Consider the following 60948-nt stretch of genomic DNA (forward strand, 5'->3'; position numbering starts at 1 on the left):
ATCGTCTTTTACAAACAGCGGTTATAGTACGGTTAGCATAGGTCAAAGCACAATTTAAGGTCACAATACAATTATTAGTGGTTATGGTGTTAAACATGCAATAGACGACAATGATTAGTACTTATATACAGTGTCAGTAAATATACAGGGTTATGGTACCGTGCACTATGATACAGCAACACACTATTAACACTCTCGCTAGACGGCTGAGCTCACGCTATCTAACAAGATATACACTTTACTAACAATCTTTAACACATATACAATCCCAACTAAACTATTGGCCAGTACCTTGAATGGACTACCTAAAACTATCTACACCCGTTTTGGTTAGCCACACTGCCCAAGCACCACATATAGCGAACTAGAGGGCGGAATTTACAACAAAACCCTCTTAGTCTATTTACTCTATCAAAAATCTAGTGGGTTCCAAATTTACACGCCTTCCCACTTAGCCAAGATAGGTTGAGATCTAGCGAACCGAATTTACACAGGCGCCGCTTAGTCTCCCGGTCCCTCCGACCTAGCGAACGTAATATACACCCTAGAACGCTAGTCTAGACAAGACACCGGTGTCCGGCTAGGGCTATTTACACAGGACCCCGCCTGACTCCAAACCAAATCAAACGGTCTTACTAAAGAGCGTTCGATTGAGCGGTGCGCCTTCGCTCCTTCCCTCCGACAGAGGGGGCAGATTCCATACACAGATTTAAACCCCTTTTGGGCCTACCGCACAATCAGTATACCCCTAGTGGGTCCGCCGTCTAAAACAGCGGTCGTCTTACCTCCTCGTTCCTGAACCTGAGTTCACACTCATCGACGGGGACACCCCAGCACTTCTTACGTAGAGGCCGATGATCTCCTGGACAACAGACCAGTGGCGCCGAGACGAAGGGAGGTCCACGCAGAAGTTCAGGGGTGCAGCCGTAGAGAACGTGGGCAAAGATAGGCCGTCTCACGCCTCTGCCTCTTAACTACCGTTGAACGATGAGCTTCCCGGCCAATGCACCAAATGATACCGGAGAAACTGACGGAAGCCAAGCACAGAGAGATGGACACAGGTTTCTTCAGGAAGGAAGAGATTCTTTATTGGATCACCGATCGGGACTCAGAGGGCCTAATGTCACCAAAATACAGCAAGTTCTGAGCCCCGGACAATAGTGCAGGCTCCTTATATAGGCACATAACTCCTCCCATATTAAGCTCCACCCGCACATTCTCTTGACCAATCAATACAAATAAGAATTAACTTCCTGCTTGACCGCATGGCCTGTCCAGCACAATGGAGGAGGGGAATACTATATCCTGTTTTCTTGCACATGCTCCGTACACTACTGATCGTATCTTGCCTCGTGCAACCAACTGATCGATACGTCAGCATATGCACGTACACATGCCACGTGGTAATCTCGGCCTACTAAATTTATTTTTCCCGAGATTCCACCACAGTTTGACAGACGGGGCTCTAACTTTTTTTTCCATCCTTGCGATAGGGGGTCCTAAAAATATTATTGCACCAGGGCCCTCTCTAATTTAGTTCCACCACTGCTAAAGTGTGAATGTCTCTTTGCATTTACAATCGGAGTTATTATCGTAAAGGGCTGGTCCAGCCTCCACGACCACTTCTGCTTTTTAGAAGTGGTCATAATGGTACAAATGTGTATGTGTATCGTTTGCCACTCTGAACTTGAAGGCTTTCAACTGTTGAAAGTCTTCATGAAGAAGTGGCTCTCTGATTGACAGCTACTAGATGCATCCTTAGTGGAAGATGTAAATACATTACATTCCGTTTCCAATTCTGTAATGATTTGAGGTACTGCAGTGGAGCCCACACTGTAGGTACATCTCCTATAATGCTATTACAGCCACAATGCAAGGGGAGATGTAATCCACAACATTCGAAGGTTGCCTATGCCTGTAACTGTCTCCCCCTTCCCTCTCATGTTCTTAATGCACTTTTGGCATAATTTTGAGTTAGCTCTTTAAAAAATATGATCAGGCTCATTACCTGGGTAAAGATACAAATTGTAAACATTCCCTATGTATAGCAGGTTTACATGTGTATGTATATTATATGTCAGGTGTGCCCATGCACGCTCTAATGTGACAGAGGAACAGTGCGTGGTCAGTTGTTCCCACAGTCCCAATTTTATCTCAATCTGCATTTAGGTGCCTATATGAAATGGCTAATTTCCTTGTTGAAGATCAAGTTTATCTCTGTAAATGATTATTATGAGACTAAAAAAGTTTTTTTGGTTTATTTTTGAAATTTGTGTTAGAAATGTTCAATGAATATATATATATATAATATGTAAAACTCTAAAAAGCCTGGGGATCAGAGGAGGGTGTTTCTCGAAACACATTTTATTCTTTATTCCACTACTGGAGTTCCCAGCAGTTAACTTTTCCAGGAAAAAAAACACATTGTCTGTAATAATGTCGAAGCGTAGCGATCAGTCTAAGAGGTTGGGTTCATCTCGTTTAGATGAATATTGATAAAATGTTGAGATCTGTCAAAGGACAGTGTAGGGAAGGCCCTCTCAGTTCCCAGCAGAGTAGTTTTGTAAGTGTTTTTGTAAAGATTGAGGTAAGCATTTTTAAGATGCCTTTTCAGTCTTCACTAGGCAAAACCTGGCATCCACCTACATGAGATTTGCTAAGTCAGGGGCTATGAGACTGGACAGCATCCTTCAAATAAGGTTTGGGATTTCCTCTGCAAAAAATATCTTCAGGTACTTTTATTTGTATATTACGAGCTCTGCTTTTGCCTTCTACATCTGCCATGCTGGCAAACAGTAACTGATGTCTCTGTACCGGGAACTCGTGGAGGAGCTTGGATGCCACCCTCCTTCTCACTAATTAAGGACCCTGGCACAGAACACCCTAAAAGTGCTCAAAAGGATTACTCTCACATGCCTGAGGTCTTGCGTCTACTCTAGCAGATGCAGCCAACCCAAGCACCCAGGATGCGTCCACTCGGTTGCGGTATCCCCCTGCCAGGGACCAGTGAAAAACGTAGAACTTTAGGCCTGCCTCATGGGATGATACATGGGTTCGGAACTCGGTTGCAGACGATCAAACCTTTAACCGGTTGGCTATTGGATACCGTATGTGGAATCAGGGTGCTCTTGGACAGTGGGTAGCTGAAAGGGTGAGCTTATCCATGGATGTGTTGGTTTTCCAGGGTTCTTTGTTGGTGAAGTATGTTTTGGGTTTCTGATTTCCTGACACTCCCTGTCTGATAATGACCCAACAGAATGAAGATTTCATTAGCTCCAGATCAGATTATCTGAACTCTTATCAGCCCAGACAAATTGGAGCTTGGGAGGGAACTTGCCTTTGTTCCATTAATCATCCCCTGCGCATTCAAGCTGTATAAATATTCAATCAAGTGTATGTTCAATCAAGTGTACTCTGTATCACCCTTCATCATGCCTCAGCTGATGAAGATACTCAGACCGAGTACTTGAGCTCTGTTACACGGACATCTCAACACAATTAATCTGCAGCTTCCTCACAGTTGTATAAACTGGCAACTGGGTGCTTCTGATGCCCCCATTTCCCCTCCTCGACTATCAGGTCCATTAACACAGCAATCTTATCGTCAATCATCCTCATATCAACTTAAAACGCTGTGTTATATACTGCAAAAACACTTTGATGTTCCCTTGGAGGACAACACACTCTTATCAGCATTAAATTGGCTATGATGACCACTAGAAAGCTGTAATTTGTATGTAGATTCAAGGCTAGGGTCCTCATAGGATCCAAACGCGTAGTCCACTACAAGCCCTACTGTTGCGGTCACCGGCCCGCCGAGCCTCACGGCCGTGCCCGACTGGCACGGCCGCGCCGACAACACGAGCTTACCTGCTTGTCGGCGAGCCGGGAACCGCTCCTTCCGTTCTTCCGGGCATCACGCCCGAATGAAACATGGCGCCGACCACGTGGTCGCGCCTAAGAATAGCTCCGCCCTCAAGAATTATACCAACGTGTGCGTGACGTCACGACGTCAACGCACACGCACGTTTTGGGGTCAGAGGTCGCCCTCTGACCAATCATAGCCTAGAGAGGGGTATTTAAACCTCTAGCTTTTCCCAGTACTTTGCCCTGTCGTGGTTTCAGTTTCCTGGTTCCCTGAGAGTGCTATTTTCGTGTTTCTGATTTCCTGGTATCCTGATCCTTGGCGTTTCCCTGGTTATTCTGATCTCTGGTTTCCCTGACTTGGCTTGTTTAAACGGTATTGAGTATTTTCTGGCTTCCTTGACCTCGGCTTTCCCTTTGACCATTCTCTGTCTCTAGCGTATTAGTCCGGCCATTCTAAGGTCCGGTTTACGCTATTTCCTGTTATTTTCCTTTTCTTACTTATGTATATGTTTACATAGTTTCTGCGTGCTGGACCACATCACTAGCCGTGACACCTACCTTATTGCGTGTTGGCCTCTACATCTGGTGCATAAGATCACCCAGGAACTTGGAAACCATGAGCAGGATCTTCTATATTCTTCTAACTTCTATATTTTCCATAGAGTGATGTCCCATGCTTCTCCCTCATTTGTTAGAAGTAGAGACAAGCAGATCTGGAAAACCATGGATGAAATGTATAGAGATCCACGCAGACCTTTCTCTCATGGTTTCCATCTTGTTCAACTGCTAGCACCTCTCCATAAAGAACAGGACATCTCCAGCTGGAGTGTCCCTTTCATTCCTGGTCAGCTTCTGATATCACAGATCTAGAATGTGGACCTGGATCGTCAAGTGAACAAGATTGTATGTTTAGGGTCATGGGCTCACTCCGAATCTAAAAGATTTATTCAAGTTTGAACTGAAATGTTCTAGAATAGCCTCATTCACATTCTGAGATTTATTCCCTAAACATCGAATTGTTGCGAATTAAAATCCAAATTTTGAAACCTTGGCTAAAATTGCCAAGCTGTTCCTATAGTGGAGTTCACTGTGTATAGTGAATAAAATAGTATATGAAAGCCCTTTGCCCTCTTTGACTGCATTGAAAATGGACATAATGGCCTGTGATTAAAGCGGCACTGTCACACCGTACTTACTTTTTCCCAATGCCTTCTTTTTATCTTCCTCTTTACTACCTTGTCTTTCTTTTTTTCATTTTTCATCTAATCCTAACTAAATACTTGTGAATTTTTCCTTCATTTTACTTTCTTAGATCTTACCTAAGCTCCTCTTCCTGTGCCATATAGTGCCAACATATTTTGCAGAGCGTGCATCAGTGTGTCTATATATGTTTGTGTATGGAAAGTTTCCAAAGAATCCCAGAATACTCTAGGAAGTTTTCCCCAGAATACTCACCCTTCCTCTGCATTCTTGCATTGCCCCCTTTTGGCAAGGTCCTGTGAAGTTGGCATGCGCGGGAATTTGACTGTGCGAACTAGCCGATGCGGTTAAAAAAAACCCAGATGCGGTCATGTCATTGCTGCTTTAAGGTTAAAGTGTGGAGCAAGTAAATCAAGGATCAAACAATTTAGATATGGTGAAACACCCCAATATTAAGATATAAAATATAACTTTCATTGTAACAATTACAATTATCCAAAACAAGGAAATATATATAAAGAACCCTCCCAATAAGCTGTGGAGTTAAAAATATACCCTATATTTCCAGTAAATTAGCATAAGTTCAAAAAAACTACCAGTTTAAAGTTTTCCTGCACTCAATCCCTTTAATTGTTTGACTTTACTGCCCCATCTGGAACCTATACTTATCTTTTAGTTTCTCCGTTATCATTGGATTTATATGGGCTACTGACATGGAGGGAACATGTGCCAGCTGTAAAATACATAGGGACTAGAATGAAGGCCAGGGAACAGGGGAGTGGGCCTTGATTTAGCTAGGAGGCAGGTATAAGGATAAGGGGGTGTGGATTATAGGATTTGAAAAGGGGTGGCCTATAGCCACATAAACAGCAGCCATTTTAGGGAAAGCCCTCTTTTAACTTAAAGGCGCACTATAGGGTCAGGAACACAAACCTGTATTTCTGACCCTATAGGGTTAAAACCACCATCTAGCCACCCTGGTCCTGTCATGCTCTCTAAATATAGTAAAATCTTACTTGTATTCAAGTCTGGAGCTGATTACTTTGTCCCTGTTTCCTTTAGACCTGCCCACTGCCTGCTGACATCATCAGAAGTGGTAGCCTGATCCAATCACAATGCTTCCCCATAGGATTGGTTGAGACTGACAAAGAGGCAGATCAGGGGCAGAGTCAGCACAATTCAAACACAGCTCTGGACAATCAGCATCTCCTCATAGAGATTAATTGAATCACTGAATCTCTAAGAGGAAAGTTCAGTGTCTGCATGCAGAGGGTGGAGACCCTGAATGTTTGGATGCATTTTAGGCAGCCATGACCCAGGAAGGATCTCTAACAGCCATCTAAGGAGTGGCCAGTGAAGTTATCAATGCATTTCTATGAGGGAAGTTCAGTGTCTCCATGTAGAGGGTGAAGACACTGAATGGCAGTCACACTGTGCAGCACTGCCCCAGGAAGCATCTCTAGCAGCCATGTGAGGAGTGGCCAGTGGAGGTATCCCTAGGCTGAAATGTAAACACTGCATTTTCTCTGAAAAGACAGTGTTTACAGCAAAAGGCCTGAAGGGAATGATTCTACTCAACAGAACAAATTCAATAAGCTGTAGTCGAGGAAATGATTTGGAATGGTGAGTTTGTAAAAACTTTTTCCCTCCTCCCCCTAGAGGAATATTTAGACTTGAAAGAAGAGGACAAGAAGGAGGAGGAAGAAACAGACGTAAGCATAGAAACATTCCTAAAACTTTAGGAAATTGGCTTAGGGCTTTCATTATCCTGCCTAGTGTGTTAGGTGAGAAATCACCAGATAAGTGCTCCCAATTGTTCTGTTATCAGGATGGTGTCTGGGATGCTTATCGCATGTGGAGATACAACCAGCAGTTCCGTTAAGTCTGTCGGTCAATCCAGGTATGCGTTGGGATCAAATGTCCTGACACATTCAGGATGAAATTGATGATGGCGCAAAATGCAGCGCCCTTTTAATCTGGAGCTGGCGCCGGTTACTCTTCCACCTCGTCGGCTATGCATAGGAGGGGATATTGCTGGCTCTTCATTGAGGGGCAGTGTAAGTGGGGTGCAGCATGCCGATTTAAGCATGAATGTTCAGGGTGTGGCGGTGGACACGGTTTCAGTCAATGCTTCAAGCGAAGATAATATGCGCCTGCCGGGTCACTGGAGGTGCCACGACATCATCCTCTGCCACTGGGGTTATCGCTGGTGAGAGTCGCCGCAATGCTCCCATGGTTAAACAAGTACGGTAACCGTGATGATGCGATAGTTCTTTGGGACGGTTTCACTTGAGGCATCATGATTCCGTTTCAGAATAGGGTGGAGGTTCGTCGTTTACATAATCTACGTTCGGTTAGTGTCTTTACTGAAGTCGTGCGTGACAAATTGTTTAAAGAAATACAGTTGGGACGGATGGCGGGACCTTTTGTGGAACCGCCGATTCAGGATTTACGAGTTTCACTCTTGGGTGTTGTGCCTAAGACGGAAGCAGGTAGGTTCTGTTTGATTCACTACCTTTCTTACCCTAAAGGGTCATCAGTGAATGATGATATCACTGGGGCACTCTGTTCCATTTCCAGGTGCACTGTTGGCAAAAGCGGACGTGGATTCGACATTCCGCCTGCTGCCCATTCATCCCGCATGTCACCATTTATTAGGTTGCTTCTTCGAAGGTAAATACTACATTGATCTCTGTCTGCCCTGTCTGCTAGAATGGATTATTAAGATAGAGGCAGGCACTAAGTTTGTGGTTCATTACTTGGACGACTTCTTATGCATCGTTCCCTCTAATTCCGATGCTTGCAGGATCGGTTTAAGAACACTGGAATGGGTGCCTAAGGTTTGCGGGGTGCCAGTGGCAGTGGACAAAACCATATTTTTGGGCGTCGGCGCACACAATGCTGCAGTCGACGTCAGGAAGTGTGGGTATGTGAGGGGGCGTCGGCACACAAGAAGCTGCGGACGACGGAAGGATAGGTGGGCGGGTTGATAGAATGAATGGGCGCCCCCTCACACGCCCACACTTCCTGACGTCGGCTGCAGCTTTGTGCGCGCCGACGTCAAATAATAATATCCTACAGGACACGTGTATGCGTCGCACATACTACATTTCCCAAAAGTCATTTGTTTTAAATGATATGTTTGTTTTATGAATTCTGATTGGCTGCCCTTAGTTTTGGCGCCAATTTTAATTACTTGTACTCTTATTTAAACCTACCTTGCCGGGGCGGGGCCGGACCGCCGACGGGATCAGACGTGTTCAGTCTGAGCTCCCGCTTTTGAGCCTGAAAATCGGCGCAAACTGGAGGCTAAAACTCCCCAACCACCCGTAACACAGACCATAATGCTCCCCAGATTCTGGGCTACGAAGCGATACCCTTCCAGACTCTGCCCGACACCTACAGTGACCCGAAGAAGGCCCGAAGCGTGATGCTAGCCTAGCAAAGGGTATTTTCTTGTTATCAAACCTTGCAACTAGTGGTTACCCCTTTTGCCTGTACTTAATTGGTCAGCCGTGTTTAACACTCTATAATGCATCTATGTTGCCCACACAGCACACAAAATCCTGACACTATCTCAATGCCATGCTTATGTCTAACCGTGAAACTGCTTATCCAAGCTGACGTGGCACTGACAGATGTCTTTAGCAATGTTTAATCGACTCTAATCCCTTCTATATATGTTAGAATCATAGCACGTTTATTGTCTTCAGCTGGATGACCCCACCGTGGCCTAACACAATAGACGAGCAAAACTAGCTTGTACTTAATACGTTTAAAATGTAAAAATGTTCCTAGCCTGTTGTATTAAAAAAAAAAGTGCTGTATATTCTTGCCATAACAATACACCATTGAAACGCCTGTAACCGCTGTTGTGGCGCCACAGGCTACTCTGTTAAGTAATCAAATGCACAAAGAAAAATAAAGAATTAAAAAAAAAAAAAAAACCTACCTTGCCAGGTAATATGTTGTATTCCATTTTGAAGAAGCCCTGTAAGGCAAAACGCGTTGTGGATATTTTATATTGTGTATTTTAATCCATTAAATATTTTTTGGTCACTTTTATCTGTGCCAATCATCTTTTAATACACTTTATACTGTTTTTACTTTTTACCTGTAATTTTATTATCCTGGACTCCAAGTAATCCTAGGTGAGGATCTGTCAGGATTACAGAATGATCCAGCACGTAGAATTGTGTAACACAGAGGACTGATAGATAACGTATACCGGACCTTAGAATGGCCGGACTAATGTACCAAAGAATAGTCAGAAATAGCCGAGGTCAAGGGAAACAGAAAGAGACACAACTATAAGGAAAAGCCAGGAGTCAGGGATGCCAGAAAACAGGGAAGTCAAAAACAATGCCAAAGTCAAATAACCAGAATCAATAACGCGCTCTCGGACAACCACAAGGGAAACCACGACAGGGCACTGAGCAGGATGAGAACTGGGCCTAAATACCCCTCCTCTAGATCTGATAGGCTGTAACCGGCCTTTGACCCCAGTTACCAGGTTTCCATTTGCATAATTGCTGCTCAGCATTAACCCTTCTGTGGATTAGGTTGCTGCTCGGCACAAATTTTCATGTGTGGACAGTAAATGCCATTAACCACATTTTTATAAGCGGATGAATACGTGACAGGATCATACCACTAACGCCATCATCAAGGATCAGTTTGTTTGCTCCTCTCTTGTGAATACCATTTTATACATATTTTATCTACTACTGTTTTATCCAGAGAGCACTATTGGTTGTCTCTTTACTCTTCTTTTTGAGTTTTGAACATACCCCTGACGGAGGAAGTCTACCCTATATCCCATAAGCGGGGATTGTACTGCTGTACGCTCTTCACACTAGGGCTAGCTATAGCTCTAACATATGTGAGTTTATTACCATCTTTTTATCACTTGTTATATTAGACTGGACATATTACACTATTTGGTTTTCTATTTATTTTATCTTTTCATATGAGTGGATCTGCCTGGGCAAGGACAGTGAGGACATTGTTCCTGACCAAGCACTTTATAGACTATATGATCTAAGGAAGATCAGTTCAGTTAAGACTCTTTTTATTCGGATTACCCTCATATTTTGATTATTATATGTTAAAAGGTATTTTTGGCGCAGCCCTTATCTTTGTTTTTTATTCTTGTTGTACTCTAAGGGTTCCTGAGGAGATTCCCTTATAGGGTTGCTGCTCTATTAGTTATTAAGTGCTTACTCTCTCTTCTTATTTTACAGTGTTGGTTTTGGCGCCTTCATCGCCGGCCAATGGTGCGCTGAGCAATGGCCTGCATCTTGGGCTACCAGCATGCTCATTTGGAAATTGACGTTTTTAGAACTGTTTTCATTATTGGTGGCCTTGTCGCTATGCGGACCAATATTTTGCAGGACAGGAAAGTAGTCTTCTTCACTGATAAGATGTCGGTGGTGGACGCAGTAAACAATTTGTCTGTCTCTTCAGTGGTGCGGCTGCTACGTCAATTTGTCCTACATTGCATGCAATTTAATATTGTTTTTCGTGCACATCATGTGCCGGGTTTCTTGAATGTAATCGCTGATGCGCTTTCTTGTTTACACTGGGCGAGATTCCGAGCAAAGGCTTCAGAAACACAGGCAGAATGTTTGTCTTGCCCGGCCGAACTGTGGCAGATCGGGGCTTCATGCTTGGAAGACTAATCAGAGAGTCATTGGCACCAAGCACGTGGGCAGCATACAGTAAGGTATGGGACTCATGGGATGCAGCGTGGGGCTCTATTGAAGAGATTCACTCGGCGGAGGTACATCTAGATGTTTTGTTATGGTTTATGTGTCTGTTGTTCGCGTTGGGCGCCTCACCGTCGGTTGTTGACCGTAATCTACCTGCGTTGGCCTTTCTCTTCAAATTAAATGGTTAGGAAGACTTGATGAAGCACTTTCTGGTCCATCGGGCTCTCAAAGGTTTCCGTAAAATGAAGAAAGCTCCTGATACCAGGAGATCGGTCTCCTTTGACCTGCTCCTCCGGCAGGTTGGGGCATTGCAAGATCTGCAAGGATGTTTTTTGCAATATGAAGTGCTGTTGTTTATGGTGGCATTTGTTTGGGCATTCTTTGGAGCTTTTCATATTAGTGAATTGGTGAGTAGGAACTCGGTGCAGGCGGGGGGCATTCTAGTTTCGGATGTGGAAGTTTGAGAAGATAAGGTTGGTATTTATCTATGCCATTCTAAAACTGATGTGTTCGATAAGGGCTGCTTGTTTAAATTAACTTGGTTACCCAACTCATGGGCATGTCCAGTGGGTTGTGCTTCCTGGTATCTGGCCGTTCGTTTGTGCGTGAGGGGTTATTTTTTCATCCACAAAGATGGAACATCTCTGTCCAAATATCAGTTTACCCATGTTTTTCACTTATGCTTGGGGCAACTGGGTCTGGATGCGTCACATTTTGGTATGCATTCATTTCGGATAGGGGCAGCAACGGAAGCGGCACGGTTGGGTTTCACTGATGAGCTGGTTAAAAAGATTGGCCGAAGGGAATCAGTGAGGTTTAGGTCTTATGTCAGACTTGATTGGTTGGTTTAAGTCTGGGGGTGGAGCAGTGAGTGAAAGTGCTTACCATGAGTGGTTCTACATGTTTCTCTTCTATTTTAGGTCGGGTCACCTGGATAGTAGGCCATTCCTTTGTCTACTGGGCGGAACGAAGAGCCGCGGTTCGACCTAGGGGCACACAGCTGGGCTTTCCTCATGATTAACTTACATTACATTGGTTTGGTTTTCGCGGTTTCTGTTAGAGTAACATATGCTCTGAATTATTTAGAAAAAGAGGGCAGGGCATAGTCCCGGATTGTATTTTAATCCCTGCCGGGGGTAATGATTTGGGCCTTGTACCACAAAGGAAATTGATTTGGTCCATGAAGAGAGACGTGGATAGGGTGAGAAGTTTGGTTCCGGTGTTATTATTATTTGGTCTGAGATGGTGCCGCAAATGCATTGGTGTTTTGCTAGAATCCCTGCGGCGATTGCTACAAGTCACATTAAGGTCAATCAGTCGATAGCGTTTTACATGAAGAGATTAGAGGGTGTTATAATTAGGCACATAGAATTGGAAGCTATGCTACCCGGCTATTTCCAATATGATAGAGTACATCTTTCTGATTTGGGTATGGACTTCTTGAACTTTGGTTTTCAGGATGGATTCTTGATAGGTGTGTGGGGGGCGCTCAGGTAGCTTGAGGTGGTCAAACTCTGTTCTGTGGTGGGGATAATTGGGGGTAGATTGGATTGGTTAGTGGTGGGAAGTTCTAGTTCAGGAACAATGGTTTATGTTTGCATTGGTTTAGTAGGTTCGAGCTCATCGGTAGCTCTGAACCTTGGTGTGTACTGGTATCTCTGTATACCTCTACAAGTGGTTAAGGATGCCCTTGGTGGCTGTGAAAAAGATGCCCTTGGTGGCTGTGGTAACTGTTTGTGTCTTATGATAAATGCTGTTTTAGGTTTGCCGTTTTTATGTAGGGGTCATGGTCTGTAAATGTTTTACAGTGGAAAATTGTTGGGCTTCAATGTCTTTAAGTGTGTTTGACTCTGACCCCTTATTTACAATTTTATGTTTAAACAAATATTACTAAAAAGCTGTGATATTTTCCCAAGTAATATCAGTGTCCGTGTTTCATTGAGGAGTGGTCTTATGGTGGATTTATTAGGAACATGCCTAAGTGACGACTATGTGCATGTCAATCTATTCTTTAGATACAATTATCCCTGGCACATTGGATTAGCTTATTAACCCTATATATGTGCGGACTTTTATAATATAATTGAATGGAACCCACCCTTTTCCTTCCCCTCCCCCCTGCTTTTCATTATAGAATCGTACATCGTATTACTATGCCAGAGTGAACCTTTAACCCCTTAAGGACCAAACTTCTGGAATAAAAGGGAATCATGACATGTCACACATGTCATGTGTCCTTAAGGGGTTAAACTGGTCGTTTTTTTAACTTATACTAATGTACTGGAAATATAGAGTATGTTTTTAACCCCGCAGCTTATTGGGAGGGTTCTTTATATATATTCTTGTTTTGGATCATTTTAATTGTTACAATAAAAGTTATATTTTATATGTTAATATCGGGGTGTTTCACCATATCTAAATTGTTTGATCACAACTTTATAGGGCTAAACCCCCTAGACCTTATGGTGAGACACGTTTGTTGACCACCAGATAACAGAGGTGAAAAAGAAATATCTTTAATCTATTTTTGTTAATTAAATCAAGTAGAAATAGCCAAAATCTATGTATAATCCACTTATTTTTTTTAATTTTTTTTTTATTTGACAATTTTTATTGAGTGGCCGTTGGGTACAGAAAAAAAAAAGGGTGTTTACAATAAAATTAATAGGTATGCATCAGTAAAATACAAGGATATTCACCAATAAACAAAGTGATACACATAGAAGTTTGGTACATGTAGCCAAACATGGACTTAATGTAAGGTTTTGCATCGAATAGCTCAGTAAGGTGTGACAGTTTCAGGGGGAAGACATAAGTATCCGGTACTTCAACATGTCATGTATAGTGCAATGTCATACAATTTGGGCTTGTCGTTGTTGTTGAGACGATGACAGTGAACTTGCAAGCCTAATTTGTCCCAGGTAGAGTTTTGTATTTCAATGGTGATCCCCCCCCCCCATTATGATACAAAATATAGAGGTATCAGATTTATCGGTCACCTATGCTCCCTTTTTGCTCCCTCGCCCCACCCCCTCTTTAATGTTATGATTCTATGATGGCAATAGTGTTGGTCTCAATACAGTTGTCTTCTCTGTATCCCCCACGACTCTAATTTCTAGAAATAAAATAAAGGAAAAGGTAAGTAAGGAAAGCCATATGGTGCATCCTTTGTTTGTCAATGCCATTTCAAGTATTGCCGTATTATAGGTTTGTTGTATCGAGAAAATCAGGCGTTATCCGTCATACCAAAACCTCTATCCCCCTCCTCGTCATGCCCCCTCACCCTCCACGTCTATATTGTAAAGCAACATAGTCTACAAACTTTTAATTTTTTCCCCCGTTCCATCCATTCTCTCCGCTTCCTCCATCAGCGCAAGTATTTATGGAGCGTGTCTAATATCAGTATCCGAGTGGTCAGCGAGATGTGGTATCATCCACTTAAAAAAAAAAAAACCACACACACCAGGCACCAAAAAACTTTTTCTAAATTAAGTTGTTATGGTGCCAGGAGGCCCTCGCTCACTCTTATCTCAATTTCAAATGGTTTAACCCCGAAGCTGCCTCAAGTGCCAGTCTCAGCTCCCCCCTGGAGGCATCCGGCTTCTTAAATTTCACTTACAAGAAGCGTGGATGGGCGCCGCTGCTTGGTTGAGAGCAGTCCGATGACGCTCTCAGAGAAGCAGGTACTCTCCATTCACCAAACTGACTTTTTCAAGACCGTTTTGTGAATGTGGAGTCACTGCTTGGCTAAGAGTGTCAGTTGATCGGTCTCAGCCAGTCAGCGGCGCCTCTGCCCGGCGGCTCTCCGCACTTCCCGTAAGTGAAATTGCAGAAGAAGTATGCCACCAGGCGGGAGGTGACAACAATTCTGGAGGTAACTTTGGGGTTAAACTGTTCGAAAACTGTTTAACCCTTGAAAGTATGAATGTGCCGGGGACCTTTAACTTAAAACGTTACATTGACGGTATCTTTCCGATTCATGTAGTGCCTAATGCAGATTCCTTTTCTGGAAATTAAATGTTGACCTTATAAAAACAAAACTATATAAATACAACAGAACAAGTGAACTTAGGCAAATATTTACAAAGCAGTGGCATGTGATTTGCAGCAACGGATATATCTCATCAGCTGCGTGTTGCTTTCCAAAAAAACAACAATTAACTGGGCTGCTTATGATCAAATTAGATTTCGACACTATAGTCACCTGAACAACTTAATGGGGTTGTTCAGGTGAGTATAATCGCTCCCTGCAGGCTTTTTCCATGCAAACACTGTATTTTCAGAGAAAATCCAGTGTTTACATTAGAACCTAGGAACACCTCCAGTGGCAGTCACTCAGATGGCCACCAGAGAGACTTCCGAGTCAAGTCCTGCCTGATGTGCAGGACTCTCGTTTGCCGTCTTCAGGCTTAGCTGAAGACATCAAACGTTCTATCAGGACACAGGAGGCACTGTGAACGCGCCTCCTGTGTCCTGTAGTAATCCGGAGCCTGTCAGCAGTCAGAGCTGACGGTGTGGGAGATAAAGATCTCCAGTACACACAGCGTCAGCTCGGGCACACAGACAGAAGACTGGAGACCAGAGACACAGCTGGAGCAGGACCATAACCATAAGTGCACTTATTGTGAAAGTGAGCTAGTGAGAGAGAGTGTGAAAGTGAGTGAGAGAGTGAAAGTGAGCTAGTGAGAGAGAGTGTGAAAGTGAATGAGAGAGCGAGTTATTGAGTGAGAGTGAGTGAGCGAGAGAGTTAGTGAGTGAATGAGAGAGCGAGTGTGTAAGTGAGAGTGTGATAGTGAGAGAGAGAGAGAGTGTGTAAGTGAGAGTGTGATAGTGAGAGAGAGTGAGTGTGTAAGTGAGAGTGAGCATGAAAGAGTGAGTAAAAGTGAGAGGGAGTGTGTAAGTGAGAGTGAGCATGAAAGAGTGAGTAAAAGTGAGAGGGAGTGAGAGAGTGAGTACAAGTGAGAGAGAGTGAGTGGGTAAAAGTGAAAAGGCGTGAGAGATAGAGTGAGTAAAAGTGAGTGAGTGACAATGAGTTTGAGTGTGAGAGTGTTTGAGTCAGATGGAAATAGATAGAAGTAGATTGAGTGTGTGTGTTTACAATATTTATTTACAATTTGTGTGTTTTTTTACAAACAGTATATATAGAGATACCTCTGTATATAGTGTTTGTATACAAACTTTGGGCTGGAGGGTTGCGGTAGGAGGGAGCGGGCATAGACAGCGAGCTGAGCTGTCAGCGAGCTTAGTTCGCGAACGCGCATACCACGCACATGCGTGGTAGAGCGCTCAGTTAATTAATAGAGTAGTATTCATTGGCGCTCTAGGAATAACAATGCTATTGGTGCAGCGCGAAGCCACGCATGCGCACCAGACAGCTATGACACTTCTCTAAAAGAAGCGTCTGATTGAGCCCTGCTATTTCGTCGTTTTTACGAAACATTAGGCGTGGCTTGCCAAGGATCACGGCGCTGGAACGGAGGTAAGTTTTAATGATAAAAAGGACTCAGATTTTTTTTTTTTTTTAATGGCAAACTAATATAAAAACAAGATATAATGCTAGGGGACCTGTCTTTCTTGATTTTCTAGTTTGACTATAATGATCCTTTAAATTTTTATTTTAATGGCCTGGAGTTAGTGGAACTCTTTGTTACACCTAAACTACACTTCCACAGAAGTATTCAGCTCAGGCTGAAACAGGAAGCAGGTTCTAGTAGGCCCACGGAATCAGCAATCAGACACATAATTTACTAAATATGACTGAGGTTGTGTGTGTACCTCCCTAGACTGTCATTACCAGTATAGACCACAGGGGTCACTGGAAAGGCAACTTCTAACAAGCAAGAGAAGTTGTTTTCCTGGTTTATTTATTTATTACTGGTATTTATAAAGCGCCAACATATTCTGCAGCGCTGTACAATTAAGGAAGAAGGTACAATATACACAGACAAATACAAAAGGTAGAGAGGGCCCTGCCCATAAGCGGAGATCTAGCTATTGTAACCTTTAGATTGTAAACTCACGAGCTATCTAGCTGTAGAAAGAGCTCCATCATTACCATTACTTAAGCTATATTGTTAAATTTTACAAAAATCATAAAAGAGGTGCAAAGGTTATAGAAACTGCAAACTTTTAGGGCTGTAAGGTCCCTTTCGTTTTGTTTGGAAGGGGAAAGGGAAGAAGCCTAGAGTGAACAGAAGCGCCCTATCATCAAAAGTGAAAAAAGGAGGAGTTAATATGCCTAAAATCGGTGATTTATACAAAGCAATTATTCTTACACGTATTTACAGATCCCAGTCGATAACCTCAAGTAAAGCGATATGGTGGCAAATAGAATGTGACCTAGCACATGTGGAGTATTGGGATATTGTGATTTGGAATATAGGATGGGTGAATGTTCTGGAAAAAAAAGCTTCTAAATCACGTTTAAGTAGAAGTAATCTTTTTGAGGTATAGGTTGGCCTTTAAAAAAAAATAAAAAAATGAAGATGGTTAAACATATTATTAATCACCTCAATTTAGACTCCTTGGAACACAGCACAGAAGATCTTTTTGTAAATCAATGGAAGATATGTGGATACTTACCGTAATTTTCTTTTCCTGGCTATTACTCATGGCAGCATTTAACATATGGGTTTAGCTCCTCTCTCTAACCCTCGGGACAGGAAACACAATCAATTAAACAATTAAGCCTACCTTCCCCTAGTATAATAGGTACCCCAGTAGCATCCACACCTCAGTCCAGTAACAAGACAAATAAACCAAGAGAGGGTGGGAGACCAAATGCTGCCATGAGTAATAGCCAGGAAAAGAAAATTACGGTAAGTATCAATAAATTTTCTCTATTCCTGGCTAATCATGGCAGCATTTAACATATGGGATTCCCAAAGCAATAACCACTCAGGGAGGTTAAGTCATGCTACAAAAAATTGTTTAATATCAACGTAAGGCTTATAAGAGTTCAAGACCAATAGGCCGAACTCTGAATCAGAACGAGAAGAGACATCCACTCTGTATTGATGCACAAAGGTTTTCAAAGATGACCAATTGGCACCTTTACAGATGCTCTCTGCAGGGACTCCTGACTCTGCAGCCCATGAAGTAGCAATGGACCTTGTGAAATGTGCCTTGATGTCCTAGGGAACCGGCACCGGTTTTGTTCTGTATGCTCTAGAAATAGCCTGAACAGTCCAGGAACGAAGGGTTGCGACCGAAGCAGCTTCACCTTTACAAGAACCCCAAGGTATCACAAACAATTGGGGAGACTTTCTCCAAGCAGTTGAGCGTGCAATATATGTGGAAAGACACCTCCTGAGGTCTAGTGTATGACATCTTTCTTCCTCAGGAGTAGAAGGTTCTTGAAAATATGCAGGACAATCTCTTGATTCAGATGGAAGGATGTAACAACCTTCGGAAGGAACTCAGGTCTAGGCCGTAGAACAACTCTATCATCGAAGAAGGTAGTTAACGGTTCCTCAGACAACAGTGCTCTAATGTCTGACATTCTCCTAGCAAAGACTAAGGCCAGCAACAACAGGGTCCTTAGAGAAAGAACCTGCATCGGGACCTCATCAATAGGTTCAAAGGGATGTTCCGTTAAGGCCTGCAGAACCAGAGGCAAATTAATAATCCTAATGAACGCTTTGAAGAAGCGAATCACAATGGGATTTAACGCCCAACAAATACCAGAAAGAGCTGAGCAGTGTACTTTAACCCCTTAAGGACCAAACTTCGGAAATAAAAGGGAATCATGACATATCACACAGGTCATGTGTCCTTAAGAGTGTTAAGTTGAAGGCCCCTCTCCAGGCCTGCTTGCAGGAAACCCAAAACCTGAGACATGGAAGAGGAACCTAAATCTTGAACCGTGGAATTACTCCATCGTGCAAAGGCTTCCCATATCTTATGGTAGGTAGAAGTAGACGGATTCCTAGAACGTAACAGGGTTGAGATTACCTGGTCTGAAAGGCCATGGTCAACTAGAGATTGCCTCTCAATAGCCATGCATGGACCCTGAACTTGTGAGGCTCCGGATGAAACACTGGACCTTGAATCATCAGATCTTCCGAGACCGGAAGCTCCCAAGGCAAGTCCCTTGATAACCTCTGTAACAGGGGAAACCAAGGGTGACGAGGCCAGAAGGGAAGAACAGCTATCACCTCGCAATGTTCCTTGGAGATTTTGCTCAGAACAGCGTGGATGAGGGGAATTGGAGGAAAGACATAGGCTAGATCGAATTCCCATTTGATGGATAGAGCATCCTGAGCAACCGCCTTTGGATGGTATCTCCTTGACACAAAGCACGGAACCTGTGTGTTCTGAATAGTCGCCATGAGGTCCACTTGGGGAAGACCCCACTTCTGGACCAACCGAGCAAAGATCCTCCTGGAAAGTTGCCATTCTGATGCTTCTATCAGGTGTCTGCTGAGGAAATCCGCTAACACATTCTCCTTTCCTGGGAGATAGGTGGCACACAGGCCCTCCACATGAGTCTGAGCCCAGGTCATAATGGGAACGATTTCCCTCATCAGGGCTACACTCCTTGTCCCACCTTGATGATTTATGTAGGCAGCATCCGCTTTGTTGTCCACTCGCAACTTGATCCAGGAATGCTGGATGATGCGTTGAAAATGAAGAAGTGCCAGAAAGGTAGCTCTCAGTTCCCTGATGTTGGAAGGCAAGCATTGGGTTCTTGGAGGCCATTTTCCTTGAAAAAAATAGATTCCCTAAATGTGCCCCCCATCCGGTCTGACTGGAGTCCGTCGTAATGACCACCCAATCTATCTCCATCAAGGGAAACCCTCGGGAGATGTTTTCCCATGACATCCACCAAAGGAGCTTCTGTTTCAGAACAAAAGGAATGCGGATCAATCTTTCCCAATCCCTCAAGCTGGTCCTGAAATTCTTCAGAAAAAATTGTTGAAGAGGGCGAAGGTTCCACCGTGCCCATCTGACAAGCTCTATTGTGGAGGAAAGAGTCCCCAGAAGTCTCAAACTCTCTCGCCGAGGCTGAAACTTCAGTCTGAAGCTCCTTATACGATCTTGAAGTATGAGCTTTCTGTCGTGTGCGAGGGATACAATCGCTGTATCGGTATTGAAATTTTCTCCCAGGTATACCAGTTCTCTTGAAGGATGCAAATGACTCTTTTTGTGATTGATGAGCCAACCGAAATGAGAGAGAGTGTCGAGGACTAGTTGTCTGTGTTGGAACATGGATTTTAAGTCCGGGGCCACTACCAGGATGTCGTCCAGGTAGTGAAACACTGCTACACCTTCTTTTCTGAGCAGAGCAATGATGGTGACCAAAATCTTCGAGAAGGTCTTCGGGGGATGTACTTATCCCAAAGGGAAGAGCCTGAAATTAAAAGTGTTCCTTCTGGACACAAAACCTGAAAAACTTCTGGTGCTTGACCGTGATAGGGACATAAAAATATGCATCCCTGAGGTCTACCGAGATCAACCAATCCTTGTGATGAACAACAGGAACGATGGAACAAATGGATTCCATGCGAAATCTCCTGACTCTCAGGTAAAGGTTGAGCTGGTGGAGGTCCAATATAGGTCTCCATTTTCCTTTGGGTTTCTTGACCAAAAACAGGGGAGAATAATATCCCTGGAATCTTTCTCTCATGGGTACAGGTACAATGGCTTCTTCTATAAGAAGATTGTTGACATAAAGAGTTAAAATCTCTAGTTTTTGGCTGTTGGTAGGAAGCCTTGTTCGAATAAACCTTGGTGGAGGAGGAAATTCTTCGAATTCCAGATAACCTCCGGTGATAATGGACCTTACCCAAGCATCTGGAATGATTTCCCAGGCCCTCTGAAAGAATGACAGACGTGCTCCCACTCGAGGAACCTGGAGAAAGCCACCTTCAGAATTGCTTGTTAGGGCAAAATGAAGAGTTTTGCATCTTGCCCCTAGAAGATTTGACGTTCTGACCGCTCTTCCAATTGGAATGCCTAGCGAATTCTCTGCCTGTAGGTCTGTAGGTCTTACTTTCCCTAAAGTAGCCTTGATCCCTGAAAGGTCTACGGTCCAGATGAGGTCTCTTGGTATGTCTTTCTTGTGGCAGCATGACCTGTTTAACCTCAGCCGCTTTTTTAATAGCTTCATCCAGCGGCTTCCCAAAGAGTACTTCTCCCATAAAAGGAAGGGTGCACAAATTCCCAGATTTTACTAATAACATGACGTAAAGTCATGATTTTATTAATGACACGGAGGCGAGTATTATGCTATCTCTTTCTTACTTTATTCCTCAGCAGCAAAGAGAAAATATAACTGAAAGAGAAAAAAATTTAAAATATGAACAATATATAACAGATACAACCATATCTGCCTAGTAACAGGGCAGCCAATCAGTCTCTAGGAACAGTCCATAAAGTCTCTAGCCATGTACTTCCACTTCCTCTTCTTTGCCTTCTGAACCGAAGACCCAACCGAAACATCCACTACAGTAATTAACAAACGTCAAACTGGTAAACTTCATCAGAACGAAATCAAGCTGTAAAACAAAGAAATAGGTGGTAAACTCCAAACTTAGGATCTGAGTGCAACATATCAGAATCATGCGACCTGCATACAAAGTGCATCATAGTCAAAATATTATGTACATATATCGCACCATATAAATACCGCATACTTAATACAAGTAAATCATGGGTACTTACCGTGAGATAAGAAGAAGATCCCCCCCGATTGAACCATAACCGTAAACCTGGCCCAGACCCACGGGTGGGTGGGCGGGAATAATACTCGCCTCCGTGTCATTAATAAAATCATGACTTTACGTCATGTTATTAGTAAAATCTGGGAATTTTATTAATGATACGGAGGCTCCTATTATGCTAGTTTAAAGCTGAGCCACAACCAACGAAGAAAACATGTTCAATCGGGCAGAAATAAAATTGCGGAAAGTAGACTCCTTAGACCAATCCGCCGCTTTCAAGATGTCTTCCAGGCGACATCCTATCGTAGAAGCCTTCGATGCCATGGCACCCCTAACCGAATGAGCCGAAAAGATCGAAGTATCAATTCCTGCAGCGGAAAGGAGACCCTTAACCCAGTGAGCTAACGTAGTCGAGGAGACTGGTAGAAACGGTGCCTTAAAGGAAATAAACAGTGGAGGCAAGTCCGTTGACCTCAACTGTCGAGTGCGATCCAAATGAACCTGGAGACAAGTCACAGGACACAAAGCAGGTCTGATGGAACATCTAGGGTAGTCCACCGACTATGAAGCCGACTTAGTCCTCCTCGAGATATTAAACGACACACCCTCGGGGTGAATGAGATCGCGTTCCAGTCCAGAGTCCTGACGTCCGATACCTTCTTGCATGAAAGGAGACATAGAAGCATAACCAGCTTCCATGACAACTGCTTGAGCGTCAATGCTTCATACAGAGCCATGATTCCAAGAAACCAAGAACTACGTTAACATCCCAAAACGATGAGTATCTGGATCTCGGAGGACAAGCGAAACGGATACCCTTCAACAAGCGGCACACAACTGGATGTTGTCCAATCGAGAGATCCATTGATCCCCCGATGTCCGGCCGAAATGGCCGAACTATACACATTAATGGTTCGATAGGCCAAGCCAGATTCAAAACGTTCTGTCAGGAAACAGCATCTCCTGCAGAGGGGCAGAAAGTGGATCCAGCAATCTTCCCAAGCACCAGCCAGACCACATGCGCCACGCGGACTTGTAAGCTGTTCCGGTACTTGGTGCCCAGGCACTCTCCAAGAGTCGAGCAGTAGTGTGCGAAACGTCCGTAACACACCAGGGTCCCCTGAGATCAGCCAAGCCGTGAGTTGGAGCAAGTTCTGATCCACCAAGTCGTGCGAGTTCCCATCCGGATCCAGAAGCACATCCGGCCCCATTTCGATCATCCGTGGGAAATCCATGTCCATCTCCAGGAGACGGGGAAACCACGGTTGAGATTGCCAGAGGGGAACTACCACCACCAACGTACAATCCTGTCCGGTCAAGTACGCTAACGTCCGAGATACCAGGTTGAATGGTGGAAATGCAAAGTGGCGCCCCTACGGCCACATCTGCAGGAACGCATCCACCACCGTGGCCGCTGGGTCCGGCCTCCAACTGACGTACTGGGGTAGTTGGGAATTCAGTCTGGACGCGAACAAATCCAGGTGCAGCGGGCCCCATAGTCGATCTATCCGTCGAGGATAGCAAATGCCAATCTCCTGAATCTTTCAGGTAACGCGAATTCCAATCCGCCCATTCGTTGTCCAGTCCCGGAATGTGTTCAGCCGTAACCGACACAGCGTTGTGGAGGCAAAACTGCCAGAAGTCCTTTGCTAAGTTCGCTAGCTGTTTCGATTTGTTCCACCCAGGTGGTTTATGTATCTGGCTGCGGACACGTTGTCCATGCGTAGGAGCACGCAGCAATTCCCCTGAGTCGGAGATAGACTCCGAATGGCGAACGATCCAACCAGCAGTTCCAGGCAATTTATGTGCAACGTTGCCTCAACTTCGGACCATCTGCCACCTGTGGAGGCACTGCCACAGCGAGCGCCCCAACCATGTAGGCTTGCGTCCGATTCTATTATCATGTCCGGAGCGGAACCGAAGATGGCCTGGTCGTTCCAGGCCTCCATATGGTCCAACCACCACCGCAGTACGTCTTTGGAATCCCTGCCTAGGGTCAATACACTCTCGTACGAACCGCCCGATCGGAGATGGGATCCCTTCAGACGTTGTAGGGCCCGATAGTGCAATGGACCTGGAAAAAATCGCCTGAATCGATGAGGTCAATAGGCCGATCACCCTTGCAGTTGTCGGACGGAATGAGAGGTGGCTCTTAGCGCACGTCGCAGTCTCCTTCTTCATCGACTTTAGTTTGGCCTCCGGGAAGGAAACAGAAACTGGGCGACCGAATCGACCTCGAAGCCCAGGAATTCTATCCTCTGCACCGGGGTCACAATGGACTTCTCCCAATATACGAGGAAGCCCAGGCCTTCCAGGAGACTCACCGTCCATTCCAGGTGTCTGGTAAGTTGCTCGGGGGACGAAGACATAATCAGTATGTCGTCCAGGTAGATAATCATGCGGACCCCTCGAGCTCTGAGGGACGTCACCACGGGCTTCATCACCTTCGTGAAACACCATGGAGCCGAAGATAGACCGAACGGCAGACATGTAAACCGCCATCGACGTCCTTGCCACGTAAAGTGCAATAAGTCCCAGTGCTCTTCCGCCATGGGTATGGTCGAGTAGGCATCATTGAGACAGTGAGCACCCTCCATCTTGAAGTGATGGTAACGGAGGAAATTGTTGAGGTGTTTGAGGTTTATCACCGGTCGGACACCTCCGCCTTTCTTGGCGACAAGAGACCAATTGCTTAGGAAACCGGGTGACCGTACGGAATTTCCTGGATAGCTCGTTTGGCAGAAAGTTCCGCGATCTCTGCGGTAATTAGCCCGGACTACTCTTCCGGCAGCTTCAGTTCCTGTGGGACATAAGTCTGGACAGGGGGAGACAACAAATCTAGGCGGAAACCCCTGACCATATTCAGAACCCATACATCTGTGGTGATCATGCCCCACATATCGAGAAATAGCGCTAGCCTGCCCCCCACGTTTGTCCGGAAAACCATACCATCTGGGGTACTCACCGTAAGGACGTCTGTATGAGGGTTGTCCACGACCACCTCGATTCTGCCACGGTCTCCCGCGTGAGGGAAAGAAGGGCGCGGGCTCGTATTCTTGGTAGGCCCGGGGGGTTTGACTGAGCCTTATCTAGGGCGGTGAAGGTGCGTACAAAGGAGCCCAAATCTTTAACAAAAGACTCTCCAAAGAGCATTCCCTTGGCCGAAGCACCCGGTTCCTTCACCGCAAGGTTCACAAACTTGGGCTCAATATTGAGCAAAATTGCCTTGCGGCATTCAGCTGACATGGCATTGCTCACGTTGCCGAGAAGGCAAATCAACCTCTGGACCCACCCGATTGCTTCATCGAAGTCAAGGGGTTTTGTTCCAGCCTTAGCCGCCTCTAAAAGCTCATAAACTTTGCAGCGGGCCCCAGGGTGTCCAGGATCTTGTCCTGGTAATTATGGAGCGAAAACTCCAGACCCTTCTTGGGTTTCCAACCCGTTTTCGCCAGGAACTGGGAAATCTGAGGGTCAACCTCTGGCGTCTTGCACGCCGCATCAGGCACCGAAGGCCTCGGGCACTCGGCCCCCAACTTACTGTGCCCCTCTTTGGAAAGAGGGGTTCGCATGCGTAATGACAAATAACTGGCAATGTGCGCGGGCGGGTCCCATTCCGCCGAACGAGGATGGCGAAGGTCATCAGGACCGAACAGGGGGTAACCCTGAGGATCACAAATGTCCTGCCCCTCACTCGGAGGAAGCACCGAAGCGTCATACTCCGCCTCATCGCCGGAGCCCCTTTCCTCATATGAGGCGTAATCAGGGGCATCCGAGTCTGTCTCTCCAGTCTGATCGCTATCCGATCCATCACCATCACGGGCACGCGCCCGTTTCCATTTCCTGGCCGATTTTGCCCGGCCAGCGGCTCTTTTGCGCGGTAGCGCGCCATCTTGGACGGCCATAGGCACGTCAGTCAGGGCAGGTAACACCTGTGTCACATCTGGAGAAACATGCTTAGTCTTTGCGTGCGCCTTGCGACTCGCCTGAGGCTGCAGCGCAGGCATGGGGACGGGTAACCAGGCAGGGCCAGGGGCTGTGTCAACGCCTGTTGAATTGTATGAGACAGGGACGAAGACATGGACCCCATGGCCGAGGCCAGAGTCCTCTGCATGGTGGAATCAATGAGGGCCTGGAACTCCTGAGAGGGAGTAAGGCCCATCTCCCCAGTGACAGGGGTCTGAGAGGGATCCATAATAGGATAGTTGGGGCTACCAGACCCTTCACCTCTAGCCTGCATAATGTGCAGGGAGGATAAAAAACTATCACCAAAATTCAGCTCTGTACCTTTAAATATGAATACCTACAGGGCAGGTACAGATTCCACAATAGAATGATAACAAGGGAAAAGGGGGGAAGCCATTACACTACAGAAAAGAGGGGTTGAGTAACCCACAAGCAAATACCTGACACAGGGAATAAAAATTCGAAAGGGAGAGGTAGGAGGGAGCCGACCCGCCGAGCAGTCCCAGCCACGTGCGAGCAGGAAACAGAAAATGGCCGCCGCGGCTAGGACGCGTCGCGGGTACCCCAGAGCCCTTGCCCCGCCAATGGCCGGGGAGCGCGTGGAGCACACGCGGTCGGGAAACTCCCTCGCACCAGCGGGTGCGAGGAGACACTGATCGGGCCGGCAGATAACGCGGCCGCACACGCGGCCGCGAGGGGAAGGGAGGGGAACCAGGGAGCAATAGAGCTCTACAGAGAATCTTTCCCTGCGAGCCGCGGACCCTGTCTGTGATAAGTAAAAGTGTAGCACAGACAGGGAAACCGGTGGCAAAACGCAGGGAAGACAAACCAACAAAAAGAATCAAAAATGTATAGAAATAAACACAAAATATACATAGAACCAAAACGGAATGAAAACAAGTAATAATCATCAGCTAAAAACAGGGTAAATAACCCTGGCAAACAATAATGAGCACAAATACACAGAGAGAAAATGTATACTTAGCTGGTCTGAGGACAGCAGCAAAGAAAGAGGGAGTGGAAGTACATGGCTAGAGACTTTATGGACTGTTCCTAGAGACTGATTGGCTGCCCTGTTACTAGGCAGATATGGTTGTATCTGTTATATATTGTTCATATTTTAAATTTTTTCTCTTTCAGTTATATTTTCTCTTTGCTGCTGAGGAATAAAGTAAGAAAGAGATAGCATAATAGGAGCCTCCGTGTCATTAATAAAATTATTCTTAGAGGAAAGGTCTGCTCCCCAGGATCTCAGCCAAAGTGCCCTTCTGGCGGTGACTGAATGAGCCATAACCTTAGAAAGAATTCTAATAATGAGGATTCCAAAAGCCAGTCACTGGCGAGTTTTTTATATCCCTCAAGGATTCCGTCATCTGACGTCTGCTTACACCTTTATCTAGGTCTTCCTCCAAATCAATTAACCAGGAACACAAGGCTCTTGACAAAGCAGAAATGGATACAGCTGGATGAAATCCTAATCCCGCTGTCATGAATACCTTAGATATATCAGCATCAATCCTTTTATCCATTGGTTCCTTTAGGGAAGCATTGCTATCAATTGGAAGCGTGGATCTTTTTGCAACCTTAATGATAGGAGCATCGACTTTTGGGACCGTTGTCCACATTCTGGAATCCTCCTCCTTAATCGGGTATAATTTAGAAAGCCTTCCTTGACTAGTAATCCTTTTACTTGGATTTTGCCACTCGCTCCGCATCAGGTCTTTAATAGAGCTGTGAACTGGAAAGGAAGGTCTTCTCTTGTGCAAATCACCAAAATGTCTGTCAGAAGCTGAACATTCCTTAGCCTCTTCAGGCAAATCCACTGTTCTCCTGACTGCCATAATCAAATGCTCCATAGCTTTGGAGTCCAAGGAGCAAGTTTGTTCCATATACTCCTCTTCACTGGATGAGATTGGCTCTAAATCCAGGTAAGCTGAAGCCTGCCTGTAGTCGTCGTCGTCAGACTGATCTGAGTCCATGCCGAAGGTCTCACCTCTTGATAGTTTACCTTTATTGGATTCTGCAATTCCCTCCACCACTGCCTGCTTAATCCAGTAAGCAACATCCTTGGCTGAAGAGGTAGAGGCTTGCGGTGACTTCTGGCGATCAGACTCTCCTGCAACCATGGCTAAGCATCTTCTGCAGAGCCTGCAGTTATCCATTGGCCTTGCTCCACATCCAGGGCAGGCTGCCGGTTTTTCCCTTCTCCTCAATGGGGATCTGGGACAGGACCGGTCTCGAGGGCTGTAAGACACAGAAGTCATAAGACTGTACCCTTCATTCACTCTTTTTAGTAACGTAAAAATTCAAAGAAAAAATGTTGCTCACCTATGACCTATTGCAGATCTCATTGATTTTGCAGAAGGGGATGGTGGATCAATACTGACTGTAGGGCTAAGAACATTAAAAAAAAGGTAATGCATTCCCAGCCCAAACATTTGGATTATTATAAAAGATAAAGTAAATTTCTTACCTGCAGAGCTTAAGAAACAGTCTAATAGAGCACTGTATCTTTAAAGGGAAAATAAACTAGCGTTTTTTTTATACTGTAATACCGCCATTTTAAATTTCCCGCTCTGTACCTTTAAAGGAACACACATGTGCACATTGGTCACGAGATTGCGAAACCGCCATTTTGGAAAAGGGCAAAATCACTCTGATTCTGGTCGTGCGCATTGCGCATGCACGGGCGTCTTACCGTCATGCTGATTGTCTGATTGAGGTCTGCAGTTCACTTTCTGGATACCAGTGGGTTCCAACAGCCTGTGGAACTAACCACCAAGGCTCCCAGGGGTTCCCAACTCCTCAGAGATTGGGCTACATGTGCCTGGACTTCCTGAGGAGGGAGGCTGACCTCCACAGGGACAAGACCATATCAGACATGGTCAGGTGAGCAAAAAAAAAAAATTCTAGGTTTATTGAATTAATAACCTCTCTTTCCTCTTCATCTCATTCTGTAATATAGAAACGGGAAAAAGAATTAGGATGTCAAATTGATAAGGAGATATGGTACAATGCTTTCTATCTTGTTACTAAAAATATACGTTCTTTGAATTATGTTGAAACTCATTTTAAATTTATAAAGAAATAGTATTTTGTTATATATTAAAAACATTTTGTGAAGTTATCTGTAGGGTCTGTATCTATCTGTTCCGTTTGGGAATTCGTAATCTCCCGAAACTACCCGAATTTGCCTTAGTATATATAGACTGACCTAAATGAAAAAAAATAATCAGATCAATACTTAAGGGGACACTATAGTCACCAGAACAAATACAGTTTAATGTAGTTTTCTGGTCAGTATAGCATGTTCCTGCAGGCTTTTTAATGTAAACACTGCCTTTTCAGAGAAAGGGTAGTATTTACATTACAGCCTAGGAACACCTCTATGTCAGGGCTTACCTGGGTTGGGAGTCCGGCAGGCAGAGATGTATGCTCACCCTTACAAGAAAACAAAGGCCGAGGTGGTCAGGCAAGAATTCACCTGGCCTGTGAGTCGGTGCACGGGGGCTGTGCAGGATAATTTCGAGTCGCGGTACTTGAACGGATAAACCAGGAGAATAGTCGTGGGAAGCCAAGGATCAGAGGAAACCAGAAGTCAGAATAAATGAAAACACAAGCCGGAGTCAAGAGCAAACTGGAGAACAGGAAACAGCAAACCGATCACCAGAGTCAAGGAACTGACACTGCCTTCTGGGAGAGGCAGTGTTTTATACCTGGCTAATGAGGCCATCAGCTACAGGTGTGCTGAGAATGTTGGAACAGCCGCAGAATAACGTCCAGCCCCCAGTGCTGGATACAAGGCAAGATGCAAACTTAAGGCTCTATGGTGGCTCAGTGGAGAAACAGCAGGCCCAGGACTAAAAAGTAACCAGGTTCAGATCCCTTATTGGGCACTTCTGGGGCAACCTCATCTGGCAGTCTGGATGTCGCGGTGAGAACCGTGATACTCTAGTGGTCACTTCTCAGACAGCCACTGAAGGTGCTTCTGGGATCAGTGATGCACAGTGTATGGAGACGCTGAACTTTCCCCATAGATAGGCATTGAATCAATGCATCTCTATGAGGAGATGCGAATTGGCTAGGGCGGCGTTGTGATTGGCTGACATCAATTTTAATAATGCCAGCCAAGGAGGCGGATTGGGGGCAGGGACAGCACTGACAGACCCATGCAGCACTGGAAAAAAAAAAGGTGTTTTTTTTTTACATTTATTTAAGGGGGCAAAGACGCTACATGCGTCTTTAACACTACAGGGTCAGGAATACATGTTTGTATTCCTGACCCTATGGTGTTCCTTTTTCATTGTTTCGCCAGTCAAAATACTACTTGTGCATCGGTGGAACAATGAAAACCAACTGAGGCTCCAATTTGGGTTCAGATTGATAATTGACATGTTTCAGTTGTCTATGGAGGAAAAAATACTAAGATTGAATGTTAACTCTTCTAAAATGCCAAATTGGATTACAATAGAAAAATGGTAATCTGGACCTTGCTCATCAGTCGTAGAGTAAAATAATTTGTTTTCATAATTCCTTATAAGTATGTGAAATTTATTTTGTGAGTTCCGTCTGCTATAAATTGTCTATTGAGTTATTATGATGTTGGCCATTTTTATATGAAAGTGGCTCTATAGTGTCAGGAACACAAACGTGTATTCCTGATACTGTAGTTCCAAAACCACTATTTAAGTGGTCGGTCCCCCTTACTTCTGATTAGAAAGGTGATTTACTCACTTTTTTCCAGCTCAGTGCAGGGCTTCCTTATAAGGAAGCATTGAATCAATGTCTCTCTATGGGGAAAGTTCAGCGTTTCCACACACAGCGTGGAGCCGGTAAACACCAGGAAGCACCTCTAGTGGCCGTCTGAGGAGTAGCCACTAGAAGTCCTCCTAGGCTGCAACATTTCTCTGAAAAGGCAGTGTTTACATTAAAAAGCCTGCAGGGACTGACTATACTCACCAGAACAACTACATTAAGCTTTAATTGACTGAGTAATAATGTATATCAAAAAGGTATTATGGGCTTAATATCTGTGAGTGTAATGTCTTTGTGAGTGTAAATTGTTCTTTTCTGTATATGAAAAAAAAAAAAAAAATCGCTGTTTCAATAATAATAAAAAAATATTCACAAAATGCTGCATTGTAGTGAATCAAAAAACAAATTGCAAATTCAGGCTAAAATAGCCTAACTGTGACTGCGGCAGTGTAGAGAGATCTTTGCAAATCAATTATTTTGGCCTACATTTTGCTTTTCAGTGCAAATCACTGTGAATAAGCCTCCAATAACCACAAAAGTGAACACAGACTAAAAATATACGTTCTTAGTCTATTAGCACCATTGGAAAAACGATTTCAGAATTTCCACTTTGAAAATCCAGAATATCGTCTTCCACGTTGGTGACGGATACCAAACAAATCTTTGTCAACCATAAAATCTAAAATCAGGAACAGGAGGCCGAATTTCCTACCGGTTCAGATATTCCTGAAATTGGACGATAAATGCAGCTGGGATCACTTCATGCCGGCAATTGGAATGTCTTCTTTCCGTAGGAACGGCTCATCTTGCCAAGAGGCATTGGTTTCCCATAAAGACAGAATTTCTGTATTAGGTTTCAGTAATGAAATACTTGTACATAGAATACCCGAGCTGGATAGTTAGAAACGCAGTGTGTAGATGGCTTTTCTAATTTTAACCCTTACTCAGCAAAATAATCTAACCTTACCATATGGAGAGGAAAGGAGGACAACAATATAGTTCGGACTAACCAAGGGAATAAATATCTTTAAAGGACCACTATAGGCACCCAGACCACTTCAGCTTATTGAAGTGGTCTGGGTGCCAGGTCCCTCTAGGGTTAACCCTGCCTGCTGTAAACATAGCAGTTTCAGAGAAACTGCTATGTTTACAAATGGGTTGATCCTGCCTCTAGTGGCTGTCTCATTGAGTGTCGCTAGAGGCGCTTCTCACTGTGCTTTTCACAGTGAGAAGACGCCAGCGTCCATAGGAAAGCATTGAGAATGCTTTCCTATGGACTGACTGTATGCGCGCGTGGCTCTTGCCGCGCATGCGCATTCAGCCGATGGCGACCGGAGGAGAGTCCCCGGCGCTGGAGAAAGGCAAGTGTTTAACCCCTTCCTCCACCTTCAGCCCGGCGGGAGGGGACCTATTAATACTATAGTGCCAGGAAAACAAGTTTTTTTTCCCCGGCACTATAGTGTTCTTTTAATTTCAGTGTAATATTCTTATATTACTAGATTTGAGTACAGCAGGAGATGAACCTTTTGACTTTATAGTCTTATGAAATCCTTTCTTATAACTATCCTATAGACTGTAAGCTTGTTTGAGCAGGGTCCTCTTCAACCTATTGTTCCTGTAAGTTTTCTTGTTATTGTCCGATTTTATAGTTAAATCCCCCCCTCTCATAATATTGTAAAGCACTACGGAATCTGTTGCCACCATATAAATGGCAATAATAATAAGTGTGTAGCGGATACAACAGACGACACTTGATGTTGAGACAATGACAAAGTTTAATGGGACAATGACGTATTTTATACACCGACCGCCAGCAGGGGGTCTCAATTGTTCACATAGGTAGTCCCTCCCTGGCATCTGTGTCTGGGAGAGAATTGAGTCACCTCTCGCTAAATCAAGTATCTCCCCGGATACGTCTTCCCCCGACTCGCTGGAACCGTTGAAGGGTAGGATGAGGGACAGCGTTCTCAGTATAAATCCAGAAGGGAAGGTAGGAAATGCCAGGGAGAGTGAAATAGTCTTTTAGGGAACAGTTGTTCAAGGTAGGTACTGCCACAAAGTGCATTATTGTTAATACATTTGAACAATGCAGTTCCACAATTCATTCCCAAATGCCTAAGATCGGACAGGACTGGGCACCACTTTGCAACCTCAAAATATAAACAGTTAGATAGGCTCGGAAAGAGGTGGGGGGCACCAAGAATAGTATTACTATTGATAATTGTGTTTTTGACCAATAATACATTTATTGTTGCTATTCTCTATAGGTTCATCATTTGTGTGTGTGCGTATATAAACCTAGCCTTTCCCACAATGAGATCACAGCGTGCCTAACTTTCCCTCACTAGGTTCTTTAATTGAAAGTGAATAGTTACAGTAATTCTTTTTTTGCTATAGAATACACAAACTGCTCCAGTCAGTACAAATGGTATTCAACCAAAGCGATTTTGCTACTGATGTTAGCTGATGTCACACACACACACACACACATCTGTATGGACACGAGCAGGCAATCGACAACTGCTCTGCTCATACACTGTGCGTAGGTATGTTGCATCGAGACACTAAATCCTGGAATAAGAGTCACTATCTATGCTTGCTTCACAGATACAGTGTGTCACACCATCCAATGTCATTCAGAATGGTTGCCGACCCAATAATTCGTTAAAAAGAAGATTCCAATTATGGAGAGAATTTATTTGCTTAATGAAGACATGAGAAGAATTACAATAAAAAGGGATGAAAAGCTTTATTGAAATAAAAATAAAATAAGTTTACCCCTTGCTTAATTCCTGCATGAATCCTTAAAAATCAAACACAAAAATACATACAGTACTGATAAAAAGTGGATTTAATAAAACTGTTCTGCATTGTCCGTCCTATTTTAGGGCAGTAAACTCCAAGAACAAGAGAGAGTGTTACTGGAATTACTTATCCTTAAAAGACTAATGACAATGCGTGGTTTCTAAAGACCCTATGACAGTAAGGCATATATACTCTGTTGCCACTGGTTTCTCAGTAGATTGTTGCCAGGTGAGTAGGGCCATCAGACATCATAGTACAGTTTATGATGACACAGACTGTCACTTGTCCTTAACAAAATAGTCTAACAGTTTCCACTCTTTAAAATGTCAGTTCATTGAACTGCAAGGCCACCAATGTAAGGGCCAACATGAACACAGCTCTGTTCTTGGATAAGACTGGTGCATGTTTAGGCACAGTAAATGGCAATAAAGAGATATCGCTGCTCTGTAGCATCACATCATTATCAGATCTGTGCAACTCTCTCTGTGCCTTCCAGCTGCAACCATTACAGGGTCGCGGTGAAGACGCTGCCTTTTTCGGAGACTGTGCTTAGATCACGGTGATGCACCATTCACAGGATCGCGAGGCTTACGGTACTTGCACTGAATCCACACGCGGTACATGGTCAGCTGCTTCCCGCGGTTCACTTGTAGTCTTCGGTCCACCGTGTTTTGCACCTTTTCTAAACCTGCGTTCGTGAACAGATCTTCAAGCTCATCTAAAAAGAACAAATTAAATATACATTAAAAAAAACAAAACAAAAAAAAAACCTTCAGGCATGGTTAGTTAGTTCGGTTAGAACGGGTAAATGGAAGTGGCACACACTTCATGGCAAATGTCTTTGGATGTGTATATCCTCCAATATTCTACTCACATTATTGGACTGACTGACTTGATGAAAGAACAAAGACAACCCAAGCACCACAAATCACACATGATCAATGCTTGAATAAGAGTGAAAGGTACATCATTTTCAGTCATCCTCTCTGTTAAATAAATTGTGTGGGAAGCTTAGCCCCCCCATCTGCCCATTCAAAACACATCATACTTTTAATACTATGTTGGACAGGTACAAATACATTTCTGGGTCACACTGTGTAGAGGACACATCGAAATTCATTTATATGAGATTTGAATGGCTATATTTGGCAGGATAATAGTGCAATATGCATGTCACACCTGGAGTACCTTTGCTATGATATGGGAAAATAAAGTTGCTCTTTAAGCAATATTATATACATTATACCGGTAAAGATAAAGTAAGATAAAGGCCAGCAGTTACTTACCTTGTGTAAAGAAGTACACTCGCGTCCCATCTCCTCTTACATAAAAATTGTCAGACAGACAGCGACCTGTAGGATATAAAAGATAAACATGCAATAAAGATGCACATAATGTAAAAAACAAAAACAAACAAACAAAAAAAAAACAACAAAAAAAACTTAGATACAGAAGTTTAGATGGTCCCAGGAGACCCGTGAGAAGCTGCTAGACTCGCCTTTCTTGAAGCGTAGTTGAGCCATGTCGTACCGGCCGTAGTCCCGCAAAAGTATGCACCCCCCTGGTTTCAGTAGCTTACTGAGGCGGTTTATTGCATTCTGCATCCTACCAGCGAGAAGAAAGCAGTGTTAGTGGCTCCCACACTGGGTCATAATTGGTTGGAAAAGATGGACCTTATTTATTCAACTCCAATCAACAACCCAGACAAAATGTTTACTGTACTACAACTTTCTATCCCAGTGCAATAGAGACCTGCTTGATAACAGGAAGACTCTAATGATTTAGAGCAATTTATTTTGTTACATATACTGTGCTACAATTGGTCATCTTTGTACAGCTCCCTGGATAGGGCACTAAATAAATGTATGATAGTGACCTGTCCTGCATTCCTGAATTGCTCTAAATAGTTAGCACAGCCAGACAGAGAATGTATTATTATTAAAAAATAAATAAAAAATGCCCTCCAAAAGGAGCAGTTTCTTGCATTGTAAGACGTGATTTTTAATTAATAGCAATTATCTCGGAGTGATTTAGTCTCTGTCCAGGGCTTCTGTAATAAGCCCAGTCAGTCACTCACTTGTTTGGGAGAATGGCAGACAGCACGAAAATCAGGACAATGACATCCAAACTCTGATCAGGCACGGGGTAGGAAGCCTCAGCGTCGGAGAGATCATGGACAAAAGCAAAGCAGCGAGAAGGATCATATTGCGAGTTACTCTGTAGAAGACAGCAACATTGCTATGATTTACCAGCAGCGTTACCAAACACTAACTTCCAAAGAAGGATTTTAATTTTGACAAATATTGGAATATATTACATTTCAAGACCCTAAAATTCTCAGCACAGAATGTATTCACTAAACAGTGAATTGTGGTGAATTTTAAATCAAATTGAAAATTTTTACTTAAAACATTATGTTTAAGACATGTCTATGCATCTTGTTTTACTGTTATTAGGTATTTTGTACTACGCGAGGTCTAACTTCCCAATTGCGATCTGCCTGCTTTTATTTTTTCTCATATGACATTTAATTTGAATAATGCCACTAGCCTGTGAATTAATGCAATTGCCTAGGAAAGCCGAGCCAAGCTGCCTGGTACTCTTGTTATACCTCCCAATGTCTAAACCACACTACTCACTCAGTAGAGCGACATGTTTCTCATTTGATTTACAATTTTATGAAGCTAATCTAACATTGTTCAAAGCGACTACCTAATTTTGATAATATGATAGTTGAATTGTTGTCCCAGCTTGACAATTAAATGATAATCCACTAAATATGTAACCTGTATGATACCACAGTTCAAACTTTCATAAAAAAGAGGCTGTCACGCTCGAGAGTACATGTAACCACTTTATGTGATAACGATGCTTAACATATACCTACATTATTAGCCTGTTTAGTGTTACTGCAGTTATAACGATGCTTGATTTATCACTTAAGTCTAACCACTTTCTTTTACTACTACGCTAAACTTACCAGAACTACTCTACTCTTCTTAATATAAAATGAGGCTGAAAGTTACTCAGAGATGATATGAACTGCTTTGTACTATACCCGTTATGTATGAAACTTTATCGTCTCCCCTCTTTTATTCTGTATCCCATATAATTTTATGCCTCAATAAAAAAAGAGATTGACAAAAAAAAAAAAAAAAAAGAAAATTTTTACTTAAAACAGCAAAGCTGGCAAAATGTTTCCAAATCAGATGTTTTTACCTAAATTTTGGAATTCAATTTTTAAATCACTACAATTCATTGTTTAGTGAGTAAACCCCTTCAGTGGTAATAATCGGGAATTTAATCTGGGTTTCAAAATTCAGGCTGATCTGACCAAACTGTAAAAAAAAAAAAAAAAAGTCAACTAGAATTTCTATTTGGCTCTTTTGATTTAAAATTTAAACTTCTATTTTCTGGGGGCGGGGCCGGGCCGCCGAGCCCAACGGTCGCAGGAAAGATCTGCTCCTGCATACCAAGCAAAATTAAGCCTGAAAACCGGGACTTTTGACCACTTACATGGCCCATAACTGCGACCTTCAGTGATTGCGGGCCACCGGAGCCGAGGAGAGGCTAGCTCTTGGAGCTTTAGTCCCTCGGGGGAGAGATCTCCGCCGTATCAAGCGGGACCTACCTGGCGGTGAGTGGAGTGGACGGCCGCCGCTCCACTATCCTGCCCCACGGAGCCCAACAGTGTAACTGAGCCATCGCGGTCCCGGTCCTGATCCCCCCCTCTGGACCGGGGGGGATATCCCGGTCCTCTCCTCACAACAGCACTTGGAGACTATGCCATGCCGCCATGTGATCTAGAGGCACACAACAAGATGGCCGCCAGACCTGAGCTTATTTCTCTGAAAGCCTGCATACAGCTTCCTTATATGGCGGACTCGCGTACAGAAGAAGGAAAATTCATGCACATGACCTTGGACAAAGCGGTAAAAGAGCGGACAAGCTTATGCCCACCAGTGCCAACCTTCCGGAGAATGGTGCCTGGAGCAGCCTCAACTGTGTGTCCCTCAGGTGACACCGCCGAGGTGTAGACACAGACAGACGGAGCAAGCAGAGCACCAGCCTTGACGGCACAGCCCTTCAGTCAGCAATTTTTATTAGTAACACACACGGAACCCACGTATACTGCCAGTATTATAAGAGCTTATCAACCGGGAAACCTTGCTCTGCCCCTGCACGGCATCAGAGAAAGGGTACATGGGACTTCGCCTGTGACACGGTGCCTGCCTGGCGCCTTCAGCTTCAAACGCCTGCCAAGTTCCTGCTTTAACATAAGTGACTTCTATCTGACGTCCAGAATATTTTATAATTATATACATCAACAGGGGGGAATATGCTATGCAAACTCCAAGCTGTATTTTAACCACTGAGGCACTGGAGACAGGCGGATTGTTATTGTCCATTGTTTTGTTTACTCACATACATTCTTTGACCCACTACTGTCACCTCATATATAACATATGTATAACTCGCATGTTAAACTGTCTATAACCATCACTCACATATACCTTATGTATGCAAAATTTGGCTTGCTCACAGAGGCTCCACTAGTGCTGTTGGCAGAGAATGTAATGCAGCATGCTAGATGTGGGCACACTGTAAGTAATATTAAGTTTCAAAGCACGGTATACACGCTGGTCTACACATAGCTTTGCTTAGGTAGAATGCCCAATGGCAATGCCGCTTCAGCCATAAACATTTTCTTTTACATGTAAAGCAAAGTATAATATCACAATGTAACACCAAGCGAGAACGACTTTACTATGTCCACATTTTGCTTAGCTTGTTTATCATAAATCATAATAGTCTGATAGCTTGTTAACTTTATGTTGAAAAAACAAAACAAAACTGTGCTGTTTAATCTGCCACGTTATGTGATAATATGAAACTGCTTGCAGCAGCTATCGTGGCTCTGCATGCTCACTGTCAAACCATGCACAAATAAAATAAAGAATTAAAAAAAAACAAAAAAAACTTCTATTTTCTGACAATTCACAAATTAGTCAAAAATTGTGTCAGACATGTTTGCTTTACGGACAGAATAGGCCTCCGCAAAAAAAAAAATATATTAATAAAAAAAACCACACTAAAGTACTGATGTCTCCTACACTTTCAAAGTGTCTAAAATATTCAGCTCTCTTATAGAAGTGTAATTATTTGACTGTAGATATTTATTGCAATTAGAATGTTCTACAGTTGGCAAACGCTTTTTGTGACGCCCTAAGGCAGGCTTCCTCAAACTCCAGCCCTCCAGATGTTGCTGAACTACAACTCCCATGATTCTATGAATGGAAAACAGGCTGAGAATCATGGAAGTTGTAGTTCAACATCTGGAGGGCCGGAGTTTGGGGAAGCCTGCCCTAAGGTGTATTTATGAGGGTGCAGAACATTATATTATAGTCTACGGCCTTTTAGAATATTGATGATATAGGACTCCATTGATTTCTACAAAACTTGGATCTAGATTTCATGGCTCCTAAAAGAATAATGTTGACACCTAAACATGAAGAATATAAGAATGTTCCCACCTTATATATCTGTGTTCAGTGACTTTCACTAGAGATAGTTAAAGTATATTTTTTGGTTGGTGGTGTAACAACATAGAATAGCTTTCAACAGTTGATGGAGTTTCATTAGCATTAACACTCATCTGTTATGAGAAATTCTCCAATTTGGAGGACAAGACCTAACAGTTCTCCTCCTGAGACACAAATCCCGAGAGTGACTATTTCTCCAGATCTGACACTAAAGGAACACTCCAACTACACACTCAATGTAGTAGTTATGGTGCCAGAAGAGCCCTGGCAATGTCCCACAGTAAGTTATGTAAAAGCATTTTAGTATGGGTTGACTACTCACCTGTGTCCAGCAGGCACCCGCACCACATACGTTCTCCTCCAGCAGGAGTCGTCGAATGCCAGTTTAGACTAATAGAGGATGGATATCATTGGTTGAGTGTCAGTTCAGCACTCTCAGCCATTGCTTTCCTGCCTCTGTCCTGCTTCGCTCTAAAGTGACACTCCAGCTACTGAAGACTGTATGTGGTGTGGGTGACTAGCAGGACCTAGGTAAGTTGTCAAATTGTGCTAAAATGGTATGAAATCTTACCATGAGACTACAGCAGGGCACTCCAGGCACAATATTCACTACAGTGTGCTGTAGTAGATATGGTGCTTGAGGTTTCCCTTTAAATAGTGATTTTAGAGCAGAATTTGGATCCCAATCAATATATCATAATAACCATCCTAAGTCACAGTCCAGACTTTTACTCTGGAGGCCTGGTAGATTGTCCAAGTTTAGGCAGCCAGCCCTTTCCAAGCAGCTTTGTGACCCTGTTCTCCTTCCCTTTGGACCATCGAGGACCAAACCGGTCTTCACCACAGAAACAACAGCCCTTCTGATGACAAAGAAACCTACAAAGTGTGGGAGACCTCGGGCAATTGAAGAAGATTTTATTTTATAATTAATTTGATATGGTGTGGCTTTCTGGATTTGCTGACATAGGCCTCGATTTAAAATATTGGGATAAGATTTTACAATGATTTAAATATTTTTGGATAAAAGTTTTCTACGTATTAAAATAAAATGATATGTAGAAAGGTGTGATTGTTATTTCATGGATGCATCTTTCTAAACAAGCTATAAAGAATGACCAAAAAAATAAACAACACATCTACAATGAATGAGGATTTGCAGTTCAAATCATGTTCGGTCATTGTAGAAAGTAGCTAATGGGACACGGTAGGCACAGAGACCACGTAAGCTCATTGAAGTAGTCTGGGTGCTGTGTCACTTTTGCACTTAGTCCTGCAATGTAAAACATTGCAGTTCTAGGTCTGCCCTAAGTAAATGTCTACCAGACAGTCACTATAGGGCTTGTGGAATCGAAATGGACTTTTGGGCCATTATCTAAAGCTCTGCATTAGGACCTCCAGCATCAGATTTTTCCCCATAGGAAAGCATTGATTAATGCTTTCCTATGGGGAAATTCTAATGCGAGTGCAGCCATTGCAGTGCATGCGGCTTAGGTCTCCCCGCTGGCTGACGGCGCAGGGACGAGCCTGACCCAGCGCCGAGGGACATCGGCGCTGGATTCAGGTAAGTGACTGAAGAAGTTTTAACCCTTCAGCGCCAAGGGAGGTGGGGGTGCGAGGGAGGGAGGGAGGCACCTTAGAAATCTATAGTGCCAGGAAAACGGCTTTGTTTGTGGGTTTTTCTTGCTTGCAGCATTATTCAAATATGAATTGACTTCCCTAATGGTAAACCGTGCAGCCAACAGCCAGGTTATTTAGTGTTTAAAAAAAAAACAAAAAAAAAACACTAATATAAAAAAAAAAAGAAGCTGGTGTTTTTGCGGACCGAGTCTGGAATAAACTTCAGAAACAAAATTCCCTGTATGTTCTGCACAGCCCTGTCTGTTTTCCAAACTGCGTGTTCACATCAGCCCAAGAATAAGAAATAGCTGCTAGCGGTCGTATATCTCCGGAGCTCCGGGCATCAAAGCCTTTTTAAGCCTGTTACCCCACTACGAATCACGTCAAAAAAGGTGCCCAGGGCTCACACAGCTCCTGCGGACCCGATGGGGAAGAAAACAAACAAAAAAAAAACTAAACCTGTAAAGCCCAGGTTTGGGGCGACAATAGGAGATATGTGGCGGCAGGCCCAAGACGCACGCGGACCTAAAATGGCGTCCCTCCAGGATGAGAGCTCCGACTTCTCTGAAGACCTGTCATACGAACAGGTAGAGAGCACTCTCCCTACTCCAATCCAGCAGCCAAAGCCCCACACAGCATCCTCACAAACAGGTACAGATGCAGATACTGCCCCAGTCACCACTGCAGTCCTAAAAGACGTGCTGGCAGACCTGCATAGGAAGATCTCGGCAGATATGACAGCACTCAGGGGAGACCTGCAGGGCTTAACAGGCAGGATAAGCAAATTAGAAATCACATCCACCAAGGGCACCCAGCAGATAGAATCACTACAGCAAGCAGTCAAGGTGCTGCAACAACAGAACCTAAATCATGAACACCGCGTCGCTGCCCTAGAGGATGCCAGGCGCCAAAACAATATTAAAATACGAGGAGTCTCAGACAACCTACCTGAAACTGAATTGCCGCACTTCGCGAGGCGTCTACTCTCAACCCTGCTGACACCGAAAACCGCCAAAACAGTAATACTCACAAACATGTTCAGAGTACCCCGGCCAACCAGAGCACCAACCACTGCCTCCAGGGATGTTATACTCCAATTCCAAAATGGCAAAGACAAAACCGCGGTGCTGGCCGCCACAAAGGGGCAGACCCCATATCATTTTGATGGGATGGACTTGACACTCTTCACAGATCTCTCGGCGAACACCCTAGCATGGAGACGCACCTTCCGTCCACTCACCACTCTCTTGCGACAACACGCTATTCCATACAGGTGGCAACCCTCCCGAGCTCTATCTGTCCCACACGGAGACGAGACGCTCACGATCCACATGACAGCGAGACTCTCCTCCAGAAATTGGGACTCCCAGCTGCAGCACTGACCCAAGGAGAACAGAGCATAGAGCCCAGGAAAAGGCACACATGGAACCCGGCAGGGGCCCCCACATTTGTCCCAAGAACATCTACACCGGACTCATACGCTCTAGCCACAACCTAACTGCAGGACTGACCCCAAAGGACACAACCTATTGCATATCTTTCTGAGTACACACCTAGATGAGCATACTACACCTAGTAACATAGGCGCAGCCACTACAGTATGATAGACATGACTCCCCCAGGCCAGACACCTGAATACTGGGAGATACACCCCCCCCCCACCGCCAAGCAACTACCATATGAAGGAGAACCCCCACTTACAGTTAAAGACGGGTCCGACTCTACATTGCCCAAGAAAATATACCACGGGCGCACACCACATACACACCAGGGCCCCACAACGAACTCTATCACTAACTAGGTCCATTCAATCACCGCATAAGTTTGCTATGTACAATTCAGTGTCCATGAGAGTACACACCCTCTCCGCAGCAGGCAACACACAAGCCACCAGGGCAAAACACCACCACACAGGGGACATACCCAGGCATATACACTTGCTGTAAATCTCAAACAGTTCATAAGCTCAATAAGGACATCAGGCAGACCTCTAGGGTATCCTGCCACGGACCACCTCTGGGCCAGATAAAGGGACCCCAACCTAAGTAAATCACCCTAACATTAGCCTACCTATATGGGCTCTTAAACTAGCCCATCCTAAGACGCACATCGCATTAAGCGACCAATTTGAGCCTACCCTTCTAGTACTAGGTAGTATGGGGTAACGCTTACATACTAACACGATGAGGCTGCAACTATTACTACCACGCGTTTCATGTTTGTTATATATTTTTATTTTTTAATACCACTTGAACACACTTCTCATACGTATAGGATGTTGCCGCATTCATTTTTGCTCTACCGACTAACCCATTCTAAATTGTTAGCCTATAATGACTTAATTGTATCTTGATCTGGAAAAGTTTAATTAGTCTGTTACGTATTACTACAAAAATGTGCAGTACTACCGCTTGCCATGTACCAGTCTCTTGTTATATGTTATTGTGTTATTGCTGTTGTGGCAAAGCAACCACCAATGTGTCACACAAAATGCACAACAAAAATAAAGAATAAAAAGAAATAGCTGCTAGTATAAAAGAGCACACACATATTTTAGAACGGTCCTTTTTATAACATATCAGACATTGGTTATGTCCTCCTACCTTCACAAGCTCAACAGCAGTACTGGAGAAGTCACAGCAATAGACAAAAAGGCCAGGGTCACTGGTAGAGAGAGAAAAATCCTATTAGACAACAGTCACCCTCAAAAATATAAAATTACACTATTGGGGGGACCCATTCTAGCGGTTTGTATTTTAAGGTTTTAATTTCCCGGACTACTTCAGGTCGCCGCTGTTTAGACAATATATATCGTTGATGTTAATTTAACCCCTTAAGGACACATGACATGTCATGATTCCCTTTTATTCCAGAAGTTTGGTCCTTAAGGGGTTAAACAACATGAAATCACCCTGTTTTGATGCAAAAATAAGTGGTTTTCTAAGCTGCATATACAAAACCTGAACAAAGGTTAAATGTCTAGTTCCCTTTAAAATTTACATTTTATGACAGCAGAGAATGTCTCCGGTTATTTAAATGGTCTGGGTGAATTTGTTCTGTGGTACATTCTTATTCTACAAAAAATTAAAGGAGAAAAAAATAAAAAAATTGTTTAATTTGGCCAATCTTTCTTCTGCGAGATCTCCTATTGTGAGTCTGTGTTTCTAAGCAACCTGGGAAGGCTAATATGAGGTTAACGTTCCCTCTCCAGTAACATATCCCATCAAAAGAAAATAAGAATAGGAGCATGTAATATAAAACTCAATAACTTTGATCAGTTTAGTTTAAAAAATAATAATAATTTAAAAAAAAAAAAAAAAGTGAAAGACCATTGAAAATTGGATCCTGCTGGACATAAGGCAATGAGTAAATACCAAGCTATAAAATCTTATGACAAAAAACCCCAAAAAACACCCACACTTTATTTAAAAAGTTAATTTAAAAATAAAATGAGTAACAATAAAAAAAAAAAAAAAAAACTAGCAATCAAAGTAATATGGGCAGCTACCATCATGCTCAGTCAGTCAGCTGTTGTAGGAAGCATTTAGAAAGTTCAAACCTGCCTAATCTGCTGAGTTAAAGTTAAACCAGTAAAGATTTTAGCATTGCAAATATTTCTAACTACCACACTGTGCAAAAATGGAGATCGGATATTAGATTGCAATGCAGACAACTGAAATACTGTAACAAACAGTATAAAAAAAACTTACGTATTGTTCTGTAGAATTGGAAAAACTGTGTTCCCTACGCCGCAGCCCACCTGAAAATAGATAGAAGAGATATAAAGATCTAAAATTAGAATCTGCATTATCAGAGGTAAAGACCGGAACTATTCACATGTTCCACAAGGATGCAGTTAGCTGCTGAAGCATGGCACGGAAAATAAAAAGGCACTGAACCATTAAACCGGCAGAATTCTCATGATTGTGTTAAGTGATCTGTGCATTGCTATCCAGGCAAATGTAAAGTGTTCAAATCATAACTCCTAACAGCACCAAATCTAATCTAACCGAGCCTGGAGGAGGGGAAGAAATGAGGACATATTAGGAGAGAATGCTTTGAAAGACGGGGGGAAATATTGTCTGGGAATAAAACATAAGAATGTTGTGGAGGAAGTGAAGAAGAGAAAAACAAAGTTGTCACAAAATTAGAAAATGTTGAAGACAAAAGAGAGAATGTCACACCTGGAAGGGAAAAAAAAAAATGTTAAAACCTTGAGTAACAGCAGGTGTTATTACAATAAAGCAACACAAAATGTATGATCTTTGCCTTCAATTACCTCCAAGATGCGGTAGGTAGAAGAAGCTCCTTGGTAAGCTTCCCCCCCATCTTCTCTAATCCCAAGGCCTGTGAAAGTCTCCGCTAGGGAACCTAGTACGCCATCACGCACTTCTGTGTTTGTCTCTGTTCCGGCATCTGTCCCGTGAGGAGCGCTGACATGTGAATACAATTCTGGAAACTCTGTAAACAGCCAGTGTCTGTCTTTGAAGAATTTATTTTCGTGAATATTGTAGAAATCGTCCCAAAAGCTGCTGGCCTTATTTTCATATTCCTCTGAAAAGAAAATCGTCATACTTTTTTAGCTGTACCTTTAAATCTGTGAAATCAGTGATCGATTACTGAATAGCTAAGACTGCAGAAAATCTATTATAATATCGATAATACTATTAATATATAGGGTTAACTTGTTTTATAGATCATTTGAAAAAGTATGTGTTAAATGTTTACAAAAAGGAAATCCCTGACACCTTCTCTTTGTAAGCAGTCAAAATACACTAAAACTGTTTGACTACTAAATATGGCACCTGGGAACGCCTGGTACCATAACCACTACAGCTTGATGAAGAGGCTATGGCCTTTGAAGTAGTCCTTGAAATCTCCGTGATCAGATTTTTATGTCGAGTAATTACACACACACGTTCTATTGAAATGTTATTGTCCCATTAATTATAAAACTGGATCGATGCGTGTATTTCTGGGATAAATATTACTGTATTTTTACTCAGCACTTTTTAGAAATCACAGACACACACAAAATACCTTGCTTATCAGATGGCACGGGCTGGCAACTGTTTTCTTCAACTTTCTTTCTAGCTACAGATTCCTGATCTTCAGTCCATTGCACGTTGTCCCTTAGGAGGAAATTCTAGAATTTAGCACAGTGGTCAGTTTGTAATTACAATTAATTATGGTCCAGGAGACTGTGCACCCTATGGGGTATAACTTAGTTCCCTTCACCTGGCAACCAATGTGGTGAAAGGAGGGGCAGGGGCCACTTGTAGGAACTCTAGGTGATATGACTGATATCCAGGAAGGCTCCATGTTCTTTATCTTTCCCCCACTGTCTCTTTTTTTTTTTTTAAATGTGCAAACAAGGAAAGCCGATTGGTTCACTTTACATAGTTTAGTGGCAACCAGTTAATGAGAATTTTTTTTTTTTTTTTTAAATCAGCCTGTTTTATAGAGTGCCTTACAGGGAACAGGGCGAGTTTTGTGACACTAGCAGAGGGCATTTTATACCATACCTTTCTGATTACTAATGAGAGATATGTTGGAAAGGAGTGTAATTAGATTCTAAAAGTTATTCACTATTTTAGTGAATTAGACCTTAACGGCAACAAGCAGGCAAAACTAGCTGAGCTGTGATTATAGCTGAACTGAGGAATTTTTCCTAAATCCGTTCTTTTAGATTCAATTTTGCCATTCTGATTTAATCCACTGAAATTCTGTGTTTAGCAAATAACCCTGCAAAGTGAGCATTGTTGGGGATGGAAAGTGAATTTCCAATTGTAATCCACAATAGCATTAAATAAAACATGACTTGGACTTGGAGAAATGTTCCTATCCCAGCTATCTTGGCCTGCAATTTGAAAATTCTTTTAATTCACAATTTAGCATTTGTCTTTATAACACATGGGGGCCCAAAAAGTAGATCCCCAGATGTTTAAAAAAAAAACTACAGGTTCCATTATGCTTTTCAAAGCATCAAAGGAGTTGTAGTCCTACATGTGGGGATCTACATTTTAAGCACCTCTCCTATGAACAGACCCCTAATGGCTTAGCAACAGGTAAAACCCCAGATGTTGCAGAATTTCAACTATCATGATGCTCTGCCAAGCTTTACAACGACAGAGCATCAAGGGAGTTGTAGTGCTACAACATCTGAGAATCTACCTTTTGGGCACCCCTGCTATAAACAGCCCCCTAATGGCTTAGCAATAGGCAAAACCCCAGATGTTGCAGAACTACAACTACCATGATGCTTTGCCAGGCTTTACAATGGCAAGGCATCATGGGAGTTGTAGTTCTTCAATATCTGTGGATTTACTGGTGGCAGAGGCTTGTCACAGTCACACTGGTGGTAGTGCTGGTTGCTGGGGACCCCTGTATTTCCCATGATGCTTAGCAAGGCCTATGCATCTCTGTATAAACCTGACCCCCATGATACTCCCCATAGGAGCCATGTCCGCTCTCCTCACCAGGCATTGTGCTGGAAAACCCGACTCGGGTCGCTCAGGTGCCGGTTCCCGAACTGAGGCCGCTTCCCCTCCATACCGGAAGCGGAAACCGGCGTTGCCGCGGAGATGGAGAACGCACAAGGAACCAGCCAATCAGAGAGCGGCAAGGGGCGGGCCCAGTGTGGGACCAGCCAATCATAGACCGAGCTCCGCCTTCCCAGGAAGTGGCTAAGCCTGGAGCCCCCACGTGTGAACACAGATGACATCAGGCTGTGGACTCCGGCGTGATGGCGCTGAGCTGTGACAGGGACATAAAAAAAAAATCATATTAATCTCCACACAAACAGTGCATTAAACAGCATGTCAGATATAAAGTACTATGGTATAATTATGTATTTCTAATAATTATTTTTTTAATTTTGAATGATTAATGTGTTCCACTGCCCTTATTTCTATAATTTGCAATTAAATGTAAAGCAAATAAAATAATGAACATTTCTCTCTCTATGCATTTTATCCTATATTTATGCTCTGTATAAATGAGGGTACTGTTAATTCCCTGGGATAAATAAATTATCTGTTAAATCCTCCAGCACAGAGATATGTAAATCACACATAACACTGTGACTGGGACATTCTTCTATCTAGAGTGACAGCTGACAATTATTTTAAATGCCTACCTGTCTTTGGCTGTGGTGGAACTCGAATTCCAATGGGGTTTGCAGAAAACCATTGGATTTTTCACAGAGGAGGTGTTTGTGTGAGGCTGGGGCATGCAGGAAGGGGAGGAGACACATTAACCCCTTAAGGACACGACATGTCACAATTCCCTTTTATTCCAGAAGTTTGGTCCTTAAGGGGTTAAGAGAGCTTAGCTGACATGGGAGAAGGGAAGGGGCAACGCTTGAGCAAGGTGGCAGCTTTATATTAGTCTTCTGATTTACAATTACAGTTCCTTCATGAGCCGAAGAAATGGCCGACCTGTACAAATTAACCACGCAATACGCACGCCCAGCCTCAAATAACGATGTAAGGAATTGAAGGATTGCAGTCACAGGTGCCAAAACGGGATCTATGTTCCTAGCCAGGCACCAGACAGCCCAAGCTCGCCAAGCGGTCCCATATGACCAAAATAGAGTTTTGGAGTGCCCTTTTTAGAAAATGTAATTACTATTTTAGGTAGTACTCCCACAAGTATACCCAGAATTGCTAGGGTTAAGGAAATACTTTAACTGGCTTTAACACTTATGCAAAGGTTTATTTCAAAGGTACAAGTTAAAATAAATAAAATAGGGGGGCGGGGCCTGACCGCCGACAAGAATGGCCGCACGATCCATGTGCTCCGGGGAAAAATATATTACTAAGCTTGAAAAATAAGCCTTAACACCGGAGACAAACGACGATCAGCTCGGAACAGACCTAGGGTCACCCTGAGACCTACCTTGAGAGACCTCCGACCATTACCAGACACTGAAAATCAACCGACGCACTGCGGCCTACTGCGGGAGACAGGCGGGAGAGACACGGCCGATCCTCCTGCTGGACGCTCCGCTGGAAACTGCGGAAACGGTTGGGACCCTGTTTCCCCCCCCCTGCCGGTGAGGGATATCCCGGTTCAAGCAAGAAGGCTCTATCACAGAGGACATAGTAACGTGCAACTAGCATACAACACGAGCATTGAGTGTTAACACCCGACCAAAGATGGCGGCGGGTCAGCAAGCTGGGGAGACACTGGGCCGACAAATGACACTGGAGCAGTGGTTGGAAGACCTTTTCAATAGCTTCTGGCAAAAACTGCAGAACAGAAAGGTCCAAACTCTAATGGAGCGGCAGAAGCAAGCTGAACGGAGATACCCACCCTCAGACAAACCGGGCCCTGTGAACGGCGGGAGCTGGAGTCGGCCCACGACACACAGGATGAGGAGACCAAAGAATGGCAAGCGGGCACGGCACAGAGGAAGCAAAACCCGAAATGCTCATCTACTCCATACGGCGGCACCCGGGACCGGGAGCTTGCAGCAGCGCGCCCAAACTCAGATCCCCTCCAAGGACGACCGGCATGTCGGCATCAGGGAGGCAAGGGCAGTCTCACACCGGGAAGGTGGTCAGCAACAGCCCATCCACGGCTCCCACACTGGGCTCCGGACCCAAGCCTCCAGAGTTGGCGTGGGCTGAATCACATGGACTACTATAAGGACTAATCATGCAGCGCATAAAAGCAGGTTCAGTCCAAAACACCCACAGTTGAACTCACATACGTGACTCAGAGTTAGATAGTCCTGTATGAGTCCCAATACCATTTAGATTTAAGCCCCCTGCCGATGCCCATGACTTTCACTGGGCCTATAAACCTCTACACCAAGTTTACAGTAGTTATGCTCTTGCACTCTCCCTATTTTTACCAAAGCCTTTTAAAGATGCGTTAATACTCAGAACCAGCATGCTAACACTTCAAGCTTAGGGGCTCACTATATCAGCAGTATCTCTTAATACACACATTGGGTACATCAGGCACATAAACAGTTAACCTGGCTACTACAAATTGATTACTGACACAACTACTAGTTAAGCAACCGATTAACTGTCTTCTGCCATCTAGTAAACTGTGCACCAGCGCAACTATCAGCCATCACTGGTTATGCCTAGTTCTTATTGTGCCCCATTTTACTTTCCTATATGTTTTCTACTATGTACACAATACAAGGGAGACATACTGAGAGCCCATGAGCAAAGTACTCAATGTGGAACACCTGTACTTAGCTATTGATATTCCACAACCATGTCTAACAGCGCCCAGCATGATGCTATATGCGTTGCTATACTCTTCCTCTTAACTAACTTAAAAAATATGTAGCTTATTCTTATGCAATACTATGCCTGTTATACCCCTTTGTCAGTTACTATACAACTAGCTAGCATGTACACATGTACACATGTAAACTACAAAATCGAGACCTACCTAGCATGATATTATATCCTTTGTTCTGGCACTAAAATTGCATATCATTTATCGCTAGATAGTCTTACCACGCTTAAAAATGCTTAAAAATATGTTTAAAGGGGCGTGGCTTGGAAGCCGAAGAAGATGGCGGCGTAAACCCCGAGCTCCCAACGAGGCACCGCATATTTCCTCGCCTACAGCACCTTATTACCCCGAAAATGGGTAAATCTCACAGGGCATCTAGCACCCCCAAACCTGCTGACAATCCCAGAGGCTCCACGCACACATCCATGCGGCAATTCCTGGTCCCCCCACCGGACTTAGACTCACAAGCCTCCACAGACTCCACGGCCTCAGAAGGCCTCCTCCGACAGGCGCCGCGTGCAGCCGACACCCAGCCGGAGACACTGACACCCGGCCCCGAGACAATGCAGCCGGAATGGCTTGCCATCCTGCACAACCTGCCCACCAAACAGGATTTAAAAACAGCCAATGACGAACTGCGGAACTCCATCACCGCGGAGCTCCAGGCCATGCGAGAAGAATGCAGCGGCCTCCACCAGAGGGTGTCCCACCTCGAAGCGGAATGCGACCACATGGCGTCGGCGCAATCTGCCAACACAGACATCACAAAAACCAGAACGCTCCAATTACAACAAATTGCAATCCATCTGGAAGACCTGGATAATCGGGGCAGAAGAAATAACATCAGGATCCGTGGGGTGCCGGAGGAACATGATGATACCACCCCGGTACTGCAAACTATCACAGGTATATTTAATACCCTCCTAGGCCGCCCCACAAAGCTTCCCATAGACATGGCCAGGGCCCACAGAGCTCTCAGACCACGGGGCCCAGCTGGGAGTACACCTAGAGACATTATCTGTTGCATAACCAATTTTCAACTAAAAGAAGACATCCTCCGAAAGGCACGGGAAGCTGGTAAGGTGCACGTGGAGGGGTCGGAGGTGCAACTATACCCAGACCTCTCGCCCGCCACGCTGGCATACAGACGGGCCTTACGCCCCTTCACCAGGCAGCTACAGGCAAACAAGATACGCTACCGCTGGCGTTTTCCGACCGGGCTTCAGGTCCACACACCTAGAGGCCCGCTAGACATCAGAGAGAGAGCAGATCTAGACGAGGTGGCAAGGGAACTCCAAATTGCACCGGCACAACTACAATGGCCGGATCCACTGGCACTATACTCGCTAACACGTGGACAGGAGAGCCAGGCCGAAGAGAGGCCCACACCGAGAAACACCCGCCAACGAGCGCTAGGCCCACGAGGCCAATAACTAGGAGGCACCAAGGCAAAGAACCCCTACCACTGCACACACACGGCACGAGACACTACAACAAGAGACATTACATCCCGAAACCACTGAAGAAGAAACCCAACTATTTTGCAAGAACTGAACCAGCTCCCGGAACCCGACCCAAGAAACAGCCAAGTTGTGGCACATACACTGCCCGGACTATAACCCGCACTTGCTCATCCAAGACGGACCCCACAAGCCAACCACCACGTTACCAACCCCGCTGGGATGGGGTGACCCACTGTGGACATAACACCAGAGGACTTTACCCCAACCCCGGTGGACACCTCTGCCCACCCAAGCCGAAGACCGACCAGAAATGTCCAGAGACACTGCTCCTTGACCAGATCACAGAACTGATCGCGCCATAGCGCAATAAACTGTCGTAGTCACTATCAAACGCAAGTACACAGCATTAACGGCTGCACTAATGTTTGGGAGGTTTGGAGGGATGACCGGGTTGGGATACTGGTTACATAAGGGCCACACTAGCTCACCTGAGCGAGGAACTGAGGGCAGTAGTGGGGTGACAGACCGACCCGGGCAACCGCACCCCCAACGGACCTGTGACGACCTACCCAGGAGCAGGCGGGGAGGCGAGGGCCCGGTTCGCTCGGAAACCCCACAGGGAACACACACACAGGACCGCACACCTACACTCTACTTATAATCGACCGCGACAAGGGGACAGAGGGAAACGTACAAACGGGCTGGGGAGACACACTAGGACTAACCACCCTCCCCCCACGCTGAAACGCCACTGACAAAACGGGAAGGGAAGATCAGACACGACAACAATAAAACACGGTCACAGAACCGCTGTCGGAAAGCGGAGCCCAACTCCTGACCACCGAACATGACACACACAGACAAAGGGAATACTGCCAATCTAGGATGCCGACTGGGGATAATAGGTTGTATTAAGCAAGTTGATAATTGTCAAATGTTGATAGAAATGTAATGTCATATGTTAAACTTGCCCGGCGGACACCCTAACACCATGTATGATGCACCTTAATAGAGGGCACTGATACCGCCTATTTGTCTCATCACTAGGGGACTACAAGTTAACCTTAGCAAATTGTTACCTGTTGGATGATTTTTGCTATGCAATGTTACATGAGTTAAATGTTCTAAATGTTACACAGATGCTCAGACGTCCTAGGCGAGGACGCACCGAACCCGACCTAACACCAGACCAAGCCTTGACGGGAAGACCCAGGGGACTGTCGTGACTGGACCACCCAGACCCGAAAGTAACGACAGGACAGGTAACCCAGGACTGACGACCTAGGGAACCCACGACCCGCTGAGAGACTTCAGCCTTCCTCCCACTACCCCAAGGGACTGGCGACGTGCCCAAGTAACCGAGACCCAGAGCCGGAGCCAGGCTCCCACCTCGGACCCACTTGGTCGCCCTTACCCTACCGCCACCGAGCGAAGTACCCCCTCTCCCCACTGACCCCACCTCCCCCCCCCCCCCCATCCCACGCACAGGTCAGACCGCGACAACTCGCAATCCACACAGACCAACCGGACCGACGACCCACGGACAGAAAAGCATGTCACTCACGCCAGCCGACCTCAAAATCCTATCCATAAATGTACGAGGGCTAAACAAGCCCGAAAAGAGATCGACAGCACTCAAAGAATTCCACGCCTCTAGGGCCTCCATAGTCTACATACAGGAAACACACTTTAGGGAAGGGATGAGACCTAAACTACATGATCACCGATACCCCATGGGCTATTTCAGTGACTATCACGGCGGCAAAACTAGGGGGGTAGCGATCCTACTCCACAAAGGGCTCCCCTTCCAGGAAAAGGAGGCTAAGACTGACCCGGAAGGAAGGTTCATCTTCCTGAAAGGCACGATAGCGGGACAAACCTACACTCTAGCTAACATCTACGCCCCGAATAGGAGACACCACCAGTTCCTGGCGAAGATTCTACGCACACTCACAAAATTTACCGAAGGCATATTGATCCTGGGGGGCGACTTCAACTTAGCACTAGACCCGAGATGGGACACATCATCGGGAACCTCGCACATCCCAACACAACAACTGACAGCACTAAAATCACAGCTCACCAAACACAAACTGGTAGACTGCTGGAGGGCCTACCATCCGGATGAGAGGGATTACACCTTCCACTCACACCCACACAACTCATACACTAGAATAGATTACTTTTTCATGCAGCAATACCACCTCCCACTCACCAAACACGCCGAAATAGGCACGGCGACATGGTCAGATCACGCCCCAGTAACACTCACGATAACTTCACCCTTGTTTAGACCCAAGGAAGCCAGGTGGCGCCTGAATGAACACCTCCTCACGGTCCCAGACATCAAGTCAGACATTGGGAAAGTTATGCGAGAATACTTCACCCTTAACGTACCATCCCAAACGACCCCCACGATCACCTGGGAAGCCCACAAAAGTGTAGTAAGGGGCCACTTCATTCAGAAAAGTGCCCAACTTAAAAAACAAAGAGAGGCCGCCATGACATCGTTACTAGCAGACATACACAAACTAGACACCTTAAATAAAAACAACCAAACGGACAAACAGCTAAGCGAACTACTCGCATTACGCAGGTAGCTATCCACAATACTACAAGCAAAGCACCATAGAGACGCGAGACGTCACAAAATGTTCTTCTCCCTACACGGTAATAAAAGCGGCAGACTTCTGGCCCGCATGCTGACAAAACGTAGACAATTGACCTACATAGACCGAATTAGAGATACCAATGACACGCTCCAACGCCACCCCTCAAAGATCCAAGAAGCGATAAGAGCTTACTATGCGAAGCTCTACACGCTCCCGAGACCACAGACACAACCAGCACACAAATGCCTCCTGGATACTATCAACGAATACCTAGACACACACACGCTACCCACACTAGATAAGACCACCGCGGACCACCTAGACGGCGAGATCACCCCAGAGGAATTGGCCATGGCAATCAAGCAGACAAAACCAGGTAGAAGCCCGGGCCCAGACGGCCTACCCTTATGCTACTACAAGACATTTGCAGAAATACTATACACCCCTCTCCTAGACACGTTCAATGCAATAAAAGAGGGACACCAGTTTACCAAGCAATCCCTAGAGGCACATATCACCATCATTCCCAAGGAAGGGAGAGACGGCGAACACTGCAGCAATTATCGACCTATCTCACTTATAAACAGCGATCTAAAATTACTGGCCAAAATACTGGCTAATAGACTACAAACCCACATACCCACACTGGTACACCCGGACCAAGTGGGGTTTGTGGGGGGGAGAGAAGCCCGAGATAACACCATCCGCACCCTCGCCCTGATACACGCCCACAAACGGCGACCGGAGGGCCTTCTCCTGCTATCTACGGATGCGGAGAAGGCCTTCGACAGAGTAAACTGGACCTACCTCTTCCAGACCCTCACACGCACAGGACTAGGCCCGGTTATTATGGGGTGGATAAGAGCGCTGTACACACTACCGTCGGCCCGAGTAGTGGTCAATGGAGCGCTAACAGCACCATTTGACATACACAATGGCACCCGCCAGGGCTGCCCCCTATCGCCAATGCTCTTTGCCCTCGCCCTCGAGCCGTTCTTGGTGGTCATCAGAAACAACCCAGACATCAGCAGAATATCCTTAGGAAAAACACACCACAAAATAGCTGCATATGCCGACGACCTACTATTCTATGTTACTAATCCCGAAATAACACTCCCTAACATTCTTAAGGCCTTCCAAGAATTTGGCAGAATCTCTAACCTAAAGATTAACTTTACAAAATCCTCCATACTAAACATTTCGGTACCCCCACAGAGGGAACAACCATTACGCCAACACTTTACACTACAATGGGCGAACCAAAAGATCAAATATTTGGGAATCTGGTTAACGCGAACTGGAGGGGACATGTACAGGGAAAACTTTGTCCCTATCCACGCTAAATTCCGTGAGGAGATGCGAGAATGGGCATACCCACACATCTCCTGGTTAGGGAGAATTCAGGTAGTCAAGATGAACTTCCTCCCCCGGCTACTATACTTATTTCAGACCATCCCCATGATAGTCCCACGCGCATTCTTCGCCTCACTGCGGACAGCCGTGGGTCAATATGTGTGGAATGGTAAAAGACCCAGACTAAAACATACACTTTTGACACAACCCAAGAATAAAGGGGGACTAGCCCTACCAGACTTCTTCCTTTACTATAAGGCATGCCATCTCCTACGGATCATTGAGTGGACTAAAACTGGGACACGTAAACTGTGGAAGCAGGTAGAGACACACATGATAGGGACTCCCGTCGCGGCCCTGCCGTGGCTACCCCCAAGACCACAGACGAAAGGGACGGAGGACCCCACATACACAAGAGCCACCCTTCAGGAATGGCATCGCGCCAAGGGTAGACACAGCCTGACGACATACCCATCACCCCTACTCCCACTGACACACAATCCAGCTTTCCCCCCAGGATCAGACCCGAAAGCATTCCGACCACTGATCCAGGACCCCACACCTAGACTCCGACATGTTTACTCGGCCAGGGGCCTCAGCTCACTTAATGAGCTGAGAGCGACCACGGAACACACACTCCTCATGCACCTGAAACACAGACAAATACAGAGCTATATAGCCACCCTCCCACAAGGGGAGATACTAACGCGCCCCCTCACAGCCTTCGAAGAAATAAGCCTGAACCCAGACCCAATAGCCCATGGGGTATCTGTCATCTACACTATGCTCCTGTCACAAACACCAGTGGCACAACCGAACTTCAAAGGGAAATGGGAACAAGCTCTAAACCGCACCTTTACTGACACAGAATGGGAAAAAATCTGCTATCTGACACACCACTGCTCCAACTACAGCAAAACGCAAGAGACGGCATATAAACTACTGACTAGATGGTACCGCACCCCAGCGACACTAAACGCTATAACACCAGACCAATCCCCACTATGTTGGAGATGTGGTAAGGCGAGGGGAACACTGCTACACATTTGGTGGGAGTGCGATAAAATAGCCCCGTTCTGGCAGGGCATACACGCAATGACGAAGCTATTTTCCGACGACCCCCCCCCCATTGGCCCGGCTGAAATGCTACTACACCACACTAGAGTACCCAGATCCAAATACAAAAGAGCGATGACGATACGCATCCTCAACACAGCCAAAGCAATCATCCCACAATTCTGGAAAACACCAGTGACACCATCACTAGAGCTATGGTTCACACAAATGGAGGAACTGAGATCCCAGGAAGACCTCTATCACTCAGCCAAAGACACACACCAATCATATCTCAACACCTGGACCCACTGGCTACTGACGACAGCAACTCCGGACTTTAGAGACCGACTAAGATACTAAGGAAACACGGGAAGAGAGGAACAGACACCTACTGACGCCCTGACTGCAGACAGACTATGGACGACCCGACGACTTTAACCCCCCCCTCCCCCCCCCCCAAGCCCCCTGAAGGGACCACAACAAGAGAAACAAGGACGTACCGTACGCAGAGGGCCAGCTAATGGACCACCCTAGGTCACCTACTGACATTGGCATCGCACTTACCGAAGCATAGGGCGTAATAGGGTCACAAATCAGTACACAGATAGAACTATATACGCAGAAACCCTATTACAAGGGAGACAGGGTACCCAACTCAAGACTACAAGGAAGTACCTGAACCACGACCCACTTCCCCCCCCCCCCCCACACTGTAACCGGACAAACGGACGAAGCATCAAATGGACCTGTGAATCCATTTCAAAGGGGGGCCTGCGAGCCCGCATATTGATTACCTATGTTACCGGTAACAACTCTATGACCGGCCGCCGCAAGGCACGGTACCTACTTGCTAATATGTTAAGCTTGAACTCGGAGACCTGCGAGTCCCACATTGTTACTTCTTATCATCGAAAAGCCAATTTTTGTTATTGAAATGACATTAAAAATATATTTACAAAAAAAAAAAATATGTTTAAAAATGTGCTTTCACCTCATTGCCGCATATGTTTGAATCCGTGATATTAACTTGATTATGTTTGCTATTGTGGCAACGTATATCATTTTGTCAAACCATGCACAACAAAAATAAAGAATTAAAAAAAATAAAATAAAATAAGATATCAAGAGGTCTTCAGGTTATACAACACATATGTACACTGAAAAAACTGCCTCTTACAAGGAAAATGTGTGAGTAAGGCCGTTACGCCGTTACTCACTGCCCAGCTTTGGTTAAATGGGTTGTAGGAGAGTCTGGCTTTGTTGGATGTTCGTGGGAGCTGAAGTGTAGCTGCATTTATTTATAATACATTTTTCAGAATAATTTTTAAAGTAATTTTTATAATAATACATATATATATATATATATTTTTTTCTTCTATTGTTATAACCTTTTTACTTACTCACAAATGTTTCTTGTAAGAGGCAGTTTTTTCAGTGCACATATGTGTTCTATAACCTGAAGACCTCTTGATATCTTATTTTATCTCCTTTATTTTTCTTTATTTTCTTTATTTTTCTTTATTCTCCCTTATTTTTATGTTCTGGGTCTCTCCCCCTTCTTCCTGGCTGTTTGGCGCCCTTTTGCACCCATTTTTTCAGGCCACTGTTTAGATGTTTCGCGACAGAGTTGGGCCTTTCGGCTAAAATTTGCAGCGATTTTGTGCCGTTTGGCAATCTTGCCACAAACGTTCTCAATTGCCTTTTTTGCCGCAAATGATTTTTGTTCGGCAGTTTTTTTGCTGGCTTTTCATTAGTTTGTTCCCATGAATTTGTCCCGTTCCCCGAGTTTTGGTTGGCGAATTGGACGCATTCGCGGCCATCTTTTGATTTTACCCGTCCCTCTGGCTCTGTATTTGCTTCCTGTCTATCCTGTCTGCTGGTCTGGGCCCTGGTAAGCTCCCCTCTCTCTCCCTCTCTAGTGTAGCTAGTTTGGGTGATTAAACCCTACTAACCTGTATTATTATTTTGTCTGCAGCTGTAGTTTTTTGTCTAATTGTCTAGTATTGTGCTGGTTTCTTTGTGGGTCTCACATTGCAATATGCCCAAGCCTAAGGTGCCCACCTGCCCCCTTCCCTCGGTAAGATGGATATGCCTCAAGGCCTGGAGAACCCCTCTTCAGTTTCTAGCTCCCTCCATATGGGGCAAAAAAACGCCAAGGGACCCCCCAAAGAATAGGAGCAACAAGGCAAAGTCAGAAAAGAGGGAGCACATGCAAGAATTCCCCAACAGGGATGGCACATGGCAGCAAGGATCCCCCCTCCGTACATAAGGTAAGAAGGGAGGGGGCATATTTACTAATCTGCCCCCACCTCCACCCCCACAATCCCTCCAAACATACAGCACACACGCAGGACACACACACATACAGCACCCTCACACACACAGCACATATACAGCACCCTCACACACACAGTACACTAACAGCACCCTCACAAAAACACACACAGCACCCTTACAAACACATAGCACCCTCACACACAACACCCGAACACACAGCACACTAACAGCACCCTTACAAACACACACACATACCACACTCACACAAACAGCACACTCACACACAGCACACTAACAGCACCCTCACACAGCGCACAAACAGCACCCTCAAACACACAGCACCCTCACACACACACTACCAGCACCCTCACACACAGCACACAAACAGCACCCTCACGCACAAAAAGCACCCTCACACACATCACACTAATAGCACCCTCACACACACACACACACACACACACACACACACACACACCCTCACCCACATAGCACACTACCAGCATCCTCACACACACATCACACACACAGCACCCTCACACACAAACATCACACAAACAGCACCCTCACACAGCACACTAACAGGACCCTAACACACACACACAGCACACTACCAGCACCCTCACACACATCACACAAACAGTACCCTCACACACAGCACACTAACAGCACCCTCACAAACACACAAACACCCTCGCCCACATAGCACACTACCAGCACCCTCACACACACATCACACTAACATTACCCTCACAACACCTTAACACAGCACACTAACAGCACACACAGCAGTGTATGTATGTGTGTGTGTGTGTGTGTATATATATATATATATATATATATATATATATATATATAAAAGATAAGTAACTTGGCACTCACCCTTTCTCCAACAGCAATTAATTTTGCCTGGGTGCAATCCCACGTTGAAAAGATATATAAACGAAATATTAAGAGATGCACTCTCAGGACTTTAAAAATGAAAAAAGGAGGATTTATTAAAGAAGGTATTACATTTCTTCAATGTAATACCTTCTTTAATATATCCTCCTTTTTTCATTTTTAGAGTCCTGAGAGTGCATCTCTTCATTTTTTTGTTTATATATATATATATATATATGTGTGTTAGGTGCTTATGATAGTACAGTGTGAAATACCATAAATAAATGTAGGATAATAAAAAGAGCAAGTCGGTTGTGGTGTGCCGGAACCGACGATGAGGTAGGCCTGAGAAAGAAGAGGGCCTACCCAGGTAAAGAAAGATAGAAAGAAATAAATGTTAAAATGTGGTGTGGTGGGAGGGTCATTCAACGCTGACCTCGAACGGTAAGGAGCAAGGTAAGGGGAGTCTTAAGTAGGCTAGGTGTAGCAAACCAGCACCTCCCACAAATCCAGGCAAATTGCCTTAATACTTGTGTTAGGTGCTTATTATAGTACAGTGTGAAATACCATAAATAAATGTAGGATAATAAAAAGAGCAAGTCAGTTGTGGTGTGCCGGAACCGACGATGAGGTAGACCTGAGAAAGAAGAGGGCAAAAATTAAGTAATTAAATGTATTACAGACAACCAATACATATGCATTTTATCAACCATACATGTTTCTGAAAGCATCCCTTAATTCTTGTACTGGGTTCGGTATGTACTGTGAGTAAGCGGATGACTTCCAGTGCCCCAGTGTTTTGATAACATGAGTTTGGATGTTGACACTGGAGGCTGTGGACGCGGCTCCTATACGAAAGGAGTGCCCTGAGTAGTTGGCTGCGTTGAGGCCCAGTTGTGTGAGCAAGGACCTGACGTAGGTCATGAAGGTAGTAGTGGAGAGTACTTAACCTCGTAGCTGTAGTAATGGTTGTGAGGGCAGTAAGTTATGATGCTGTATGTAGGCATCAAGAACCCTGACGGGACACCATCTGTTGTGCGTGGGATTGTACGGAATGTTTACGGGTGTGTGCTGACTGGTTTTGGAGTGAGGTAAAGTCAGGATGTAATGATCCAAATGTTTTGTTAAGTGGGAATAGAGGAGGAAAGGAGTAGTTTGGGTCGTGGAGGTTGTAGTGAATTCTCTCGGTCTTCGAAATCCATAGAAAGCTAGGTATATTGCTGTTTTGATGATAGAATTTGTATTGGTGTCAAACGGTTTTAAGTCAAGCAGGTTAGACAATGCTTTAAAGATATGGTTATCTATGGGTAGCCTCTGGGCTGTATGTGTGGGTTCTGATTTCTGAATACCTCCGAGTATGGTCTTAATTTTGTGAGAGGCCATGAAACTTTTGTTATTTGGGTGTAAGATTAGCATTAGTGGTGTTGAATGCCAGTGAGATAGAGTTTGATGGTGTTATATGACATTTAAAGTTTAAGGTGGCAAAAAGAAGCAAACCCCCAAAAAGATGTCATAACAAATGGTTGCATGATGTTATGTTCCAGAAGGAATCTTTTGAATAGTGTGAAAGCTCTGTTGTATGTTTTGTGTGTATTGTTTGAAAGTGCCAATTGGGACAATGTCCTGCTATGCTGCATGATGGTTTCTAGTCCAGTAGGAGTTGTTGAAATGTTGGAGTGTTGGTGGCTGTGGGCGCTGCTGACGGGAGTGCTTGATGAAACGCCTGAAATTTAAAGTGAGACAAATTGTCAGCAGCTGTGTTACATACACCTGGAACATGGAAACAACATAGGAACAAATTATGGCAAGCTGCCAACCAAGTGAGTTTCCTCAGAAATCTCATAATCGTAAGGGATTTGTAACGACCTTTGTTGATGATGTGACAGGTTGCCTGGTTGTCTGAGTAACAACACACT

General features: G+C 44.6%; 1 protein-coding gene across 1 annotated transcript; it reads right to left on the bottom strand.

Moving 5' to 3' along the window:
- Positions 1–32944: 32944 nt before the first annotated feature.
- On the bottom strand, positions 32945–47343 carry METTL2A (methyltransferase 2A, tRNA N3-cytidine). The gene is made up of 10 exons (XM_063425585.1): positions 47264–47343; positions 46605–46881; positions 45166–45257; positions 44405–44679; positions 43836–43885; positions 42729–42789; positions 35043–35182; positions 34464–34570; positions 34252–34317; positions 32945–33683 (listed from the first exon to the last, which is right to left on the bottom strand). Exons 2-10 carry the CDS (start codon positions 46847–46849, stop codon positions 33520–33522), a joined length of 1200 nt encoding a protein of 399 aa, XP_063281655.1. The 5' UTR covers positions 46850–46881; positions 47264–47343; the 3' UTR covers positions 32945–33519.
- Positions 47344–60948: the final 13605 nt, after the last annotated feature.

The sequence above is a fragment of the Pelobates fuscus genome, chromosome 6 (assembly GCF_036172605.1).
Source record: "Pelobates fuscus isolate aPelFus1 chromosome 6, aPelFus1.pri, whole genome shotgun sequence".
Taxonomy (NCBI): Eukaryota; Metazoa; Chordata; class Amphibia; order Anura; family Pelobatidae; genus Pelobates; species Pelobates fuscus.

What these genes read in the sequence shown, in the direction of transcription:
- METTL2A (XM_063425585.1), bottom strand. Translation starts at nt 46,849, where the DNA reads ATGTCATCTGTGTTCACACGTGGGGGCTCCAGGCTTAGCCACTTCCTG. An exon ending in GTTTTCCAGCACAATGCCTG is followed by an intron (nt 45,258 to 46,604) that starts GTGAGGAGAGCG and finishes TTTCCTCCTAAG; the next exon opens with GGACAACGTGCAATGGACTG. An exon ending in CGTGCCATCTGATAAGCAAG is followed by an intron (nt 44,680 to 45,165) that starts GTATTTTGTGTG and finishes TTTTCTTTTCAG; the next exon opens with AGGAATATGAAAATAAGGCC.